At 34.3% G+C, this 72,089-nt stretch overlaps 3 protein-coding genes and 1 long non-coding RNA gene across 7 annotated transcripts in view; 3 read left to right on the top strand and 1 right to left on the bottom strand.

The window, feature by feature from the left end:
• The window catches only part of LOC103504441 (uncharacterized), an 11,058-nt gene extending 2,645 nt beyond the window's left edge, over nucleotides 1-8,413 (top strand). Inside the window, exons 3-9 of the mRNA XM_051089559.1 lie at nucleotides 577-685; nucleotides 892-954; nucleotides 1,870-2,087; nucleotides 2,183-2,249; nucleotides 2,328-2,401; nucleotides 2,491-2,554; nucleotides 8,061-8,413. Of these exons, the coding sequence (XP_050945516.1) occupies nucleotides 577-685; nucleotides 892-954; nucleotides 1,870-2,087; nucleotides 2,183-2,249; nucleotides 2,328-2,401; nucleotides 2,491-2,554; nucleotides 8,061-8,320 (855 nt within the window). The 3' untranslated portion in view covers nucleotides 8,321-8,413. The remainder of the gene's footprint in view (nucleotides 1-576; nucleotides 686-891; nucleotides 955-1,869; nucleotides 2,088-2,182; nucleotides 2,250-2,327; nucleotides 2,402-2,490; nucleotides 2,555-8,060) is intronic.
• Nucleotides 8,414-10,634: 2,221 nt separating this feature from the next.
• LOC103502773 (uncharacterized) lies at nucleotides 10,635-12,012 on the top strand. Of its 3 annotated transcripts, XR_007823725.1 has the most exons (3): nucleotides 10,653-11,066; nucleotides 11,448-11,538; nucleotides 11,616-12,012. It is a non-coding gene; the product is annotated as an uncharacterized LOC103502773 (long non-coding RNA). The 3 variants fall into 3 exon arrangements; XR_007823723.1 differs by having other exon boundaries at nucleotides 10,635-11,066; nucleotides 11,448-12,012; XR_007823724.1 differs by lacking the exon at nucleotides 10,653-11,066 and having other exon boundaries at nucleotides 11,156-11,538; nucleotides 11,629-12,012.
• A 30,537-nt stretch (nucleotides 12,013-42,549) lies between these two features.
• Nucleotides 42,550-48,404, bottom strand: LOC107992193 (uncharacterized). Its single transcript, XM_051089558.1, has 9 exons — nucleotides 48,291-48,404; nucleotides 47,480-47,557; nucleotides 45,557-45,665; nucleotides 45,288-45,350; nucleotides 44,155-44,372; nucleotides 43,993-44,059; nucleotides 43,841-43,914; nucleotides 43,688-43,751; nucleotides 42,550-43,601 (listed from the first exon to the last, which is right to left on the bottom strand). Exons 1-9 carry the CDS (start codon nucleotides 48,402-48,404, stop codon nucleotides 43,240-43,242), a joined length of 1,149 nt encoding a protein of 382 aa, XP_050945515.1. The 3' UTR covers nucleotides 42,550-43,239.
• Nucleotides 48,405-57,844: 9,440 nt separating this feature from the next.
• LOC103502758 (uncharacterized) lies at nucleotides 57,845-67,575 on the top strand. Of its 2 annotated transcripts, XM_051090281.1 has the most exons (11): nucleotides 57,845-58,161; nucleotides 58,257-58,360; nucleotides 60,097-60,160; nucleotides 60,247-60,575; nucleotides 60,685-61,090; nucleotides 61,200-61,300; nucleotides 61,435-61,475; nucleotides 62,160-62,352; nucleotides 65,963-66,107; nucleotides 66,253-66,383; nucleotides 67,344-67,575. In XM_051090281.1, the coding sequence occupies exons 1-11, from the start codon at nucleotides 57,942-57,944 to the stop codon at nucleotides 67,488-67,490; spliced, it is 1,881 nt and encodes a 626-aa protein (XP_050946238.1). In that variant the 5' UTR covers nucleotides 57,845-57,941; the 3' UTR covers nucleotides 67,491-67,575. The 2 variants fall into 2 exon arrangements, with proteins under 2 accessions (XP_050946238.1, XP_050946239.1); XM_051090282.1 differs by lacking the exons at nucleotides 57,845-58,161; nucleotides 58,257-58,360 and adding an exon at nucleotides 58,455-60,007.
• The last annotated feature ends 4,514 nt before the right edge of the window (nucleotides 67,576-72,089 follow it).

The following is a 72,089-nucleotide window of genomic DNA, read 5'->3' as shown; positions in this document are numbered from 1 at the left end:
GTTTATGCTACGTTGACATTACTCTCGAACCTTAAATTCACTCACCAAAACATTATCCTCCTCATTCCCTGCTCACTCTATTTTCACAAACTTTTCTTCTGAGTGCTTATTGTGCTTAGAAACACTGCCAATTGTCTAAACTGACTATCTACGAAGTTATACGTATACCCAGCTTCAATTTTGCTTTTTTTTCCTTTAAATATATATCTGTGAACTTTTATTATGATTTCTTACCTAAAAGTTTTTTGTTGTTGTCAGACAAACTCGAGGCATCATTTGTGGACCCTTTTGATGACATTTTTTTCTGAGCGTGGTGTCACATGTAAGCTTTGCATACATCGGTACGTTTATATGTTCTTGATAATGAGTGATTGGTATTGGTTCTTTTAGCTCCAACTGGTGTTAGATTTCAACCAAAGACCAAACCACGTCCTAAAAAACAAACTTTGGCACCACAATTGTCCGCAAAATCTCAGTAAGACCTATGCAGTATCTTTCGTTGGCTTGAGTCATGGATGATCGACTTAGCTGGGATATTTCGGAGAAAATGTTTTTATGAGTCTACTTTATTTGCAGGGAACAATTTTAGATGCCAAATCTTGTCCCAATGATAAAGGAAACACCAAAACAATCAAATCGTCATCGCAACTTCCAGTGACAGAGGAGAAAAAGGAATCTGAAGATGGTTAGCTCTTTGGCACTGCAAGATTTGATTTCATTGGCTGTTCACTTCCCATCTCTGTAGAAAGTGATAAAATGGTATGATTTATTTATTATTTTTGTTTAACCGTTATTGAAAGTTGGTTATATGGACGTCTCTATTTTAGTATAACCAAATATTATTTCATTTTTAATTTTGATTTCATTTGGAAATTTGTTGTTTGCAAGTAGACTCTACACAGTTCGATTTGGATTCTTGTGGCAGTCTTCTTCCTTCTGGTTCTACTATCGAAGGTAAGTACTAGTTCAAAATATTTGTTGAAGTTACGATGATGTGGTCAATTGAAAAATACATTTATTAAATACTTTAAGATTAAATTATAAATTTGGTCCTTTAGTTTGGGCAAAAGTTTCAATTTAGTTTCTACAGTTTTGGCTTAGTTTTAATTTGATCCTTGCAGTTTGATTTAGTTTCAATCTAGCCTCAACATTTAGAAAGCTTCAACTTTGGTACCTTTGGTTTGGACAAACTTCACAAATCCTCCTTGGTGTTTGTAGTAGGGGGAACTTTTGAGATTTAACCAAACAATAAAGAATACCAAACCTAAGACCAAATTGAAGCTAAGCACAAACCATGTGGATTACATTTGAAGCTTTAATTTAAAAATCACATGGACCAAATAGAAATTTGTCCAAACCATGGGGATCAATTTGTAGTTTATCCATTTTTTTTGTAATATGAAATGTTCATTCCAAATAACCCAGTACTTGCAAAGTACAATGATATTTTACTTGTGAATTGAATGGTACGGAATGAGTTCAAATTAACATCAAATGCAACCCAGAAAAGATATTTGTTGCAGCATCTTTGATCTCAAGAGAAATTCCCAATTTTCTCATCAGTTTCAATTGTTTGCTAGTGGCCTAATAGCAAGGAGTAATATAAGAATTAGCAAGGTTGTTAGTTGCAATTTTGTTAGAGATCATTTATTTGGGGATTGGGCTTTGAGGGAGGTAAGTTCTATAAATATTGCTATGGTTTAAGTCTTAAGTGAGCTCAAGATGTGAAGGTCCTAGTACCGTGAATTACATGGAGTTTCTTATTGTATTGTCTTTTTTATTTATTTTTCCATATAAAGTTCAAGTCTTATTATTTGGTTTCAAACATTGTCATTGGCACAAGTATTCAATATTCCATTGTTGTTCAAGATGGAGTGACTGATGCAACAATTGATCTCACTACGTCCTCCTCCTTGGGTCCAGTTGGAGTAAAAAATCTAACTGATGATACCAAAAATTTGGAACTTTTGACTTATTCCCATCCAAGCGCATCTTCAACTCACGAAGCTACGGTTGTGGATCAAGGTGGAATAGGATCAATCCAATCTGAGGATGGGCATTTTATTGATGGTAAAATAGCTGGACAGGTATGTGCTATTTTTTCACGTATTTAGTAGAGAGATTATTGTTCTAAGTACAACTTTTTTTCTCCATTCTGTACCAATAGTCATTTTATTTTCAGAATATTGATCTATTTTATGAGTTGGAATATGTAGATGATTTTCATAACCAACCAAAGAATGAAGCTGGTGAGTAATTGACATTTTTCTCATATCTCATTTCCTCTATAGTGCTTGTTCTAATGTTTTGTTTTCTTACATGTAAAGATCCTTCAAGCCTTAAGCAAGCAACAATCTCCAACGAGGGTGGAGATTTGGATAAACAAAGGTTGGAAATAGAGGTGAAAGTCTTGTTTTCTTTTTTAAGAATCAGTGTTATTTCTTTCGAAAACAAATTTGTTCACACGTCCAGCTATGGTTGGTGTTTCAGGAATGTGGGGCAGTGGCTAATGTCGCCATGGATACACTAAGTTCTGTGACCACTACTCCCTCTGGTAAGACAAATCTAACCAACTTTTCTGTTTTATAGTTATATTGTTTTTGAAATATTTAAGGATTTAAGGATTGGAGCGATTTGAAATGAAGATTGTTGGAGAGGTTTCGATCCATTAAAGAAGGGTCAATCTACAGCCAACTTTGTAATTAAACAGACCTTGACTGTAGAAGAATATCGGAATCTTTTCAATAAATTGGTTGCACCTTTGACGGATTTACCTGATAGAGTACTCAAAGAAACATCCATGAATGGATTATTTCCATGGATCAAGGCCGAAGTAGAATTTTCAAAACTAATTGGGCTAGCACAAATGATGAGATTGGCTCAAAAGGTGGAAGGTAGAGAGATCATCCAAAGAGAGGCGAATCTGAACGGTTATTCAGGAGGTAAATATTCGTTATATTAAGCAAATTTTGGTAGAAATAATTCCTTCCTAAATTCGAACGAAACCGAGGCGGGAACAACCGTTCCAACGAGGACGATAACGCTGAGGGGAACATTGATGGAAGAAAACAAAAAGGAGGGACCATCGAAAATACTCTCTGACACCGAATTCCAAGCGAAAAGGGAGAAGGGGCTATGCTTCAAGTGCGACAAGAAATATCATTCTAGGCATAAGTGCAAGGAAAGAGAACAAAGAGAATTGCGTATGTTTGTAGTGAGACCTGAAAATACAGAAGAGAAGATCATTGAAGAAGATGGTTATGAGCAAGAGTTAAACTTAATTGAACTGAGAGAAGAAGTTGAGGCAGTAGTTGAATTATCCATCAACTCAGTAGTTTGGCTGTCTAATTTGAGCACGTTGAAGGTAAAAGGAAGAATCCATGGAGAAGTGGTGGTTGTGCTCATCGATTGTGGAGCAATGCACAACCTTATTTCAAAAAAGTTAGTATCACAATGAGACTACACACGAAGAAATCCTCCAATTATGGATTACATAATCCTTGGGTTCGGTGCTGCTACCAAAGGGAAAAGGGAGTATGTGAGAAAGTAGAGGTTATGTTGAATGATTGGCAAGTTGTAGAAGAATTCCTACAATTAGGATTAGGAAGGTCTATGTGATACTCGAGATGCAGTGGCTCTACTCTCTGAAAGTCACAGAAATGGATTGAAAGAACCTCATCATGACATTCTTTCACGATAACAAGAAGTTCGTGATCAAAGGAGATCCAAGTGTGACGAAGACCCAAGTCAGCCTAAAAAGCTTGGTGAAGACATGGACAGAAACTGATCAAGGCTAATTGGTAGAGTGCAGAGCCTTGGAAGGAATGATTCCCTATGCAAAAACTCAAAGCGAGAGAAACATCTATAACTGAGGAGATTGTCAAAACAGTGCTGACTAAATACAATGATGTCTTCGATTGGCCTGAGGAACTACCCCCGAAGAGAGCAATCGAGCATCACATCCATTTAAAAAAGAAACATACCCGATAAATGTACGACCCTATAGATATGCTTTCCAACAGAAGGCCGAGATGGAGAAATTGGTTGATGAGATGCTTTCATCTGGAATCATCCACCAAAGCACAAGTCCCTATTCAATCCTCGTGCTATTGGTGAAGAAAAAAGATGGCAACTAGAGGTTCTGTGTTGATTATAGAGCTCTTAACAACGTGAACATTCCAGATAAGTTCCCTATCCCCGATATTGAAGAACTCTTTAATGAACTGAATGGTGCAAACTTATTTTCTAAAATAGATCTAAAAGCTGGATATCACCAAATTAGGATATGTAGGGAGGATATAGAGAAAACGACCTTTAGAACACACGAAGGACACTATGAGTTCTTAGTTATGCCTTTTGGCTTAACTAATGCACCAACAACATTTCAGTCATTGATGAACTCTATTTTCCGTCCCTACTTAAGAAAGTTTGTTCTAGTATTTTTTGACGATATCCTCATATATAGCAAGGGTCTAGAAGAACATTTACATCACATTGAGTTGGTGCTGGAAACATCGAGGAAAACAATCTTTATGCCAACAAGAAGTGCAACTTTGCTTATTTGAAAGTAGAGTACTTAGGCCATGTATTATCCAGAAGAGGAGTAGAAGTAGATCTGGAAAAAATTCGATCCATCAAACAATGGCCAGTCCCTACTAATGTACGTGAAGTCAGAGGCTTTCTAGGATTGACAGGATACTATAGGCGCTTTGTACCGCACTACGGATCTATGACAGCCCCTTTAACCCAATTATTATTGAAGTTGGGAGCTTTCAAATGGACCAAAGAAGTTGAGGAGGCCTTCACGAAATTGCAAAATGCTATGATGACTTTACCCGTTCTTGCATCACCAGACTATAGTATACCATTCGAAGTAGAGACTGATGCATTCGGGTATGGCATTGGAGCAGTGTTAACGCAAAACAAGAGACCTATAGTCGTTATACAAGCAATCCAGGTCAAGATCATTGGAAAGTCATCTTGAGAATTTTGAGATACTTAAAGTAAAATAAAAGTTATGGCTTACACTATATGATATCTTGTTGTACTTGAAGGTTATAGTGACGCCAATTGAATATCGAGTACTAGAAACTCCAAATCCACAAGTGGTTACATTTTCACTCTTGAAGGTGCTTGTGCGAGTGAATGTGCTTTTACCAGCTAAACGATCGCGTATGGTACGCGTATCATTTGTATAAGACCACATCGTTTACCAGCTAAACGATCGCGTATGGTATGCGTATGGTTTGTATAAGACCATATTGTGTACTCGTTAAACGATAGCGTATGAGGAAGGAATATAGATTGATAAGTTGATGATTGGTTCATGATTTAATCTCTTGATGGGATTTGTGGGACCTAATTTTGGAATTATATAATGGTTTTTGTGAACAGGAGGAAGAAGTGGAGGAGATAGGAAAGGAAGAATTTGTTGGTGGTGAAGTTCACAGTCCACTGAAGGGTGAGGGAAGTGTTGATGATGATGATCTTAATAGATGGGATGAATATAAATTTGATTTTTAATGTTAATTTATGTCCCACTCTGTTCTCACATTTTTGTGTTTGAATCGTATCCATTAATCAAATCAATGCATTGGCTTTTAGATTATTTGTGTTGGTTAATTTTTGGAAATATTTAAAACTTTGTTCATAATCCTTTGAGATAGAAATATTCTTGGTCAGTCTTATCTAAACAAGTATATAAATGTTGTTCATTCTAGGGGTGCTAGGGACAACCGTAAAATCAATAAAACCGTTTGAAAATGTTGTCGGCTCGGTTTACTATCGATTTGGGTCAAAGGTTTGGTTTTCACATTCAAAAAACTGATTAAAATTGGGTTGGTTAGGTTTAGGACTGTGAGGATGTAATCTAACCCAATTAACTTAATAATAATTTTTGTGATACTATACTTAACAATTAAAAAGAGTACAAAATACTTAAGTTCATATGTTAGCGTATTCTTTTTGTCAAAATGCGTATTTTGACGTTTATGACACATTTTCCTCCTTCCAAACCCAATTTCTTTATCCCACTGTGTCACTGAAGCCCAAAATTGTGGTAGTAAGAAAACCAATACAATAAATATCATGTAGTTTCTCATTATAACAAAGTTTGTTCTCATAATTGTGTCAGTTTTGGCCTTGAATACTGCTTGATCTTATGAGTGTTTTAGAGAATTTGCTTTAAAATTCTCACAGAAGCAACCCCTTCACATTCACAGAGGTAATTCCTATAAAGAGCATTCGTATATGCTCCTTTTATTAATAATTACTACTTATACAAATTATTAAAAGCACAATTCTTACCTTAAAATCACACTAGAATTGCCTCACCATTTTTAGAATGGGTAAAAGGTCAAATTTCAATGCATTGCTCATTACGTTATCCAGAGATCAGTTTACCTATCGAACTTAGATCTTGGGATCTCCATTTAACTAGGTTGGGTTGCCTCTCTGATTAACTTCAATTTATAGGCTTTAATCCTACTCTTTTTTATGGAATTTCTAGCAACTCCCTAGCTAAAACTTTAGTAAGTGGATATGCAATGTTGCCTTTTCACTTCACAAAGTCAATTGTGATAATTCCATTAGAGACTAGTTGTTTGATTGTATTATGTGTTTGTCGTATATGTATTGACTTACCACTATACATAATATTTTGTGCCCTTTCAATAGTTGCTTGGCTATCACTATACTATTGTGTGGATCGTGCTATACATGTTTGTTTGGAAGAGTTCCGAGACGCATGCCCACCTTCAAGAGTGAAAATGTAACCATTTGTGGATTTGGAGTTTTTAGTACTCGATATTCAATTGACGTCACTATAACCTTCAAGTACAACAAGATATCATATAGTGTAAGCCATAACTTTTATTTTGCTTTAAGTATCTCAAAATTCTCAAGATGGCTTTCCAATGATCTTGACCTGGATTGCTTGTATAACGACTTTGCTTGCTTACAAAATATACTATATCACGATGTGTATAACTCACGATGTACATTAAACTACCAATTATGCGATAGTATTCTAGTTGTGTTATACTATCTCCATTATTTTTCTCTAAATGACTAGCACCAATTGAGGTATTTGCTAACACAATTTCATGTTTTTTATATTTCTCAAGCATTTTATCAACATAATGTAATTGAGACAACAATATTCCTTGTGAGGTTCTAGAAATTTTAATATGCGACACCCTAATCTTTCATTTCAAATTTATTGGCCAATATTTATTTAGTAGCCTTAATAATGTTGATCTTGATACATATGATTAGCATATCATCAATATACAAGCATACAATGATATGATCATTCTTACTACTTTGACATATACACATTCATTAATTTTAAATCCAATTGCCAGCATTACACAGTCAAATTTTCATGTGTTTCTTTTGGTGCTTGTTTTAGTCCATAGAGAGACCTTACTAAATTGTAAAATTTTGTTTCTAGATTGAGGGAAACAAACCCTTTAGGTGTTGCACGTGGCTTTCTTCATCTAATTTGCCATTTAAAAAAGGTTGTTTTTACATCCTAATGTATCTCGAATCCATGCAAAACTGATATTGCTATGAGCTTGCAATTGGAAGTAATTCTACTATTTCACTACTACAAACACGGACTCTCTTGACGTTTTTTAGCTATCAAGAATTATTATTTGTTGAGTAAGTATCGAAATAGCCAAGCCCTTTTTGTTTCTTGTAACCTTTAGCTACTAGTCTCGCCTTATATTTATCTATTAAAAATTAATTTGCATTCAAGTGGTTTACTTCTTAATGAAGTTCAACTAGTTCCCATTGTGGTTATGCATAAATGGACTCAAATTCACTATTCACAACATCTTTCCAATATGGAGCTTTTGGAGAGGACATGGCCTATTTATATGTTTGAGGTTCGTTTTCTAACAAATATGTTAAAAAGTTAAGCTTAAATGATTTTGAGATCTTCACCCTTTTACTTCGTCTAAGTTTCTCATCATTTTTTAACTCAACTTTTGATCTATTATGAGATTTACTATTGATGTGGATTCACTCAATAATTTATTGCATATACCTGAAAGACCAATCACAAAGCGCAAGGCAAAGAAGATACAAGAGGCTTTCACACTGCATGTTCAAAAGCTGGCAAATGCACAACGAGAAACCAAGAATTTTGAACTCAAATTCTTGTATAATGTTAGTTCAGCAAGTCAAGAAGAGCATGGAGTCAAGATGGCACGGGAAAAGTTGTGTAATTTGGAAGATGGCACGGGGAACGAAAAAAGTGTGCAGAATTTGTGAAGAGGTGGCTATCCAACTTGCATCTCTTGGAATTTCGTGATGTCAAGGTTGTCAAACATTACCATTATGAGGGGCGGATTACATAGCACATATTTAAGACAATTTAAAAAAAATTCTTTTTAATTTTGAGAAATGGTTGCTCGTTTAATGTGTAATCAAGTTTTAAGTTCCTAGGTCTTATTTTCTACAATTTGCAATTAAGTGTATTTAAATGACTTTTGAGTTTCTTGGTTTATCCATGACCATTTGGCCTATATAAAAGGCTTGTAATGCTTATGAAATGGGATAGAATGAATACTAAAAAGCTTTTGCTTATTCAACCCCTTTGGTGTTGTCTTTTCTATCAAATCTTGTCTTAGGTTTGATGTTCAATCGATTCATTGGATTAGTTTTGATCAATCTAATTCTGGAGTGAGTCGTCTTAGGATCTAGGAGAGACCATTATAGATTCTAAGTTTGATCTAAGAGTGATTCATCCTCTAACTAAACTCTTGGTTGGAATCATTCGGTAAGTTAGACTCATTTGTGTTCGTTTACAAGGATCCTAGAAGGACCTCTAGCTTTGTAAACTTAAAGCATATTGGGGGCTTATCAACTATGTTATAAAACTATCTTTTGTAAACCTACTTCACATGACATTTTGTGTGAAAAAGTATTCTAAAATATTGTTGCAATTGCTTCCATGTGTATTAAGATGTATATCTAAAACATCTGATTAAACTATAAATCAATATGCACAACTATTGCTAGCATAACCAATGAATATCCAATCAATAGTTTTAGGTCCTATTTTAACCATTTTAGGCTTAGGTACTACAAACTTTGCTGGGCACCCCCACAGTTTTAATTTGTATGAAGGTTTTCTTCCTTTCCATTTTTCATATGGAATATTTTGTGACTTCTTATGAGGTATTTATTTAATAAGTAATTTGTCATTACAAAGCTTCTCTCTACTAATTTTGGGATAAACCTGAATTTATAAGCATTGTGTTTGTCGTTTGCTTAAGTGTTTGATTTTTTCGTTCAATGATACCATTTGATTAAGGTGGTAAGGAACGGTAGTTTGGTGAATGATACCATTTTCCAAACAAAAATGTTCCAAAAGGATGACCATATTCACCACCCCGATTACTTCTTATTGCCTTAATCTTTGTACTTAGTTGATTTTCAACCTCATTTTTATAAGCTTAAACATTTCAATTGCCTCATCTTTGCTTCTCAGCAGATATTCATAGCAATATTTGTGCAATCATCTATAAAAGTAATAAATTGCTTTTTTTTCACCTTTAGATTGCAAAATTTTCAAGTCACAAATATCACATTGTTAATTAACTCTAAAGGTTTAGTAATTCTACTAGTTGAATGAAAATGTGCTTTAGTCATTTTATATTACCTACACACCTCACATCTAAGGTTTGCATCAAAGATAAAATTTGGAATCAAATTCATATTAATTAGCCTATCCAAAGAATTGAAATTGACATGTCCTAGTCTACAACCAAACACTACTACAAATTTGATCTTTCTTGATGCACGCAAAATTTGATTTCTTGATGGTCATGGCAAAGGACCATCAAGAAAAATATTTTTCTTGATACAATGTTTATCTTGACGGTCATGTACGTCAAGAAAAGCTCCCATATTTTGTTAAAGAAATACGAAAATTCGTAAAAAAATGTGGATTATTAATTTCCTTGGTGGGCAAAGTTTTCTTAGTTTTGTTGATGGTTCGCAAACGTCAAGAAAACTATTTCTCGATGGACAATAAACATCATGGATAATATATTAGTTGATGGGCAATGCCCATCCAAATAACTAGGTTTTCTTCATGGACAAGATCCATCAAGGGATGAATTTTCTTGATTTGCAATGGCCATCATCCAAAAAAAAAAATATATATATTTGTTTTGGATTTTTTTCATGGGTTTAGAATTTTCTTGATGGGCAGGTTTCTTGATGGACATAAAAGAAAACGATGGGCAAGGTCCATCAAGAAACGTGATATCTTGATGGGCAATGCCCATCAATAAAAAGAATTATAATTTTAGGTTTGCGATAAGATCATGGGCAAGACCCATCAAGAAAAGGATAGCTTGATTGACAATACCCATCAAGAAAAAATATTTTCCACTAACCACAAAATTCGGGCCCTCATTAACGAACTAAAACACAATATTCATCATTTTTATCTCATTCACTCTATCCCAAAATTAAATTAACACTACTCTAATTTTATCATTTTTCTTATTAATTTCTAATTTTTTTTTAAAGTAAAGTCAAATGGTTAGGTACATAACTTGGACAAATATTTTTCTAATATTAAATTAATAAATCCATTTACATTTAAAATTTATTTAAGAAAACCCATTAAATACAAAAGACCAAATGGTGTATTCATTAATTAAATTTAAAATTATTTAATTTATTGTTATATTTATGAGTTATTTAATCAATTAAAATAAAAATAAAAAGTGAAGGCATTGGTAGTAATAATTAATTTATTAAAATTAATTTGTTAAAAATTATTTTAACAAAATAATTTATTAAAATAAATTAATTTATAAAATTTCCCTCCTAACCCTAATTTTCATTTTCCCCCTTTCTCTTCCAAATCCATCTCAAGCCTCCATCTCAATATCTCAAACCTCCATCTCAATATCTCAAGCCTCCATCCAATCCCACCGCTGCCGCTGGACGCCGACCACTGTAACTCGCTGCCGTCGTTGAAGCCGCAGCAGATAAAGAAAAGTTGTTCCACTTGTAGATCCTCGGAGCAAGAAAGATTGGTGAGTTAATTTGAATGATCTCTCACAGGTTATTTGATCTCTCGAATCTCTAGTAGTAAATTGGACAATGCTTTGATGATTTAATATTTTTTGATAAGTGGGACAGGAAAATCGAGTTACAGTTTCAAAATTTCATTACCAATTGTTGAACCAATGGACAATTCCTCTCACTGGCATTCTGAGGAACTTATGTGTGTTGGAGTAGTGGCAGGAATCTTACTGATAATTTCTTTTCTTCTTTCTTTCTTCCTTCCTTTCTTTCTTTTTTCTTTAAACTTAGAACAGATAAGATTATCATTTTTCTTTTTATTATTTATGTCATAATTATTTTCAGAATGATCATGTTTCTCTAATTTCACATATTGAATTTGAAAATTTCAGACGATAGAGTTTTGGCGTGAAGCTAAGATTCTTTCAAAGCTTCACCATCCAAATGTGGTGGCCTTTTATGGTGTGGTGCAGGATGGACCGGGTAGGACATTGGCTACGGTGACTGAATTCATGGTCAGTGGCTCCTTGCAGAATGTTTTACTTATGTTTCTTTTCCAGTGTTCATTTGAAGGTGGTATTGCGGGAGAACCTGGATTCGAGGCTCATGGTAGGTATGTTTCTCTACCTTTATTCATTTTATCTTGTTGGATGTTGTGTTCTCCAGCTTTCATTGGTGGGATGATAAAAGATATGATTGTTCGATCTCTATATAATTTGAAGGTTCATAATATCATGGAAGTAAGGGATACCAATTTTTGAATGCTCAACACTATGAATATCTTTTCACGTTCCTAGTGGAACTTTTTTCTTTTTGTACCTAATTAATATATCGACCTCATCAGGTATACCTTTTGTGGTTTGGCTACTTTGATTCTGATTAATGAGGTTCACCGGTTGGACTTGCGGAGTTTACTTGTAAGACTTTGCTGAGGAAAATTAATCACCATTGTTAATCCTGCTCTTCATTTGTATTAAGACCGTGCTCTTTGGCTTCAATGCTACATGTTATTTTGACATGTTATGGATAACATTGGAATCTATTTTAATACATTAGGACCGGGTGGTGTTTCGTCAAGCTGGTTTAGAGTGTGGATTTCAGGGAAGAACAAATAAGTTGGTTGATGGATGCTATTCGTTTTGGCACGTTAGTTTCGGTATTGTTTGATTCAACGTTTCTTTGGTTTTCATTTGATTGATTTATGACAACAGGGAGGCGTTTGCTCACCATTAAAAAGATTAAGTTTGGATATTGATGAACAATCAGTTCAACCTTATGCTCGAGAAGGCTCTTCTTTTGATGATCTATCAACTGGTATGCCAAACAAATAATGACTTAACTATATAAGCAAAAGTAGATACTTTATTATTATTAATACTTTTTGGTTCAACTGTAAGTACATTTAACTTAAACAAACCATCGCTCAAATAACTCTTTCCAACATACTTATCATTCTTAGAAAGTACAAACTTATCAGATACAATGACCAACTTAAAGTCATTCTCGTTAAGTAGTGAACCAGAAACTAAATTCTTGTGAATGTCAGGAACATGAAGCACATTGTTGAGAGTGCGTACCTTGAAAGAACTCATTTTAAAGCCTTTTGTTCAAGTCTAGGAGACACCAATTAAGGGAACACTCATATACTTACCTTAAGTTGGGAAGAAGTGAATTTCATCTTGTGTGATTATGTTCCTAACTCCCCACTCGCTCTTGTCCTTCAAAATGATAAGCATATTGAATCGGCAAACTGACAATCTTACACATACAAGCCAAAGGACAATCCCTCATGAACAGGAGTCCATAATACACTCAGGATTAAGACGAAGTTACCTAGGTCATCCTAATGAAATAAAATCCTAACAAGTTAATAGAGTTACATCTAGTGGTTACTTTCCTAGTCCGGTGTTATGCAAACTCATTGCTTAAGATACCCTCACTCACATGTCACCTACACGAATGCATTGGATCATTGTATTTGTATCAATACAAAGTGAATCGTATCCATAGTATTACTAGAATAAGGTACTCAACGATCTACAATGTGGTGCTTTGAAGGGATCTTGGTTACGAGCACATCCCCTCGTTGCACAATCTCCCATGTCAGGTAATACTTCCTCTCTATGTGTTTTCCTCATTTGTGGCTGTAAGGCTCTTTAGGATTGGCTACTGCTCCACTGTTGTCATAGTTTTGAGTGATGAGCAAGCTCGTACTTGGAACAACTTCCAAATCATGTAGGAACTTCCTGAGCCAAATTGCTTCTTTTGTTGCTTCACAAGTAGTGACATACTCAACCTCCACAATAGAGTCTTCAATGCATCCTTGCTTGATGCTACGCCATACCATAGCTCTTCTGTTCATGTTAAACACTGATCTCGACGTGGATTTCCTAGAATCCTTATCGATTTGAAAATTAGAGTTAGTGTATCATGTCATGATCAAATTCTTAGCTGCATACACAAGCATGTAGTCTCTCATTCTCCTAATGTGAGACCCAGATACAAAAATGGGAGTCCTGTTGAAGAAGAACTTAATAACATGATTATTTTGGCTAAGTTTGTGGCGTTTTGAAGAATGTTGCGTTTTAAAGGAAGAAAACATAGGATGAAAGTTTGCGTTAGTGAAGTAGGCGTTCTATTGAAAATGGAAGTTAGACGTTATGTTGAGATAATGCGAAGAAAAGTCAAGAAAACTAAACGGGTTTGAAGTTTGTAGTTTATTGCGAGAAGAAGAAGGCAAGGAAGAAGTTTGGCTTCCTGAGACGATAAGGTTAGCATCTCAAGGGAATGATTAATCTCGAGTTGGCAGCTGGCTAAGAGTCGAGTTTACATTGATTGCATGGCTTGACAAGCAGCAAGATGACACGTGTAAAGTATAATTCAGAACTAGCAGGTAAAGAGAAAGACGATTTGGGATTCCAAATCTATTTTTTTTTCAAAATTTGGTATAAACGATTTTTTCCCATATTTAAAAAAAACAAAACAAAACAAAACAAAACAAAGGTCAAGACCAGACTTACTTTGAAATAAAAAAGAATCCGAATCTTAGGATTGCTTCTTCCTGGCACCTCTACCTTCTTCTGCTTGCGTGAATGGTCTTTCATGGTCATTCCATCAAAAATACTATCCGTGATCATTTTTCTTTCTTTAAATCTCCTTCCAATTTTCTTCTTTCCCACATATTTTCCTTTCTTTCTTCCGGTGAATTAACCACTACTTATCTTCTTCTTTTTCTTTCCAACGAAGAACGAAATCTCCCTTATCGGTGACAGAGTATGTTTTTCTTTAATTTTATTATCATTATTATTTTAATTATTATTAGATTTTGTTAAAGGGAATGATTATAGATTTATGTTTAATTAAATTTTATTAGTTTTATTAAACATAATTTTGTTAGATTTTGTTGTTAAATAATTAAAGATAATTTTGTTATTATTATTTTAATTGTTGTTAAATTTTGTTAAATTAAAAAGGTTTAGATTTATATTTAATTAATGAAGTTTTGTTAAATTTTATTAGTTATGTTAAACATTAAACTTGTTAGTTTTGTGGTTAAATAATTAAAGATAATTTTTGTTAAATTTTGTTAAATTTAAGGGATTTAGATTTATGTTTAATTATTAAGCATAATTTTGTAAAACATAATTTTATGAGATTTTGTTGTTAAATAATCAAAGATAATTTTGTTGTTTTATATAATTTTGTTGTTTTATATTTTTATAATATATTGTTCATTTTTTTCTTTTCTTAGAAAATAGCGGACAAAATTTTGGGATTTAGATAGTATTTGTGAACACGACTCGATTGTAGCCCCTGTGCTTGTTGACAATTCAGAACTATATAAGGGAATGATATGTCAAGATAAAGAAACACTTCAACATATGACAAAATATTTTGCCATTAAGAATCATGCACCATACGAGGTAGTGGAATCAACACCGACTATTTGGGCAATTCGATGTAAGAAGTGGGCAGAAGGGTGCACGTGGGGGCTTCGTGCATCGAAGAAAAAAGCACATGGTATGTTCGAGATTACTAAATTACCTAAGCAACACACGTATTTTTATTCCAAACTCAGTCAGAGTCATGTACAATTGGATTCTACAATGATGGCCCGAGAGTTTTGTGATGGTGTAAAAAAAAACCATCAATCAGCATCGCACAACTACAGTCCGACATGAAAACAAAATTTGGATATTCCTTATCACAGAGCATGAGATGGTAAAAGAAAAGCGGTGGCAAAAGTGTTTGGTGACTGGGACGAATCATAAAAACTTTTTGCCCAAGTAGCTGTATATGGTTAAACACACTAATCCTGGAACATGCGTGGAATGGAGAGTGCGTGACACAAACATTGAAGGGCATGTCGTTCTCACTTCTGTATTTTGAGCATTTGGTCCTTATATAGAAGCCTTCAATCGATGTCGGCCGATTATTCAGATAGATGACACTAACTTATATGGTAAATATTAAGGCAAGTTGCTAATAGCCATATCCATCGACTCAAACGGACATCTTCTCCCACTTGCGTTTGCCATTGTAGATGAGGAGTCTGCTGATTCCTGGGGGTGGTTTTTGCAGCACCTAAAAAAAGTTGTATTCCATGATGAGGTATGTTTAGTTTCAGATCGACATGTTGGCATTATATCGACTGTAAACAATCTAACAAACGGATGGACAGAACCTCAGTGTCACCATAGGTTCTGTTTGTGTCATATTGTCAGCAACTTCAATAAAAAGTTTAAGTTTAATACATTGAAAAATTATGTATATCATGGCCGATGTCAATTCCAAATTCGAAAATTTAATAAAGCAATTGAAGACATCAGACAAATTAACAACAACTATTTGAGCTTTTTTGACGACATTGATATTGAACAATGGACTCAAGCACATGGTGGCGGATTTAGGTATGGATGGATGGCGACAAATCTATCAGAGTGCATGAATGGAGTCCTAAAAGGAGCTCGAATGTTGCCGATAAATGCTCTTGCTCAAGCAACATTATCGACAACATTCTATAAATGTGTCAATTATTTTGAGAAAAGAAGATAAGAAATTAGAGTTTCATTGGAACGTCGAGATAAATACACCCGGTAATAATTTATAACATGCAATTAGTTTTGAATAAGTCTACGGTACTAGTGAAGTCACTTTGCAGGTACGCACTTGATAAAATCTTGAAATGGACTGCAAGATCTAGTAAACATGAGGTGCAATCATATGATCGACATGAAAGCGTGTTTCATGTGAAAACTGGACGCCATACCCTTAATGCGAAAGGAGGAAATATTCAAATATTAATGTTGAATACTTCAGAACGATACTGTTCATGTAACAAATGGCAAGCTTTTGACATATCATGTTTGCATTTTATGGCGATTTGTTCGTGATTTAACATGAACTACGAAGATTTCATTGAGGTCTACTACAAACTTTCAACGTATGTTTCATGTTGCTCTCCTCAGTTTCAGCCAGTACCACATGAAGATTACTGGATCACACCTGTTATGCCCGTCTTACATCCTGACCCATCATTGTTGAGAAAACCCGGTCAACCAAAGAGTTCATGATATCATAATTGTTGGGGTTGATGCTCTAAATCTCGTGGTCTTGTAGTTTGTAATTGTATATATTATACAAACTTTTCATTTATTTAATAAAATAAAGTGTTTTATTTTATTTGACATTTAGTTGCATTAATCCACAAAACCAATAAACTAACATCCAAGGTTATCTTCTGTAACCTAAACATGTATGTGGAGACATACAAGTGGATCATGTTTAAGTGATAACCTAAATGATCTGTAGTAAATGGATAAGATTGCAAACCTTATCCAAGTGACATTACGAATATGGCCTGCTTTGTAGTTGTTACAATTATTCTAAAGTGCTACAAATGATTTGATCCTAATCATTCATGTCGAGACATTAGAATGTGGGTATTCTATAGAAAGAGTTTGTATAAGACCGAACCATGAAATGAATAGTCTCTCTTATTAACACCGTTACTAGTTGAGACTACATTTCACCAGGATGACTATAGGTGACTTGACCTGAATCCTGAGTGAGTTGTGAACTCCTGCCTATTAAGGCGATCCTTTGATTTGTATGGGTGAGTGTGGCCTATGTAGCCGACTCAATATGCTTACCATTTTGGGGATTCGTCTGATTGGGGAGTTGGGAACACAGCTACACAAGAAGGAATTCACTCATTCTCTATAGATAGAGTAAGTAGAGAAATTGTTCTCTTAAGGGTTGATTTCAGGGCTTGAACAATGTGGCGCCACACCCTCTCTTGGTCTGAGAGGAGTTCAGTTATAGTAGAACTATAATTATTGTTCATTAGAGGAATCAGTGGTACTTAAGGAGTTAGATGTAATTACAGGGGCAAAATGGTAATTTTTGGCCTAGCTGTACTTACGAGCAATTTGTGAAGGGTCATTGCACTATTGATTGGTTATATTTAATGGACACAAAAATATATCTACAGTAAGAAGAGTGCAATTATTAGTCTTTAGTTGAATGACTAATAGTTAATGAATACAATTAATATAATGTATTTGATACATTATAATGTAAAGTTTTTATGAGAGAAGTTAATATTTGAATATGATTCAAATAATAATAATAATATGAATAAGATTCATAAATAAACTATAGGTTAAAATCAATATGGATTCGATTCATATTAGAACTATAGATTATATGAGAGATCTAAACCATTAGTTATATTATATGAGATATAATATATATTAATTAATTTTATATTGATTTTATTTAATTTAATTAATATTTTTTTAAAATAAATAGAATGAATAACTCCCTTGGGAGTTAGAGTTATTCTACGTGGGAAAGAGGGAGGAAGTTATTATGATAACTTTCCCTCTATATCATTATTAAGTTTTGTTTTAAAAAGAAAAAAGAGATACTTTTTTTAAACACTATCTTACGATCTCTCTGTATTCCAAAGGAAACATAATTCTCTAAAAATTTCTTCCCTTACCAAAATTACAGAAGCCCACAACTCTTTTTTATTTTTTACTTTGAGAATAACAAGGAAGATTTTGTGGTGTCTTAAAAGCTTGGAAGAAGAATTCTTTAAGGTTCTACAAAGTTTAGTTTATTTTCACCTTTTCCTCTATGAGAAGCTGCTTAAGTTTTGTTTATTGTTTTTCTTTGAATTTATTGGTTTTACAAATTGAATTTCACTTGCACAACGTTCATACGCTTCCGCTTTGGGAATTCCATTCCTTCAATAATGAGATGGATTGGAGGGAACCGAGTTCTCAAGTACAACGTGGATTTTGTGGTCAATGAGGTCACAATCGAAGGAAATGTCCTTTGCTACAAAGACGAGCACCTGATAATTAAGAAATTGTGTACTTAATTTTTTTTGTGTACCAACTAGTTCGATAAACTTATTTTATATAATCCATTATGTAGCATTTTTTGTTGTACCTACTTGTTTACTTTCTAATTAATATTTTCTGTGTAGATTATGACTTTAAACTCAAAACCGATTGATTCTAATGTTCTGTATGATCAATCTTTTTATCGATCTTCAATTGTGTGGGACGATAGAACGGTAGGTGAGTTGGGTTGTATACGTAGAGAAGCAATAGTCCAACGAAATATCTCACTTCACTGTAACATATTGCCTCTGCTCCAAGTATCTGAATTTTATGGGGTAGCTAGATTGGGTTTCATCCAGTTAGATTGGCACCTTATTACTGCATTCTTTGAGAGATGGAGACCGGAGACGCATACGTTTCATATGCCCACTGGAGAGTGCACTATCACCTTACAGGACGTAGAAGTATTGTTAGGGATACCTGTCAATGGAGAACCTGTTATCATTCAAGTGCATGAAGACTGGATAAATTTATGTCAGATGTTACTTGGTGTGGTCCCACCTGCTAATAAAATAAAGGGATCAATATTAAATCTCACGTGGTTGGCGTCACAATTTTCAAGACTTGATGACGATGCAGAAGAGGAAATCATGATCAGATATGCAAGAGCATACATTTTACAATTAATGGGTGAAAGTATATTTTCTGATAAATCATGTAGTTTTGTGCATCTGATGTTCCAGCTACTATTGGGTGATTTACATGAGGCGGGTCGATACTCGTGGGGTGGAGCGTGCTTGGCATGGTTGTATAGACAACTATGCAAAGCATCGAAGCGAGATGTTCATGACATTGTTGGTTCATTGATACTTCTTCAAATATGGGCTTGGGAACGATTTCCCACAATAGCTCCACAGCTTACACATGCAAATGATCATCTACTACCTGAACAAGCACTTGGTTCACGGTATGCTATTTTATTTTAATTTATATCAAACAATAGTTTAATACTAAATGTAGCCAAATCTAAACGATCATGTAACCAAATCTAAACGATCTTATACCAAATTTAAAAAAAAAAATCGTTTAGATTTGGAACCCCAAATCTAAACGATCGTGTAGCCAAATCTAAACGATCGTATACCAAATTTTGAAAAAAAAAACCGTTTAGATTTGGAACCCCAAATCTAAACGATCGTGTAGCCAAATCTAAACGATTGTATACCAATTTTTTTTTTTAAATGGTTTAGATTTGGGGTAGCCAAATCTAAACAATCGTGTAACCCAATTAATTAAACGATCGGAATTGTTCTATATAGTGTAAATATTTTGCCACTTTTTTATATTTTTGAAAAGACCCCTAAATCAAAATCTAAAATTTACTTTATTAATACAGTTGGAGAGACCAATTTTGTGTAACTAGATCGGCTACTCATGTAGTTAGTCGTTATAGGTACATGTTCGACCTTTTTCAGCTTGATCAGGTATGTCAATACTGAAATTTTAATTTCTTTATTCATTAGTAAACATATATTTATTTATTTTTAATGTAATGTGTGATGTTTCAGATTATTTGAGAGCCTTAGAAAGATGTGTTTGATAATTTGTCAAATTTTTGTAAGAACGGTCAAGATATATGGTGAACCATCAGTCCTCTCATACGTTTCCATATTGGTGAGTGGCATCATCCCGATAGGGTACTTAGACAGTTCAACCTTAAACAAAATATCCCATCAGTATGCAATACTGAGTCACTTCTACATAACATTGACTTGAGAGTTACAGATTGGTTCGATAGGGTTGCACATTTAGTAGTGCAATGGCGATCTCGTAGAAGATTTATGGAAATAGAAGTTTCAATTCAGCAATTTGATATGGTTGTGACTCAAGAATACATCCATTGGTATAATAATATTATGAGGCTCTACATCACTCGACCAGGAGCAACCGTGGGTCATCTCGTACATATTTAAATATTGTATAATTACTTAAATTATTTATTCAATTAAATATTTCTAATTTTTTTTACAATTTATAGAGATCGAACAACATAAGACTTCGTGATGTAGCAGATGATCCACAACAAGCCCTTGATATATGTAATAATAATGAGAGGTACATGGAGGAGATACATAATATGTATGATCTACCTATTGTGTCTCCACCAGTTCATAGGAGACGTGTTTAAGTAGAAGAAGCTGAACTCGATGAAGTTTACCATAATGTGGAAAAAGTGCCTCCTACGACACAAACATAAAGCCAAATTGGTTATGGTAGTCCGATGACGATGATGCCAACATTTGGAGCAGGATATTGTGATTCTGAGGTTGGTACAGGATATTATGATGCAGGGGTCGGTCCAACGTCTTCATACATGGATGTCGGTCTATTAACTTCTTACATGCATGGACACAGACGTGGCTATGGGGAACACAACGAATATCTGTATCATGAAGCACCTGCGATGTATCAGATCGACAAAAGTATTAACAAGAACCAGAGAACCAAAAGGATCAAGAACAACATAGAGTTCAGAGTCGACGTTGACAACCAGCTCAAAATCGACGACGTCCAGGTTGTGGAACACATTGATTTTCTTTTATCAATCAAATAAATGTAATTTAGTTATTAAAAATTATTTTAATTTACATTTAATTTTTTAATTACGCATCACTATTAAAAATGATTCATCTCATTATTTAATTATTTAGAAATATTCATATAAATTTTAATATTGAAGAGCAATAACAAAATTTAAATTTGTTTGACAAAACTATTAAAATGAATACAAAGGGAGACAAGAAATTTAAACAAGAAATTTAAATTAAAAAAATTATTAGCAATGTCTTGGGTTCAACCCAAGACATTGGAGAGAGAGACTAAAACTACTACATTCTTCTAAATATTTTCAAAACTACAATATATCAATAATTATTTTCCAAAACTACAATATTTATCCAAATTTCCTCATAATTCAAACGTACGCTTATTTAATTTTGATTTTATTCTTCAAGAGTTTGAAAAATGGTTTTAAATGATTTTGGTATTAAATTGATCTTGAGTTCATGTTGGTATGATTTGACATTGTTAGATAGCCGTTTTGAATAACTTCGTTAATATTTATTTATTTTAATGAGGTGGTGTTTTTTCCTTTCTATTTTCATTTTCCCATCAAATTTTGAGAAGAGTTGGGCAATTAAGACCCAAATATAATAAGAAGAAATCTGTCTTCCTCACATTTTCTAAATTATCTTAAGTTGCTTTTTATAAAGTAAGGAATCATGTCTAGAGCCATAAATGTTTTAGAAATTCATGGTAAGGTCACCATTTTATATAAAATTAGAACTTTAGCATAATACTTCTAAATTTATCCATATATATGTGTGGTCCTAAGCTTTAAAACACTTGTAATGGACGTCTAAATTTAAAAATAAAAATTGATTGCTATATATTTAGAAGAAATAAAAAAAAAAACAAATGATGATTTTTTTAATAGTGTTATTTTAAAAATTATTGTCAAAAAAATGGTTGCCAAAAAACTATAGTAAAAAATAGGATAACAAAGTCGTGGATCAGATACACGACTAGACTTAGTTGTCTAACCTGTGTAGGAGTCATTGTTGCCAAGTTGTCTTGCATGCATGAAGTCATGGATCATATGTATGACTTCAATGTCGAGTCGTGTACCTGAACCACAATTTCGAAAAAAGGTCGTGTATCAGGTTCACGATTGCCTCGAAATAAAAAACCTACCACACCTTCAGCAGCCTCCCATTCTGCCATTTTTCTTTCTTTCCAAAACAAAAGCTCTCTCTCCCTTTTTCCCTTTCTGTCGTTGCCGTCGTCTCCCCCCTCTTCGTTGTTATTATCGTCCCGCCATTCATCAACCATTGCTTAAGAGTTTGATGTATGATTATTTTTTCCTTTTTATATAATTTTATTTATATAGTGTAATTAATGTATTTGTACAATTTTGTTGAATTCAAAGTATTTTATTTTTATAGTGTAAATGTATTTGTATGATTTTGTTTAGATAGTGCAAATGTAATTGTTTGATTGTAGAGCTTGATGTATATTTTAGGGCTTGAACTCACAGTGTTGATATAGTATATTAATATGTACTATATGTAAATTTTAGGGATTGATTTATTGATTGCATTTTTGTTTTATAAAAGTGTGGGTTTGATGCATTGGTACGTAAATTTTTTAAAACAAAAATAGATGTTGGGCATATTTTGGAACAAAAGCTTAGATTGTTTAAATTTGGGGTTTTTGATGCAGATGTATTTAAGTGTAATTGGAGATTATATTTGTATTTTGACTTGTTAGGATTTGTTTGATTAGAGTAATTTTAAAATGAATTATGGTCCTTATATTTTTCGAACTTTAACAGCTGATTAAATATGTTGATACGACCTGAAGATTTAGTTATTCATGAACCTGGTAATGATGTGATAGTGGTATAGATGTAGAAGTGATGAATTATTTGGAAACGAGGGAAATATAGAACAAGAAAATAAAATGGTACCATCCTAGATATTTACACAAGTAGATTGGGACAATACTAATTCTATTTGTGAACAAGGGTCAACATTAGGAGATAGGAATACATTTGTAGACAATTCTTGTTTAATTCAAAAGGGATTGTTATTTGATTGTAAATAAGATATTCAGCTCCAACTTTTGAACTTCAGACCTTCTCAACCTAACGCAGCAAAATTAAAAAACTTAAGCAATTAGCTTAGAAATTCGCTTAACTTTTCGTCCCATTTATACTAATCCTTTTGTCCGGTCAAACTCCATCAAAACTCTCTTTTTTCTGCTTGTCATCTTGCTGCTTGTCAAGCCATGCAATCAATGTAAACTCGACGCTTAGCCAGCTGCCAACTCGAGATTAATCATTCCCTTGAGATGCTAACCTTATCGTCTCAGGAAGCCAAACTTCTTCTTCGCCTTCTTCTTCTCGCAACAAACTACAAACTTCAAACCCCTTTAGTTTTCTTGACTTTTCTTCGCATTATCTCAACAGAACGTCTAACTTCCATTCTCAATAGAACACCTACTTCACTAACGCAAACTTTCATCCTATGTTTTTCTTCCTTTAAAACGCAACATTCTTCAAAACGCCACAAACTTAGCCAAAATAATCCTGTTATTAAGTTCTTCTTCAACAGGACTCCCATTTTTGTATCTGGGTCTCACATTAGGAGAATGAGAGACTACATGCTTGTGTATGCAGCTAAGAATTTGATCATGACATGATACACTAACTCTAATTTCCAAATCGATAAGGATTCTAGGAAATCCACGTCGAGATCAGTGTTTAACATGAACAGGAGAGCTATGGTATGGCGTAGCATCAAGCAAGGATGCATTGAAGACTCTATTGTGGAGGTTGAGTATGCCACTACTTGTGAAGCAACAAAAGAAGCAATTTGGCTCGGAAGTTCCTACATGATTTGGAAGTTGTTCCAAGTACGAGCTTGCTCATCACTCAAAACTATGACAACAGTGGAGCAGTAGCCAATCCTAAAGAGCCTTACAGCCACAAATGAGGAAAACACATAGAGAGGAAGTATTACCTGACATGGGAGATTGTGCAACGAGGGGATGTGCTCATAACCAAGATCCCTTCAAAGCACCACATTGCAGATCGTTGGGTACCTTATTCTAGTAACACTAGGGATACGACTCACTTTGTATTGATACAAATACAATGATCCAATGCATTCGTGTAGGTGACATGTGAGTGAGGGTATCTTAAGCAATGAGTTTGCATAACACCGGACTAGGAAAGTAACCACTAGATGTAACTCTATTAACTTGTTAGGATTTTATTTCATTAGGATGACCTAGGTAACTTCGTCTTAATCCTTAAGTGTATTATGGACTCCTGTTCATGAGGGATTGTCCTTTGGCTTGTATGTGTAAGATTGTCAGTTTGCCGATTCAATATGCTTATCATTTTGAAGGACAAGAGCGAGTGGGGAGTTAGGAACATAATCACACAAGATGAAATTCACTTCTTCCCAACTTTAGGTAAGTATATGAGTGTTCCCTTAAATGGTGTCTCCTAGACTTGAACAAAAGGCTTTAAAATGAGTTCTTTCAAGGTACGCACTCTCAACAATGTGCTTCATGTTCCTGACATTCACAAGAATTTAGTTTCTGGTTCACTACTTAACAAGAATGACTTTAAGTTGGTCATTGTATCTGATAAGTTTGTACTTTCTAAGAATGATAAGTATGTTGGAAAGAGTTATGTGAGTGATGGTTTGTTTAAGTTAAATGTACTTACAATTGAACCCAAAAGTATTAATAATAATAAAGTATCTACTTTTGCTTATATAGTTAAGTCATTATTTGTTTGGCATACCAATTGATAGATTATCAAAAGAAGAGCCTTCTCGAGCATAAGGTTGAACTGATTGTTCATCAATATCCAAACTTAATCTTTTTACTAGTGAGCAAACGCCTCCCTATTGTCATAAATCAATCAAATGAAAACCAAAGAAACGTTGAATCAAACAATACCGAAACTAACCTGCCAAAACGAATAGCATCCATCAACCAACTTATTTGTTCTTCCCTTAAATCCACACTCTAAACCAGCTTGACGAAACACCACCCAGTCCTAATGTATTAAAATAGATTCCAATGTTATCCATAACATGTCAAAATAACGTGTAGCATTGAAGCCAAAGAGCACGGTCTTACAAATGAAGAGCAGGATTAACAATGGTGATTAATTTTCCTCAATAAAGTCTTACAAGTAAACTCCGCAAGTCCAACCGGTGAACCTCATTAATCAGAATCAAAGTAGCCAAACCACAAAAGGTATACCTGATGAGGTCGATATATTAATTAGGTACAAAAAGAAAAAAGCTCCACTAGGAACGTGAAAAGATATTCATAGTGTTGAGCATTCAAAAATTGGTATCCCTTACTTCCATGATATTGTGAACCTTCAAATTATATAGAGATCAAACAATCATATCTTTTATCATCCCACCAATGAAAGCTGGAGAACACAACATCCAACAAGATAAAATGAATAAAGGTAGAGAAACATACCTACCATGAGCCTCGAATCCAGGTTCTCCCGCAATACCACCTTCAAATGAACACTGGAAAAGAAACATAAGTAAAACATTCCGCAAGGAGCCACTGACCATGAATTCAGTCACCGTAGCCAATGTCCTACCCGGTCCATCCTGCACCACACCATAAAAGGCCACCACATTGGATGGTGAAGCTTTGAAAGAATCTCAGCTTCACGCCAAAACTCTATCGTCTGAAATTTTCAAATTCAATATGTGAAATTAGAAAAACATGATCATTCTGAAAATAATTATGACATAAATAATAAAAAGAAAAATGATAATCTTAGCTGTTCTAAGTTTAAAGAAAAAAGAAAGAAAGGAAGGAAGGAAGAAAGAAGAAAAGAAATTATCGGTAAGATTCCTGCAACTACTCCAACACACATAAGTTCCTCAGAATGCCAGTGAAAGGAATTGTCCATTGGTTCAACAATTGGTAATGAAATTTTGAAACTGTAACTCGATTTTCCCGTCCCACTTATCAAAAAATATTAAATCATCAAAGCATTGTCCAATTTACTACTAGAGATTAGAGAGATCAAATAACCTGTGAGAGATCATTCAAATTAACTCACCAATCTTTCTTGCTCCGAGGATCTACAAGTGGAACAACTTTTCTTTATCTGCTGCGGCTTCAACGACGGCAGCGAGTTACAGTGGTCGGCGTCCAGCGGCAGCGGTGGGATTGGATGGAGGCTTGAGATATTGAGATGGAGGTTTGAGATATTGAGATGGAGGCTTGAGATGGATTTGGAAGAGAAAGGGGGAAAATGAAAATTAGGGTTAGGAGGAAAATTTTATAAATTAATTTATTTTAATAGATTATTTTGTTAAAATAATTTTTAACAGATTAATTTTAATAAATTAATTATTACTACCAATGCCTTCACTTTTTATTTTTATTTTAATTGATTAAATAACTCATAAATATAACAATAAATTAAATAATTTTAAATTTAATTAATGAATACACCATTTGGTCTTTTGTATTTAATGGGTTTTCTTAAATAAATTTTAAATGTAAATGGATTTATTAATTTAATATTAGAAAAATATTTGTCCAAGTTATGTATCTAACCATTTGACTTTACTTTAAAGAAAATTAGAAATTAATAAGAAAAATGATAAAATTAGAGTAGTGTTAATTTAATTTTGGGATAGAGTGAATGAGATAAAAATGATGAATATTGTGTTTTAGTTCGTTAATGAGGGCCCGAATTTTGTGGTTAGTGGAAAATATTTTTTCTTGATGGGTATTGTCAATCAAGCTATCCTTTTCTTGATGGGTCTTGTCCATGATCTTATCGCAAACCTAAAATTATAATTCTTTTTATTGATGGGCATTGCCCATCAAGATATCACGTTTCTTGATGGACCTTGCCCATCGTTTTCTTTTATGTCCATCAAGAAACCTGTCCATCAAGAAAATTCTAAACCCATGAAAAAATCCAAAACAAATATATTTTTTTTTTCGATGATGGCCATTGCAAATCAAGAAAATTCATCCCTTGATGGATCTTGTCCATGAAGAAAACCTAGTTATTTGGATGGGCATTGCCCATCAACTAATAATCCATGATGTTTATTGTCCATCGAGAAATAGTTTTCTTGACGTTTGCGAACCATCAACGAAACTAAGAAAACTTTACCCATCAAGGAAATTAATAATCCACGTTTTTTTACGAATTTTCGTATTTCTTTAACAAAATATGGGAGCTTTTCTTGACGTACATGACCGTCAAGATAAACATTGTATCAAGAAAAATATTTTTCTTGATGGTCCTTTGCCATGACCATCAAGAAATCAAATTTTGCGTGCATCAAGAAAGATCAAATTTGTAGTAGTGTTATGTTGTAGATTAGGACATGTCAATTTCAATTCTTTGGATAGGCTAATTAATATGAATTTGATTCCAAATTTTATTTTGATGCAAACCATAGATGTGAGGTGTGTAGGTAATATAAAATGACTAAAGCACATTTTCATTCAACTAGTAGAATTACTAAACCTTTAGAGTTAATTAACAATGTGATATTTGTGACTTGAAAATTTTGCAATCTAAAGGTGAAAAAAAGCAATTTATTACTTTTATAGATGATTGCAAAAATATTGCTATGAATATCTGTTGAGAAGCAAAGATGAGGCAATTGAAATGTTTAAGCTTATAAAAATGAGGTTGAAAATCAACTAAGTACAAAGATTAAGGCAATAAGAAGTAATCGGGGTGGTGAATATGGTCATCCTTTTGGAACATTTTTGTTTGGAAAATGGTATCATTCACCAAACTACCGTTCCTTACCACCTTAATCAAATGGTATCATTGAACGAAAAAATCGAACACTTGAGCAAACGACAAACACAATGCTTATAAGTTCAGGTTTATCCCAAAATTAGTAGGGAGAAGCTTTGTAATGACAAATTACTTATTAAATAAATACCTCATAAGAAGTCACAAAATATTTCATATGAAAAATGGAAAGGAAGAAAACCTTCATACAAATTAAAAGTGTAGGGGTGCCTAGCAAAGTTTGTAGTACCTAAGCCTAAAATGGTTAAAATAGGACCTAAAACTATTGATTGGATATTCATTGGTTATGCTAGCAATAGTTGTGCATATTGATTTATAGTTTAATCAGATGTTTTAGATATACATCTTAATACACATGGAAGCAATTGCAACAATATTTTAGAATACTTTTTCACACAAAATGTCATGTGAAGTAGGTTTACAAAAGATAGTTTTATAACATAGTTGATAAGCCCCCAATATGCTTTAAGTTTACAAAGCTAGAGGTCCTTCTAGGATCCTTGTAAACGAACACAAATGAGTCTAACTTACCGAATGATTCCAACCAAGAGTTTAGTTAGAGGATGAATCACTCTTAGATCAAACTTAGAATCTATAATGGTCTCTCCTAGATCCTAAGACGACTCACTCCAGAATTAGATTGATCAAAACTAATCCAATGAATCGATTGAACATCAAACCTAAGACAAGATTTGATAGAAAAGACAACACCAAAGGGGTTGAATAAGCAAAAGCTTTTTAGTATTCATTCTATCCCATTTCATAAGCATTACAAGCCTTTTATATAGGCCAAATGGTCATGGATAAACCAAGAAACTCAAAAGTCATTTAAATACACTTAATTGCAAATTGTAGAAAATAAGACCTAGGAACTTAAAACTTGATTACACATTAAACGAGCAACCATTTCTCAAAATTAAAAAGAATTTTTTTTAAATTGTCTTAAATATGTGCTATGTAATCCGCCCCTCATAATGGTAATGTTTGACAACCTTGACATCACGAAATTCCAAGAGATGCAAGTTGGATAGCCACCTCTTCACAAATTCTGCACACTTTTTTCGTTCCCCGTGCCATCTTCCAAATTACACAACTTTTCCCGTGCCATCTTGACTCCATGCTCTTCTTGACTTGCTGAACTAACATTATACAAGAATTTGAGTTCAAAATTCTTGGTTTCTCGTTGTGCATTTGCCAGCTTTTGAACATGCAGTGTGAAAGCCTCTTGTATCTTCTTTGCCTTGCGCTTTGTGATTGGTCTTTCAGGTATATGCAATAAATTATTGAGTGAATCCACATCAATAGTAAATCTCATAATAGATCAAAAGTTGAGTTAAAAAAGGATGAGAAACTTAGACGAAGTAAAAGGGTGAAGATCTCAAAATCATTTAAGCTTAACTTTTTAACATATTTGTTAGAAAACGAACCTCAAACATATAAATAGGCCATGTCCTCTCCAAAAGCTTCATATTGGAAAGATGTTGTGAATAGTGAATTTGAGTCCATTTATGCATAACCACAATGGGAACTAGTTGAACTTCATTAAGAAGTAAACCACTTGAATGCAAATTAATTTTTAATAGATAAATATAAGGCGAGACTAGTAGCTAAAGGTTACAAGAAACAAAAAGGGCTTGGCTATTTCGATACTTACTCAACAAATAATAATTCTTGATAGCTAAAAAACGTCAAGAGAGTCCGTGTTTGTAGTAGTGAAATAGTAGAATTACTTCCAATTGCAAGCTCATAGCAATATCAGTTTTGCATGGATTCGAGATACATTAGGATGTAAAAACAACCTTTTTTAAATGGCAAATTAGATGAAGAAAGCCACGTGCAACACCTAAAGGGTTTGTTTCCCTCAATCTAGAAACAAAATTTTACAATTTAGTAAGGTCTCTCTATGGACTAAAACAAGCACCAAAAGAAACACATGAAAATTTGACTGTGTAATGCTGGCAATTGGATTTAAAATTAATGAATGTGTATATGTCAAAGTAGTAAGAATGATCATATCATTGTATGCTTGCATATTGATGATATGCTAATCATATGTATCAAGATCAACATTATTAAGGCTACTAAATAAATATTGGCCAATAAATTTGAAATGAAAGATCAGGGTGTCGCATATTAAAATTTCTAGAACCTCACAAGGAATATTGTTGTCTCAATTACATTATGTTGATAAAATGCTTGAGAAATATAAAAAACATGAAATTGTGTTAGCAAATACCTCAATTGGTGCTAGTCATTTAGAGAAAAATAATGGAGATAGTATAACACAACTAGAATACTATCGCATAATTGGTAGTTTAATGTACATCGTGAGTTATACACATCGTGATATAGTATATTTTGTAAGCAAGCAAAGTCGTTATACAAGCAATCCAGGTCAAGATCATTGGAAAGCCATCTTGAGAATTTTGAGATACTTAAAGCAAAATAAAAGTTATGGCTTACACTATATGGTATCTTGTTGTACTTGAAGGTTATAGTGACGTCAATTGAATATCGAGTACTAAAAACTCCAAATCCACAAATGGTTACATTTTCACTCTTGAAGGTGGGCATGCGTCTTGGAACTCTTCCAAACAAACATGTATAGCACGATCCACAATAGTATAGTGATAGCCAAGCAACTATTGAAAGGGCACAAAATATTATGTATAGTGGTAAGTCACAACATATACGACAAACACATAATACAATCAAACAACTAGTCTCTAATGGAATTATCACAATTGACTTTGTGAAGTGAAAAGGCAACATTGCATATCCACTTACTAAAGTTTTAGCTAGGGAGTTGCTTGAAATTCCATAAAAAAGAGTAAGATTAAAGCCTATAAATTGAAGTTAATCAGAGAGGCAACCCAACCTAGTTAAATGGAGATCCCAAGATCTAAGTTCAATAGGTAAACTGATCTCTGGATAACGTAATGAGCAATGCATTGAAATTTGACCTTTTACCCATTCTAAAAATGGTGAGGCGATTCTAGTGTGATTTTAAGGTAAGAATTGTGCTTTTAATAATTTGTATAAGTAGTAATTATTAATAAAAGGAGCATATACGAATGCTCTTTATAGGAATTACCTCTGTGAATGTGAAGGGGTTGCTTCTGTGAGAATTTTAAAGCAAATTCTCTAAAACAATCATAAGATCAAGCAGTATTCAAGGCCAAAACTGAAACAATTATGAGAACAAACTTTGCTATAATGAGAAACTACGCGATATTTATTGTATTGGTTTTCTCACTACCACAATTTTGGGCTTCAGTGACACAGTGGGATAAAGAAATTGGGTTTGGAAGGAGAAAAATGTGTCATAAACGTCAAAATACGCATTTTGACAAAAAGAATACGCTAACATATGAACTTAAGTATTTTGTACTCTTTTTAATTGTTAAGTATAGTATCACAAAAATTATTATTAAGTTAATTGGGTTAGATTACATCCTCACAGTCCTAAACCTAACCAACCCAATTTTAATCAGTTTTTTGAATGTGAAAACCAAACCTTTGACCCAAACCGATAGTAAACCGAGCCGACAACATTTTCAAACGGTTTTATTGATTTTACGGTTGTCCCTAGCACCCCTAGAATGAACAACATTTATATACTTGTTTAGATAAGACTGACCAAGAATATTTCTATCTCAAAGGATTATGAACAAAGTTTTAAATATTTCCAAAAATTAACCAACACAAATAATCTAAAAGCCAATGCATTGATTTGATTAATGGATACGATTCAAACACAAAAATGTGAGAACAGAGTGGGACATAAATTAACATTAAAAATCAAATTTATATTCATCCCATCTATTAAGATCATCATCATCAACACTTCTCTCACCCTTCAGTGGACTGTGAACTTCACCGCCAACAAATTCTTCCTTTCCTATCTCCTCCCCTTCTTCCTCCTGTTCACAAAAACCATTATATAATTCCAAAATTAGGTCCCACAAATCCCATCAAGAGATTAAATCATCAATCAATCATCAACTTATCAATCTATATTCCTTCCCCATACTCTATCGTTTAACGAGTAAACAATATGGTCTTATACAAACCATACGCGATCGTTTAGCTGGTAAACGATGTGGTCTTATACAAATGATACGCGTACCATACGCGATCGTTTAGCTGGTAAAAGCACGTTCACTCGCACAAGCGATGCGCGTACCATACGCGATCATTGAGAGGTTGAAAGATAGGTTTGAAACAACTTCTTCTCGAGTCTGAGCTTCAAAACAACACTTCTTCTTCCCGAATGAAGCAATTACAACCTAAATTCAACTCTAATGACTCCAACAAATTACAGACTCTTTGCAAAAAGTAAATTAAGCCACCAACAGGACGAATTACAATAATTAATGTAAATAAACAACTTAATTTAGAGCCAAATCCATAACTAATTCATTTTAGTTCAACCATAACAATTTATCATATAAATTGTAAGAACCCACCATATGCATATGAATAAAAATAAGCATGCTCTGATACCACATGAAGGGAACATAAACATCAAAGAAACATGCAGCGGAAGACAAGGATCATGCTTTACTCTATATGCATCTAAACGATTTAGAAATTAATATGCTGTAACTAAACGATAGACCTAAACGAAGAATATAGAAGGTAAACGATGAGCTGACCTTTGTAGTTCTCAACTTCTTCTTCGTTCCAAAATTTCTTCTCAACCTGAAGATCACGAGCAAAGGACAACCACTAAGTTCACCTACTAATCTCAGGACTAAGAACCGAGCTGTAGGACTCGTTTTTGTGAAGGAAACCTTTAAAGAGATAGATGGAGGTAGGTGTATCGTTTAGAGATTTTTCATCAAACTTTCATCGTTTTCTTCTCATTTTGTAAATGAAAATTTATAAAGAAAATTACATGCAAAATGCTTGCAATTTACTTCATGAAATCTCAACACCTAATTTTCCATTAAATATTAATGGAATTAGTGGCTATTAATTGCATTATAAGCTGCCACATTTTCCACTAACATTTAGTAATAAATATATTAGTCAAAGGACAATTTGGTCATTTTTGACTTAAATATATAAGTTTGACTTTGACTTTTCTTGGTCAAAAGTCAACTTTTTGATTTTTTGTTATTTTATCCGTTTTGACTAATTCCAACATCCCGATCATGAATCCGCATTCATTTTTCTAAAATTCAAATCTTATTTGAATATAAATCCGATCAAAGTTTTGTCTTTCAAAGTGAAAAGTCAACATGTTGACTTTTACAACTTTGACCGTTTCAAAAGTTTCAAGCTCTTTACCTAATTCGAACAATTCGAGTTTTTCCAACATATTATTCTTAGTTGAATCCATATGAGCTAGTAGGGGAACCTAATGGACCTATAGATCATGGGCTCCCAATTCGAGATTAACTGGCTAAACTCTTTTAAACCAAGTTTAATTAACATTCGTTAACTAAAGAGTCATTCCACTAAAGACTCTTAGTTGCACTCCCCTTACTATAGATATATTTCTATCCTCCTGATATAACCATGATGTGTAAGTTGATCCTTTACAGGTTGTTCGTAATCTTGGCTGAGTCAAAATACCGTTCTACCCCTGAGATTACATCTTGTTCCTTAAGACCCACTGATCCACTATTGAACAATTGGTTTAAGGTCCAACCTATAAACCTGAATCCTTCTCGGACCAATGAGAAGGTGGGGCCCCTTGTTCAAGACTTGGATTCAGTCCTTAAGGGAACAACCTATCTGCTATCCCACAAGTAGGTAGGAGTGAATTCCATCTTGCACCCTATGTCTTTAGCTATCCACTCGATCTTATCCCTAAAATGGGAGACTTATTGGGTCAACAATGATGAGTTGCCCTCACCTATGCAGATCTATACATACTACCGAATGAACAGAAGTTCATAGTTAGCTCAGGATTAAGATCAAGTTCATAAGGTCATTAAAAATAAAATAGTCAATTTATAGTTTTACAGCGTTATAATTAAAAGTGACTATTTCGTGGTTCTAGTCTTAAGCAAACAATTTACATAGGATGCCCCCACTCCCATATCTCTACATGAACTATTCCAGATTACATCGTTTGTACTAACTACGGAGCGGGCCACGCACATAGTGTTTTTCCATAATAAGGTGCCCAACCTTATTCATACACTATAAACTATTTGGGCTATTAACTCGAACTTAATTCATGTTTATGTCTCTACATAAAATTTAATTGTATTGACAAACTTAGTAAAATAGCCTCGAGACCTTAATTTATTGGTTTAAGACTATAGCATTTAATAACAAATTTATTAAATAACAAAGTACGAGTTTTAGGACATAAATTCTAACAATGCCCACCTTCAAGAGTGAAAATGTAACCACTTGTGGATTTGGAGTTTTTAGTACTCGATATTCAATTGGCGTCACTATAACCTTCAAGTACAACAAGATATCATATAGTGTAAGCCATAACTTTTATTTTGCTTTAAGTATCTCAAAATTCTCAAGATGGCTTTCCAATGATCTTGACCTGGATTGCTTGTATAACGACTTTGCTTGCTAACAAAATATACTATATCACGATGTGTATAACTCACGATGTACATTAAACTACCAATTATGCGATAGTATTCTAGTTGTGTTATACTATCTCCATTATTTTTCTCTAAATGACTAGCACCAATTGAGGTATTTGCTAACACAATTTCATGTTTTTTATATTTCTCAAGCATTTTATCAACATAATGTAATTGAGACAACAATATTCCTTGTGAGGTTCTAGAAATTTTAATATGCGACACCCTGATCTTTCATTTCAAATTTATTGGCCAATATTTATTTAGTAGCCTTAATAATGTTGATCTTGATACATATGATTAGCATATCATCAATATGCAAGCATACAATGATATGATCATTCTTACTACTTTGACATATACACATTCATTAATTTTAAATCCAATTGCCAGCATTACACAGTCAAATTTTCATGTGTTTCTTTTGGTGCTTGTTTTAGTCCATAGAGAGACCTTACTAAATTGTAAAATTTTGTTTCTAGATTGAGGGAAACAAACCCTTTAGGTGTTGCACGTGGCTTTCTTCATCTAATTCGCCATTTAAAAAAGGTTGTTTTTACATCCTAATGTATCTCGAATCCACGCAAAACTGATATTGCTATGAGCATGCAATTGGAAGTAATTCTACTATTTCACTACTACAAACACGGACTCTCTTGACGTTTTTTAGCTATCAAGAATTATTATTTGTTGAGTAAGTATCGAAATAGCCAAGCTCTTTTCGTTTCTTGGAACCTTTAGCTACTAGTCATGCCTTATATTTATCTATTGATCAATCGATTTACATTTTTTGTTTAAAAATTAATTTGCATCCAAGTGGTTTACTTCCTAATGAAGTTCAACTAGTTCCCATTGTGGTTATGCATAAATGGACTCAAATTCACTATTCACAACATCTTTCCAATATGGAGCTTTTGGAGAGGACATGACCTATTTATATGTTTGAGGTTCGTTTTCTAACAAATATGTTAAAAAGTTAAGCTTAAATGATTTTGGCACCCTTTTACTTCGTCTAAGTTTCTCATCCTTATTTAACTCAACTTTTGATCTATTATGAGATTCACTATGTTATAAAACTATCTTTTGTAAACCTACTTCACATGACATTTTGTGTGAAAAAGTATTCTAAAATATTGTTGCAATGGTTATCAAACACCTTAAATTTTTAAAATATTTTTTTAAAATTTAAATACGTGAAAGCTAAACCAAACATAAAATTATCTTTATTTCTAATATTTTTTTTACGTTTATCCAATATTTTTCTTTAGAGATGCAAAAATACCCTATGATATTCCATGTAGGAATTCAGGTTCTAATATGTTGACTTTGTACTATGTCAATGATTGGAGGTGAATGTCTATCTGTCATTTAATTTTGAAGCAGTCCTCACTAGCACCTTAGGTACTAGACATGACCGTCGATAAGGAATCTAGGGCTAGGGAAGACTAGCCCATGAGTAGGTTTATTTATGAGTCATTTGATTTTTGGTAGACTTTATTTAGCAAAGCAAAGTTTAGTTGTCTGAGGAGTGTGACTTGTGAGGCCTTCAGAGATCCCAAAAATAGTACGCCATATCACATCTACTTAGCTCTTTGAAAGAGACGCTGTGAGACGAGAGCCCTTTCCAGAAGCTCATGATATAACCTTAAAGATTCTCTTGAAATATCCTTATTAATAATTTTTTGAGTTTCTCACAATAGTATTCACAATGTTATTTTTTAGAAAATTAACGACTTTCATTGAAAAAAAATGAAAGATTACAAGGTCATCCAAAAGAACAAGCCCACAAAAACACCCCACCCAATATAAGGGGTTCCAACTAAGTAAAATGTTACTAACAAGCCTATCAATAGTGTTCACACATCCAAGCTAAACTTGCCAGATAAAGATGCTCAGTTTCTTCGGAACCTTAATCCTCCAAACAATATCAAAAACAGACTCTCTAAGGGGAGAGGATTCAAACAACAAAAAGAAAAAGGACTTACACGAAAAACCATGACTTAGGTTAGGACTCCAAACAAAAACATTCCTTCTCCCCTACCTTCCCCTACAATACTCCAAGTCAAACGAGAGAAGGGTGGAAGCTCAAACGAAATGTCTTTACAAGGATTTCAGTGTGTGCCTTTAACCCCTTTCTCCACCCAAACAAAAGGATGGAGGCCATGCTTGCTCATGATGATGAACCACCATAAAGTATTCACAATGTTATAGCTTTTTTTATAGAATTTTTATTTGAATTTATTTATTGTGCACCTTAAGTTAAACAAAAAAAAACCATGCTTAAGTTTTGAACAGCTGTTATGCATTAGTATTCCTCATACTTCACGGTCTCCTCTCCTATCAAAATCCCAAGAATGGGGAGATCATTTTCATTTAATTTACCCATAAGTGTATGCTTATGCTGTTAGCAGATTCTTTGTTAATGAGGAAAATGAGGTAGTTTCCTGGGTACTTTGTGAAAAAGGCCTATTATTTCCTGTGTACTGTTAGTGTTAGCAAAAATTTTAAAAAGGTGCTTGTGTGAGTGGTCGCTACCCGTAAGTTTAGGCCGTACATCTAGGCTATTTGACATGTACCACGTACCATCTTTACCTTGTAAAATAGTTCCCACAAGTTTGATTGACTTGTCAAGGTAAGTAGCTAATCGAAGTGGGTTCAACATAGGACGAAATATGGAGTTCGAGCTCTCATCATAGCATCTATGCACATGTATGGCTGACCATGTTTCGTCACTCTGGGCAATCCAAACTTCACAGTGTGGTCGAGCCGATCATTTTGGTCTGAGTTTAAATGATTGACAACCTTGTCAAAGCTAATTCTAAGTTTTCCAACAAACATCGTATATCCAATTATCTATTCACTGACATTTTGAATGTACTTCAGACAATCGACAAACTCGAAGGCTAAGTCTCTCAATCAATATATATCAAGTTATGGATTATCCATTCACTAACTGACATTTTAAGTATACTTGAAATATTGTTTTGGCAATCGAACCACTAAATACCTTGTCTAGCACAGTTCGAGCCTTCGATCACTTTCATAGATTTCCAGTTTACCTTTGAATTACGAGTTTGAGTCCCCTAGTAGTGATGATCCAAACCTAACCATGTCCTTGTCCCTCGAAGAGCCAACCTTGGGCTTAAAGTCTTTTAAGGGGAACTAGAGGGGTGTGCTCACTAGTGGATTTAGTAGAGCTTCAGGGGGCTCGAGCCCTACTTAACTTTATGCTCTTTATATAATATATATATAAAAATTGAAATAATATCAATTTCAGAAGTTAGCCTAGTGGTAAAACTATCTCCTAGCCCCCTTTAGACCCAGGTTCCATCGTACTCCTTACATTTTTTTTTTCCAGATTATTTTTACTAAACTATAAAGCTGATGGAATCCATTCCAACACAGGTACACGATAGGATGAAAGATAGATCTTTATTGATTATAGAACTACTTGTTACAATCTCATGAAATCGAATTGAAGAATATCTTCAATTTGTTAGAACAATAACTCTCCCTCACCAATCTGTAACTTATCTCTTGAGGTTGAACAAAATTGCTACTTAGAAATTCCCTACCTACTTCTCTTCATCAACTCATAATTATTGGTGGTCTAACATTTCACCTTGTCCTCAAGGTGGAAATCAGGGAATGACCTGTTGAAAATCATCATATGGTTCCTTCGTTGCCTCATGCCGGGGTAACCCTTTCCAACTCATTAAGACCTCCCATTCTCCTTTATCATTCTTATGATACCCATAGACTTCATCATGTATTGTCAGCCATTCGTGATTCATAGTCAGGTAGGGTACCACTTCTTGTTTATCTTTGCACTCACCAAAGGCTCTTTTCAATTGAGAAACATGGAAAACAGGGTGAATGGTGGCTGAAGTTGGTAGTTCTAATTTGTAGGCCACGAGTCCAATTCTTTTAAGAATACGGTATGGACCAAAGTACTTAGCTGATAGCTTTTCATTCCGCCTTTTTCTCATTGATACTTGTCTGTATGGCCGGATTTTCAAGTATACCATTTCTCTTTCCTCAAACTCTACATGTCTCCTCTTAAGGTCAGCATAACTCATCGTTTTCTCTTGAGCTACATGAAGATGGTCTTTCAATGCTCCCAAGGCTATGTCTCTTTCTTTCAATTGTTCATCCAGCGTGGCGTTTGGAGTCTCTCTATCTCCATAGAAAATGAGGGTCGACGGTGTTCTACCATACATAGCTTGAAAAGGGGAAACCCCTAATAACCTTTGATATGTAGTGTTGTACCAATATGCAGCCCAATGGATCCATTTAACTCATTCCTTTGGTCTTTCACTATAGAAACAACGTAGGTAGATTTCTATTGATCAATTCACTACCTCTGTTTGACCATCCGTTTGTGGTTGATAGGCTATGCTCCTGTTCAACTTGGTACCAGCGAGGCGAAATAGTTCCTTCCAAAAATGGCTCAAAAAGATTTTATCCCTATTCGGGACAATGGACTATGGAAATCCATAGAGCCTTACTATTTCTTCGATGAAAAGTTTTGCTACTGTTTTTGCATCAAATGGGTGTTTGAGAGTTAAGAAGTGAGCATATTTACGAAAGCGATTTACCACCACTAGGATTACCTCATATCCAGCTGCCTTAGGTAAACATTCAATGAAATCCATAGAGATATCACTTCATATTTTATCAAGAATCTCTAATGGCATCAATAGACCAGCAGGTGTTAAATAGACCAGCAGGTGTTAAGGCCAAGGATTTATTTCTTTGACACATTGCATTCCTCACAATACTTCTGAATGTCCAGCTTCATTCCTTCCCGGGAAATCATCATTCTTTTGTAGGTTCTTAGGAACCCTGAATGTCCTCCAAGGACAGAGTCCTGGTACGTATGCATTATAGTTGGTACCAAAGCATATCATGCTGCAGGGTATAGATCTTCACCTTTTCACCGCGCTGCAATCTTGCAATCACTTCCTTTAAATGCTCATCCTTTTCCACTTCTTCCTTTATGATCTTTAAATCAATCAACATAGGGGCTCTTAGATTATAAAGGTGCAGTGATGATGGCATTCGGGATAGAGCATCTATTGCTTTGTTTTCTAATCCGGGCTAATATACTACTTCAAATGAGTACCCAAGTAATTTTGCTATTCACTTTTGGTATTGCGGTTGAATCGCTCTTTGCTCAAGTAAGAATTTCAACGATCATTGGTCTGTTTTAACTATGAATTTCCTTCCTAGCAGATAGGGTCTCCAACGTTGTACTGTTAAAACTACAACCACAATTCTCTCTCATATACTGGTTTTGCACGAACCCTCATTGCCAATGTATGCTGTAAAATGCTATAGGTCTCTTGTTTTGCGTTAACACTGCTCCAATGCCATACCCGAATGCATCAGTCTCTACTTCGAATGGTATACTATAGTCTGGTGATGCAAGAACAGGTAAAGTCATCATAGCATTTTGCAATTTCGTGAAGGCCTCCTCAACTTCTTTAGTCCATTTGAAAGCTCCCAACTTCAATAATTGGGTTAAAAGGGGCTGCCATAGATCCGTAGTGTAGTACAAAGCGTCTATAGTATCCTGTAATCCTAGAAAGCCTCTGACTTCACGTACATTAGTAGGGATTGGCCATTGTTTGATGGATCAAAGTTTTTCCAGATCTACTTCTACTCCTCTTCTGGATAATACATGGCCTAAGTACTCTACTTTCGAATCAGCAAAGTTGCACTTCTTGTTGGCATAAAGATTGTTTTCCCTCGATGCTTCCAGCACCAACTCAATGTGATGTAAATGTTCTTCTAGACCCTTGCTATATATGAGGATATCGTCAAAAAATACTAGGACAAACTTTCTCAAGTAGGGACGGAAAATAGAGTTCATCAATGACTGAAATGTTGTTGGTGCATTAGTTAAGCCAAAAGGCATAACTAAGAATTCATAGTGTCCTTCGTGTGTTCTAAAGGTCGTTTTCTCTATATCCTCCCTACATATCCTAATTTGGTGATATCCAGCTTTTAGATCTATTTTAGAAAATAAGTTTGCACCATTCAGTTCATTAAAGAGTTCTTCAATATCAGGGATAGGGAACTTATCTGGAATGTTCATGTTGTTAAGAGCTTTGTAATCAACACAGAACCTCTAGTTGCCATCTTTTTTCTTCACCAATAGCACGAGGATTGAATAGAGACTTGTGCTTTGGTGGATGATTCCAGATGAAAGCATCTCATCAACCAATTTCTCCATCTCGGCCTTCTGTTGGAAAGCATATCTATAGGGTCATACATTTATCGGGTATGTTTCTTTTTTAAATGGATGTGATGCTCGATTGCTCTCTTCGGGGGTAGTTCCTCAGGCCAATCGAAGACATCATTGTATTTAGTCAGCACTGTTTTGACAATCTCCTCAGTTATAGATGTTTCTCTCGCTCTTGAGTTTTTGCACAGGGAATCATTCCTTCCAAGGCTCTGCACTCTACCAAATAGCCTTGATCAGTTTCTATCCATCTCTTCACCAAGCTTTTTAGGCTGACTTGGGTCTTCGTCAGACTTGGATCTCCTTTGATCACAAACTTCTTGTTATCGTGAAAGAATGTCATGATGAGGTTCTTTCAATCCATGTCTGTGACTCTCAGAGAGTAGAGCCACTGCATCTCGAGTATCACATAGACCTTCCTAATCCTAATTGTAGGAATTCTTCTACAACTTGCCAATCATTCAGCATAACCTCTACTTTCTCACATACTCCCTTTTCCCTTTGGTAGCAGCACTGGACCCAAGGATTATGTAATCCATAATTGGAGGATTTCTTCGTGTGTAGTTTCAATTGTGATACTAACTTTTTTGAAATAAGGTTGTGCATTGCTCCACAATCGATGAGCACAACCACCACTTCTCCATGGATTCTTCCTTTTACCTTCAACGTGCTCAAATTAGACAGCCCAACTACTGAGTTGATGGATAATTCAACTACTACCTCAACTTCTTCTCTCAGTTCAATTAAGTTTAACTCTTGCTCATAACCATCTTCTTCAATGATCTCCTCTTCTGTATTTTCAGGTCTCACTACAAACATACGCAATTCTCTTTATTCTCTTTCCTTGCACTTATGCCTAGAATGATATTTCTTGTCGCACTTGAAGCATAGCCCCTTCTCCCTTTTCGCTTGGAATTCGGTGTCAGAGAGTATTTTCGATGGTCCCTCCTTTTTTTTTTCTTCCATCAATGTTCCCCTCAGCGTTATCGCCCTCGTTGGAACGGTTGTTCCCGCCTTGGTTTCGTTCGAATTTAGGAAGGAATTATTTCTACCGAAATTTGCTTAATATAACGAATATTTACCTCCTGAATAACCGTTCAGATTCGCCTCTCTTTGGATGATCTCTCTAACTTCTGCCTTTTGGGCCAATCTCATCATTTGTGCTAGCCCAATTAGTTTTGAAATTTCTACTTCGGCCTGGATCCATGGAAATAATCCATTCATGGATGTTTCTTTGAGTACTCTATCAGGTAAATCCGTCAAAGGTGCAACCAATTTATTGAAAAGATTCTGATATTCTTCTACAGTCAAGGTCTGTTTAATTACAAAGTTGGCTGTAGATTGACCCTTCTTTAATGGATCGAAACCTCTCCAACAATCTTCATTTCAAATCGCTCCAATCCTTAAATCTTTCCCGCTCTTCCTACGAACGATACCAATCGAGCGCTGGTCCATCAAAGCTGATTATAGACACCGTCAATTTCTCCAAATCGCTGAGTTTGTGGATCTGGAAGTACTAATCTGCTCTAAAGAGTCATGAATTGGGATCGCTTCCACTAAAAACCAGCATTTCCACTTTTTTAAATTTACTTCGATCGGCAGTCTTCTCATCCTCTTCAGTTGTTTTCTTTTTTTGATTCATCGAGTGATTCGTCAATCGCTGTTTCACCTTCGTTCTTCTTATTCTCGTTTGTCTTCAATTTTCTGGATGATCCTTCCATATCAGAAGTAGTCATTGACTAGATTTTCAATGTATTTCATTAATACCTGATGTTGTTGTTGTTTATCGGCTCGCACTTAAGCGATCTAAATTTTTCATCAGCATCTGTTGTTGACGTTGTTTTTTGCTTTGAGTACTCAACCGTTCCATATTCTTTACTAATGAGGATAACTTCTCTTCCATGGCTGGTAACTTCTGCAAATTGACCTTCATCTCAAAGACTTCTTGCTCCAATGCTTCGAATCATTCCTCATGTTTCTTCGCCATTTTCCTATGCTTTCCCAGGATGTTGCTCTGATACCAATATGATGGAAACCAATTCCAACACAGGGATACGATAGGATGAGTAGATCTTTATTTGATTATAGAACTACTTGTTACAATCTCATGAAATCGAATTGAAGAATATCTTCAATTCGTTAGAACAATAACTCTCCCTCACCAATCTGTAACCTATCTCCTAAGGTTAAACAGAATGGCTACTTAGAAATTCCGTATCTACTTCTCTTCATCAACTTCCTATTTATGACTATCTTTCTTGCCCTGTGGTCCCCCCTCTTTTCTGCCATGTTTACAATCGACTCATAACTACTTATTCCCTCATAACTACTTATTCTTCCCCCTTCTACTATATTGATGAATTACCGGTGGTCTACCAAAAGCCTCCATCAACAAAATTTCTAGATCCACCGTTCGATGTGCTACCTTTGGGTGAAAATCAAGGTGGGGCTGGCCTCAATTTCAGATAAAAAAAAAAAGAGTAAATGTACACAAATTTTCATTTATCTCTTAACCATCTTTGGCTAGTGGTCAATAAGGATCATAGATTTAATAAGGAACTAAGGAGGATGAATTCGACCTTTGGAGGTCACCTACCTAAGATTGTATTATATGAATTTCCTTGGCAACCAAATATTGCATAGTCGAGTAGGTTGTCCAATGAAATCGGTGAGGTAAAAGCAAGTTCGTCCGGAAACCTTATAAGAATCAAATGCAAATGATTCTACATTAACAGGTGTTTCAGTGTCCTGGTTAATAGGAGCATAACCGTCAAAGTTAATCGGAGAATCATTAAGAACACCATCCGAATGCGTCCCAATTGAGGCTTCATTCACGCTGCTAGTATCACAAGAAATAACTTGTGGAGATGGTGGAAGCATATTAGAGATTTCTGGCTGAGAGATTTGTGTGCAAGTGTCTCCTGCAGTTCTCATCTTGGGTTTGGGTATATACTTGCAAGCAGGTCGTTCTAAAAAACAAGATGAATGTAATTAAGGATCATATTTCAAAAACAATATAACTATAAAACAGAAAAGTTGGTTAGATTTGTCTTACCAGAGGGAGTAGTGGTCACAAAACTTAGTGTATCCATGGCGACATTAGCCACTGCCCCACATTCCTGAAATACCAACCATAGCTGGACGTGTGAACAAATTTGTTTTCGAAAGAAATAACACTGATTCTTAAAAAAGAAAACAAGACTTTCACCTCTATTTCCAACCTTTGTTTATCCAAATCTCCACCCTCGTTGGAGATTGTTGCTTGCTTAAGGCTTGAAGGATCTTTACATGTAAGAAAACAAAACATTAGAACAAGCACTATAGAGGAAATGAGATATGAGAAAAATGTCAATTACTCACCAGCTTCATTCTTTGGTTGGTTATGAAAATCATCTACATATTCCAACTCATAAAATAGATCAATATTCTGAAAATAAAATGACTATTGGTACAGAATGGAGAAAAAAAGTTGTACTTAGAACAATAATCTCTCTACTAAATACGTGAAAAAATAGCACATACCTGTCCAGCTATTTTACCATCAATAAAATGCCCATCCTCAGATTGGATTGATCCTATTCCACCTTGATCCACAACCGTAGCTTCGTGAGTTGAAGATGCGCTTGGATGGGAATAAGTCAAAAGTTCCAAATTTTTGGTATCATCAGTTAGATTTTTTACTCCAACTGGACCCAAGGAGGAGGACGTAGTGAGATCAATTGTTGCATCAGTCACTCCATCTTGAACAACAATGGAATATTGAATACTTGTGCCAATGACAATGTTTGAAACCAAATAATAAGACTTGAACTTTATATGGAAAAATAAATAAAAAAGACAATACAATAAGAAACTCCATGTAATTCACGGTACTAGGACCTTCACATCTTGAGCTCACTTAAGACTTAAACCATAGCAATATTTATAGAACTTACCTCCCTCAAAGCCCAATCCCCAAATAAATGATCTCTAACAAAATTGCAACTAACAACCTTGCTAATTCTTATATTACTCCTTGCTATTAGGCCACTAGCAAACAATTGAAACTGATGAGAAAATTGGGAATTTCTCTTGAGATCAAAGATGCTGCAACAAATATCTTTTCTGGGTTGCATTTGATGTTAATTTGAACTCATTCCGTACCATTCAATTCACAAGTAAAATATCATTGTACTTTGCAAGTACTGGGTTATTTGGAATGAACATTTCATATTACAAAAAAAATGGATAAACTACAAATTGATCCCCATGGTTTGGACAAATTTCTATTTGGTCCATGTGATTTTTAAATTAAAGCTTCAAATGTAATCCACATGGTTTGTGCTTAGCTTCAATTTGGTCTTAGGTTTGGTTTTCTTTATTGTTTGGTTAAATCTCAAAAGTTCCCCCTACTACAAACACCAAGGAGGATTTGTGAAGTTTGTCCAAACCAAAGGTACCAAAGTTGAAGCTTTCTAAATGTTGAGGCTAGATTGAAACTAAATCAAACTGCAAGGATCAAATTAAAACTAAGCCAAAACTGTAGAAACTAAATTGAAACTTTTGCCCAAACTAAAGGACCAAATTTATAATTTAATCTTAAAGTATTTAATAAATGTATTTTTCAATTGACCACATCATCGTAACTTCAACAAATATTTTGAACTAGTACTTACCTTCGATAGTAGAACCAGAAGGAAGAAGACTGCCACAAGAATCCAAATCGAACTGTGTAGAGTCTACTTGCAAACAACAAATTTCCAAATGAAATCAAAATTAAAAATGAAATAATATTTGGTTATACTAAAATAGAGACGTCCATATAACCAACTTTCAATAACGGTTAAACAAAAATAATAAATAAATCATACCATTTTATCACTTTCTACAGAGATGGGAAGTGAACAGCCAATGAAATCAAATCTTGCAGTGCCAAAGAGCTAACCATCTTCAGATTCCTTTTTCTCCTCTGTCACTGGAAGTTGCGATGACGATTTGATTGTTTTGGTGTTTCCTTTATCATTGGGACAAGATTTGGCATCTAAAATTGTTCCCTGCAAATAAAGTAGACTCATAAAAACATTTTCTCCGAAATATCCCAGCTAAGTCGATCATCCATGACTCAAGCCAACGAAAGATACTGCATAAACTTTATGTTGCAGTAGTTTGCTTAACTATTATCCCACTATTATACCTCAACATATTGGGGTTCTATCAATTTGGTACCAGAGCAGTAGGATGCTGACCATGGAATTCAATGCAAATGAACATAATAAAGAGTGGTTGAAGATTTTTTTACCGTTAGATTTCGATTCTCTATTTGTTCCTAAAAGCAAGTAATCAGATATTTTTCAATACAAGAAAGCACAATGACGCATAAATTAAGAAGGCATGGAAGAGTGGGGCAGAATTTATAGATGAGGAGAAAATCAAAGAGTTATGGAGATGAAAAAAAAAAAAAAGAAAAAAGCCTCTGAATCATCCCACAGGGAAGAAAACGAAAAATGAAAGTGTAAGAAGGGATTGTTGATGAATAGCGAAGCAAAACATTATAGAGAACGAATTCGGTTACAAGAAAGACGCCGTCTATGTTTGAATACCTTCGAGGGGATTGGAGACGATGTGCTGCCGGTGACAGCAGCGGAGGTTATAGAGGGAGATCGCTGGCGACCGTGGGTTCGAACGTGGGAGATGATCAGGTAATATGTTTGGTTGGGCTAGATTTTAAATGATTTATTTGAGCCCACTATTTTTCCAAAGAACTAGGATGGTCGGTTGTGGCTCCTTCGGTAATGATTCTCGTTTCCTATTTCTTGTTTCATATTTTTTCTTTTTTGAAAATAAGAAATAAAGATGTGTTTGATAACGATTTCTATTTCTTGTTTCTTAACAAAAAAGAAACATAAACGTATTTGATAACTGTTTTTTGTTTTCTTAATAATATTCTACATTAAACATACGTGACTCACATTTGATTTGCAATATCATCTCACATTCAGGCCATTTGTTCGAACTCATTATAAACCAAAAAATCGAGTCGACCGACCAAATGGTAGTCGATAGATCAGAAAACAAGAGTAGTCGATCGGGATCGATTTTAGAAAGTTTCAAATCGAGAATTTTCAAAAAGTATTTCTAAGTGTCAAACCGACTTGACCCTTACTCATCGACGTCGAGGTCGGTTTGATCATTTACTAAACCGACTATGGTCGATTTTGTCAAAAAATCGACTTCGACCGAATGATGATTACCCATACTATGAAACAAGAAATAGAAATTTGAGTATGAAACTTTGACAAACCGACCTCATCGTCTCCAATCCCCTCGAAGGTATTCAAACCGACCTCGAACAGACCATAGTCGGTTTGGTAAATGTTCAAACCGACCTCGACATCGATGAGTAAGGGTCGAGTCAGTTTCACACTTAGAAATACTTTTTGGAAATTCTCGATTTGAAACTTTCCAAAATCGATCCCGATCGACTACCCTTGTTTTCCGATCGATCAACTACAGTTTTATCGGTCGGCTCGATTTTTTGGACCATAATGAGTTCGAACAAATGACCTGAATGTGAGATGATATTGCAAATCAAATGTGAGTCACGTATGTTTAATGTAGAACATTATTAAGAAAACAAAAAACAGTTATCAAATACATTTCTGTTCTTTTTTTCAAGAAACAAGAAATAGAAATCGTTATCAAACACATCTTTATTTCTTATTTTCAAAAAAAAAAAATATGAAACAAGAAATAGGAAACAAGAATCAGAAACGTTGCCAAAGGAGCCGCAGCCGACCATCATAGTCCTTTGGTAAGATAGTGGGCTCAAATAAGTCATTTAAAATCTCAGCCCAACCAAACATATTACCTGATCATCTCCCACGGTTGCCGGCGATCTCCCTCTATAACCTCCGCCTGTCACCGGCAACACATCGTCTTCAATCCCCTAGAAGGCATTCAAACATAGAAGGCGTTTTTCCTGTAACCGAATTTGTTCTCTATAATGTTTTGCTTTGCTCTTCATCAACAATCCCTTCTTTGACTTTCATTTTTCGTTTTCTTCCTTGTGGGATGATTCAGAGGCTTTTTTCTTCTTTTCTCCATAACTGCTTTGATTTTCTCCTCCTCCATGAATTATGCCTCCACCCTTCCATACCTTCTTTAATTTATGTGTCATTGTGCTTTCTTGTATTGAAAATTATCTGCTTACTTGCTTTTAGGAACAAATGGAGAATCGAAATCTAACGGAAAAAAAAATCTTCAAAAAATAAGTTTTCGAGATCTCATTATTTATCACGAGCACAAGCAGAAGTGAGAGGTACCTTTTCTTTTAGATAAACCTATAACATTCATCTTGGAATACAACAAATAATTAATATGGTATTTTGATTTTTTTTAACTTTTAAATAAATCATATTAATTTAAATTTTAACAACTAATTAATCATATTAATTAATTTTCCATATTAATTACTCAACATGCATACTAAATATGCATGAACATGTTAACCTATAGTGGGATTTTAAAACTATATGTCATATAATATGCACATACAATTTTAGTAATAATTAAGACATACATCACATGCAAAATTAATTAAAATACCCTAAAATAGATTGATTTTAGTTTTCTAAATTAAGTTAAAATTAGATTATTACAATAATAATTTGATGAAGTACATGAACTGCTCTCGAGCACTTCGAACCGGTTGGAATAACACCAATATTGCATAAACTGACCAAGAATCGCTTGATAATCCATACACAATCGCTGAGCAGGTAGACGATATTCATGGGCATAAGCAATACGCGTACCATACGCAATCGTCGAGCGAATGAACGATAAGGTTCTAGGTGAGCAATCATTTATAAGGTAAACGATCGTTTATAGGTGCCAACGATACGTGTACAAAACACAATCGCCAAGCATGTAAACGATCGTTGAGGTGCTAGCGATACGCGTACCATACGCGATCGTTTAGCGAGTAAACGATGTGGTCTTATACAAACGATACACGTAGCATATGCGATCGTTTGGCGAGTAAACGATGTGGTCTTATACAAATGATGTGCGTACCATAAGCAATTGTTTAGCTGGTAAGAGCGACGTTCACTGGTACAAGCGATGCACGTACCATACGCGATCATTGAGAAGATGAACGATAGGTCTGAAACAACTTCTTCTCGGGTCTAAGCTTCAAAACAACCTAAATTCAACTCTAATGACTCCAACAAATTACAGACTCTTTGCAAAAAGTAAATTAAGCCACCAACAGGGCTAATTACAATAATTAATGCAAATAAACAACTTAATTTAGAGTCAATCCATAACTAATCCATTTTAATTCAACCATACCAATTTATCATATAAATTGTAAGAACCCACCATATGCATATGAATAAAAATAAGCATGCTCTGATACCACATGAAGGGAACAAAAAACATTAGAGAAACATGCAGCGGAAGACAAGGATCATGCTTTACTCTATATGCATCTAAACGATTTAGAAATTAACATGTTGTAACTAAACGATAGACCTAAACGAAGAATATAGAAGGTAAACGATGAGCTTACCTTTGTAGTTCTCAACTTCTTCTTCGTTCCAAAATTTCTTCTCTGCCTGAAGATCACGAGCAAAGGACAACCACTAAGTTGACCTACTAATCTCAGGACTAAGAACCGAGCTGTGGGACTCGTTTTTGTGAAGGAAACCTTTAAACAGATGGATGGAGGTAGGTGCATCATTTAGAGAGTTTTCATCAAACCTTCATCGTTTTCTTCTCATTCTATAAATGAAAGTTTATAAAGAAAATTACATGCAAAATGCATGCAATTTATTTCATGAAATCTCAACACCTAATTATTCCATTAACTATTAATGGAATTAGTGGCTTCTAATTGTACTATAAGCTGCCACATTTCCTACTAACATTTAGTAATAAATATATAAGTCAAAGGACAATTTGGTCATTTGACCAATTAAGTCAAAGTCAAACTTTGACTTTTCTTAGTCAAAAGTCAACTTTTTGACTTTTTGCTATTTTATCCGTTTTGACTAATTCCAACCTTCCGATCATGAATCTGCATTCAAAGTTTTGTCTTTCAAAGTAAAAAGTCAACATATTGACTTTTACAACTTTGACCATTTCAAAACTTTCAAACTTTTTACCTAATTCGAACAATTCGAGTTTTTCCAACATATTGTTCTTAGTTGAATCCATATGAACTAGTAGGAGAACCTAGTGGACCTATAGATCATGGACTCCAACGATTCGAGATTAACTGGCTAAACTCTTTTAAACTAAGTTTAATCAACATTCGTTAACTAAAAACTCTTAGTTGCACTCCCTTTACTATAGATATATTTCTGTCCACCTGATATAACCATGATGAGTAAGTTGATCCTTCACAGGTTATTCGTAATTTTGGCTGGATCAAAATATCGTTCTACCCCCGAGATTACATCTTGTTCCTTAAGACCCACTGGTCCACTATTGAACAATTGGTTTAAGGTTCAACCTATAAACTTGAATCCTTCTCGGGCCAATGAGAAAGTGGGGCTCCTTGTTCAAAACTTGGATTCAGTCCTTAGGGAACAACCTATCTACTATCCCAGAAGTGGGTAGGAGTGAATTCCGTCTTGCACCCTATGTCCTTAGCTATCCACTCGATTTTATCCCTGAAAAGGGAGGCTTATTGGGCCAGCGATGATGAGTTGTCCTTACCTATGCAGATCTAAGGATACTATCGAATGAACAGAAGTTCATAGTCAGCTCAGGATTAAGATCAAGTTACCTAGGTCATTAAAAATAAAATAGTCAGTTTATAGTTTTACGGCGTTATAATTAAAAGTGACTATTTCGTGGTTCCAGTCTTATGCAAACCATTTACATAGGACGCCCCCACTCCCATGTCTCTACATGAACGATTTACGATTATATCGTTTGTACTAACTATGGAGCGGGCCGCGTCCATAGTGTTTTTCCAGAATAAGGTGTCCAACCTTATTCATACATTATAGACTATTTGGGCTATTAACTCGAACTTAATCTATGTTTATGTCTCTACATAAAGTTCAAGTGTATTGACAAACTTAGTAAAATAGCCTCAGGACCTTAATTTGTTGCTTTTAAGATTATAGCATTTAATAACGAACTTATTAAATAACAAAATACGAGTTTTATGACATAAATTCTAACAATGCCCACCTTGAAGAGTCAAAATGTAATCACTTGTGAATTTGGAGTTTTTAGTACTCGATATTCAATTGGCGTCACTATAACCTTCAAGTACAACAAGATATCATATAGTGTAAGCCATAACTTTTATTTTGCTTTAAGTATCTCAAAATTCTCAAGATAGCTTTCCCAATGATCTTAACCTGGATTGCTTGTATAACGACTTTGCTTGCTTACAAAATATACTATATCACGATGTGTATAATTCATGATGTACATTAAACTACTAATTATGCGATAGTATTCTAGTTGTGCTATACTATCTCCATTATTTTTATCTAAATGGAGACTAGCACCAATTGAGGTATTTGCTAACACAATTTCATGTTTTTTATATTTCTCAAGCATTTTATCAACAACATAATGTAATTGAGACAAAAATATTCCTTGTGGGGTTCTAGAAATTTTAATATCTAGAATAACAATTACGACACCCTGATCTTTCATTTCAAATTTATTGGCCAATATTTGTTTAGTAGCCTTAATAATGTTGATCTTGATACATATAATTAGCATATCATCAATATAGAAGCATACAATGATATGATCATTCTTACTACTTTTGACATATACACATTCATCATCACATTCATTAATTTTAAATCCAATTGCCAGTATTACACTGTCAAATTTTCATGTCGTTGTTTTGGTGCTTGTTTTAGTCCATAGAGAGACCTTACTAAATTGTAAACTTTCATTTCTTGATCAGGGAAACAAACCCTTTAGGTGTTGCACGTGGCTTTCTTCATCTAATTCACCATTTAAAAAGGTTGTTTCTACATCCTGATGTATCTCGAATCGATGCAAAACTGATATTGCTATGAGCATGCAGTATTTCACTACTACAAACACCGACTCTCTTAATGTTTTTTAGCTGTCAAGAATTATTATTTGTTGAGTAAGTATCGAAATAGCCAAGCCCTTTTTGTTGCTTGTAACCTTTAGCTACTAGTCTCACCTTATATTTATCTAGTGATCAATCGGTTTACATTTTTTGTTTAAAAATCAATTTGCATCGAAGTGGTTTACTTCCTAATTGTTCAACTAGTTTCCAAGTGTGATTATGCATAAATGGACTTGAATTCACTATTCACAACATCTTTCCAATATGGAGCTTTTGGAGAGCACATGACCTATTTATATGTTTGAGGTTCGTTTTTTAACAAATATGTTAAAAAGTTAGGCTTAAATGATTTTGAGATTTTCACCCTTTTACTTCGTATGAGTTCTTCATCCTAATTTAACTCAACTTTTGACCTATTATGAGATTCACTATGTTATAAAACTATCTTTTGTAAACCTACTTCACATGACATTTTGTGTAAAAAAGTATTCTAAAATATTGTTGCAATTGCTTCCAAGATTGTATTAACATGTATATCTAAAACATCTGATTAAACTAAAATATTTTTTTGCTAGCTGGCAAGCAAGGAATATGAATCTTCTAAGCTGGATCTCCCTCTTTCTCTCTCCTTTTTTTTGCGATTTTTTTTCTAATACTTTTGGCCTTTAGATCTGTAATTGTTTCCGTAGCCTTTTTGTATTTTGGTTAACATAAACTTTTGGTCTTGATATTTTCACTAAAATAGTTAAAATTGTTGGTATTTGGATTGTCATAATCCTTTGGAACAAAGTGGACAGTTTAAATATCTAAAACTTTTCTAGCATGAAACTGTTAGACCCTGATTCTGCACACATATGAAAGAAGGGGTGAAGAGGGGAATGCACAGTACCAAGGAGAGAATAGTACCTGACGGTCCATCGTGAAGGGAGTATAAATAGGGAATGTTTTTGGGGATTGGGTTTTTTAGGTATTGATTTTGGTTAAAAGCTGCTGTTGGCATTGGAAGAAGTTTCCAGCCCTCTCGAAGGAGCTTTATTGAATTCTTGATGCTTTTATTTCTTGTATTTGTTTCAATGGTTAGTTGTTGAGCATTTTATTTTGATATCAATATATTACTGTATAGTACTGTCTTTGTTTTGGTCCTTGTTAAGATTTTTCTGATTTTCAGGTTTAGAATTTTACCATAAATTTGATCATTTGTTCACTTACTTTTTAGGCTGTTTGACAATTTGGAACAGACTTTTGTATGATACAACAATTGTTTCCAAGCAAAACACGCCGCCAAATTAAACTAAAGTTTAAAAGTGAAAAGCATCATCATCCATTTCGTTTATCTGATGCTATAACTAATCGTGCCAAAGGTATTACTTGTTTCATTTTCCTCAACTTTTCATGCTATACGACTAATGATGTCTCTACATATAACTCTCTCCAATTTCATTTCCTCATTTTTTTAAAAAAATAAAACTTTTGGTTCAACTATGGCCTTACAGTCAAGTATTTTGCAAACCACTCCCAATTTTTATTGTTGATTGAGCAGCTGAAAGGAGCTGCTAAGGAAAAACAAGAATCCAACCTAGATGAGTTGACTGAAAATACTGGGGATGAAGAGCAGCCAGAGTTGTCTCCCCAAACTAATGTATGACCTCTTTCTTTTGTTCTCTATTTGCTCTCCTTAGTCTTCTTCTCTACTGAGATGTAAACGTGTTATATGATGCACAAAGAGGTATAAGCTGGTTAGGTTGGTAATTGGTTTAGCTTTTAAGCCATTTCGACTACAAAAGAAAATATTGGTTTTAACAAAAAGTAAAAAGTCTGACTTTGTAGGGTTTTTTTTGTGTGCCAGGGGAGGACTTACTCCAATATATGAACTAATTTGATACAAAAAATATCTATCACAACTGACCTGACAAACTATTTTCTTAGTATGAACATTAAACCGATCAAAAAAGGGTTTTTCAAAGAAACAAACTTGACTTGTGATAGAACTCTACTTTCTAATATGAATTTCACTCTTTATTGATATATGAATTAATTACAATCCAAGAGAATTTAGGAATTCTCAATTCTTCTCGTTGTACTCCTATCTCTCAAGAGTTACAATAGCCTAACCACTCTAATAGAAAATTTGTAATTCCCTTCCCGCCTAAACAGAAAACTATTTATACTAAAGGTTTGCCGACCTACTACTATTTCACACGTGCATATTGTGTGGCTTAATTTTATTTCTTTCTCCTGCTATAGACAAGCTTGATAGGAGGTCTAACAACTTGGTTTGCTAATTTTCTTTTCTTTAGTTCCCCCCAACTCCACCCCATCCCAAACGACATTTGTTTTATTCATTATACTGCTAGAAATCAGATACTAAACTAGAATAAAATCAATCCAAAATATATACACTGTACCAGCTCTGTTTGGTTTGACTTTGTCATTTTTTTCATAACATTTCCATGATTTACAAAAATGGTAATTGGCTTTGGAAACTGGAAGGAATATGGATTGATAAGTTGATGATTGGTTCATGATTTAGTCTCTTAATGGGATTTGTGGGACCTAATTTTGGAATTATATAATGGTTTTTGTGAACAGGAGGAAGAAGTGGAGCAACCTGAAGGAGTGGAGGAGACAGGAAAGGAAGAATTTGTTGGTGGTGAAGTTCGCAGTCCACTGAAGGGTGAGGGAAGTGATGATGATCCTAATAGATGGGATGAATATAAATTCGATTTTTAATGTTAATTTATGTCCCACTCTCTTCTCACATTTTTGTGTTTGACTCGTATCCATTAATTTGAACAATGTATTGGCTTTTAGATTATTTGTGTTGGTTAATTTTTGGAAATATTTAAAACTTTTTGTTCATAATCCTTGAGATAATAATATTCTTGGTCAGTCTTGTCTAAACAAGTGTATAAATGTTATTTATTCTTGGGGTGCTAGGGACAATCGTAAAATCAATAAAACCGTTTGAAAGTGTTGTCGGCTCGTTTTACTATTGGTTTGGGTCAAAGGTTTGGTTTTCACATTTAAAAAACTGATTAAAAATGGGTTGGTCGTCAAGTCTAGGACTGTTAGGACGTAACCTAACCCAATTGACTTAATAACAATTTTTGTTATACTATACTTAATCTTAGCCAAAAGACTTCTTTAGAATTAACAACTGGAGCATAATCTCAATCACCCTACTATCCAAATAAAAGCAAATTAATTCATATAATATGGAATAATCTTATTGAAGTTGTTTGATCCAAGTTCACTTCAAAGCTTCTCATTCAACAAGAATCGAACACTAATCCAACAAAATGATCTTCTAAATTCCAACTAAAAACAACTGCTAACCATCCAAATACAAAGATCAAGTCAATACCAAAACAATAATTAATAGTTATCTAAGGATTCAGACAATGGGCACAAAACTTACGAGAATCCTCGTTGAAACCAATTTGAACTAAACATACAACAGTACGAACTCCACCAAAAGCTCTCAAACAACCTTCAAATGTTATAAGAACCATGATATTAAATCCCAAATCAAAGTGGGTGGTCAAGAACTAGGACATAATCAGACTACCCATAACCTTCAAATCGATTAGTGATGCTAGCTTTATTGGCGGACTAGGCACCAACACATACCCCAAGGGGAGGCAGCGGACAGTACATGAGTGGTGGGTGTTTTTTTGGGGTCTAAGGGGAGGTAATTGTAGGATGGATGGTTTTTGGATGAGGGGGAGATGGTAATTTTACGACGGGGGTTGTAGGAAGGGGATTTGGAGGATTTTAGAAATTTTTAATCACATATTTTTTAAGAAATAATTGAATTGATTTAACGACACTTATTAAATGTCATAAGACCGTAACAATTAAAAAGAGTATAAAATATTTAAGTTCAGATGTTAGCGTATTCTTTTTGTCAAAATGCGTCTTTTGACATTTATGACACATTTTCCTCCTTTCAAACACAATTTCTTTATCCCACTGTGTCATTGAAGCCCAAAATTGTGGTAGTAAAGAAAACCAATACAATAAATATCACGAAGTTTCTCATTATAGCAAAGTTTGTTCTCATAATTGTGTAAGTTTTGGCCTTGAATATTGCTTGGTCTTATGATTGTTTTAGAGAATTTGCTTTAAAATTCTCACACAAGCAACCCCTTCACACTCACAGAGGTAATTCCTATAAAGAGCATTCGTATATGCTCCTTTTATTAATAATTACTACTTATACAAATTATTAAAAGCACAATGCTTACCTTAAAATCACATTAGAACCGCCTCACCATCTTTAGAATGGGTAAAAGGTCAAATTTCAATGCATTGCTCATTACGTTGTCTAGAGATCAGTTTGCCTATTGAACTTAGATCTTGGGATCTCCATTTAACTAGGTTGGGTTGCCTCTTTGATTAACTTTAATTTATAGGCTTTAATCCTACTTTTTTTGATGGAATTTCAAGCAATTCCCTAATTAAAACTTTAGTAAGTGGATCTGCAATATTGTCTTTTCACTTCACTCAACTTTTAATCTATTATGAGATTCACTATGTTATAAAACTTGTGTTTTGTAAACCTACTTCACATGACATTTTGTGTGAAAAAGTATTCTAAAATATTGTTGCAATTGTTTCCATGATTGTATTAACATGTATATCTAAAACATCTGATTTAAACTATAAATCGATATGCACAACTATTGCTAGCATAACCAATGAATATGCAATCAATAGTTTTGTGTCCTATTTTAACCATTTTAGGTTTAGGTACTACAACCTTTGCTAGGCACCCCCACACTTTTAATTTGTATGAAGGTTTTCTTCCTTTCCATTTTTCATATGGAATATTCTGTGACTTCTTATGAGGTATTTATTTAATAAGTAATTTGTCATTACAAAGCTTCTCCCTACAAATTTTGGGATAAACCTGAACTTATAAGCATTGTGTTTGTCGTTTCCTTAACTGTTAGATTTTTTCGTTCAATGATACCATTTGATTAAGGTGGTACGAAATGGTAGTTTGGTGGATAATACCATTTTCCAAACAAAAATGTTCTAAAGGATGACCATATTCACCACCCTGATTACTTCTTATTGCCTTAATCTTTATGCTTAGTTGATTTTCAACCTCATTTTTATAAGCTTAAACATTTCAATTGCCTCATCTTTGCTTCTAAGCAAATATTCGTAGCAATATTTGTGCAATCATCTATAAAAGTAATAAACTGCTTTTTTTTCACCTTTAGATTGCAAAAATTTCAAGTCACAAATATCACATTGTTAATTAACTCTAAAGGTTTAGTAATTCTACTAGTTGAATGAAAATGTGCTTTAGTCATTTTATATTTACCCACACACCTCACATCTATGATTTGCATCAAAGTTAAATTTTGGAATCAAATTCATATTAATTAGCCTATACAAAGAATTGAAATTGACATGTACTAGTCTACAACCAAATCTAATTAACCTATGCCAAACAAATGACTTAACAATATAAGCAAAAGCAGATACTTAAACGATCGTGTACCCAAGTAATTAAACGATCGTCGTTACCAGATATATTACGCGCATTGTTAACGGGACATTTTTGGTATTTTACACGCTGTCCTTTCCAAGGTCTGGTCTTGACAAGACCTATTTTCTTTTTTTCTTTTTCTTTTTTTTTAAATAAAGGTAGGTCTGGTCCTGACCTTTGTTTGTTTTTCTTTTAAAATATAAGTCTGTGTTCAACAACTGACCTATTAAAAACTACAATATTATAATAAATATTTTCAAAACAACCATATATATCTATTTTTTTTATATATATTTACTATATTTAAATAAAAGGTCACTTTTCTTTTAAAATTGATTAATTAAACAAAAAATGTAGGAAAGGCAGGAAGATAGTTAGTACGAGAGGGGTTAATTTTAATATAACATAAAAAATTCCATAAGTTTTTGATTAATTATTATTTTTTTAAAATGAGTTATTTTTCAATTATTTTTTAGAAATATATTCGGAAGGGTTATCAAACACCTTAAATTTTTTAAAATATTTTTTAAAAATTTAAATACTATGAAAGCTAAACCAAACATACATTAACTATGGACTCTAGATTTCTCGAACTTCTTCCAATATTAATTTATATACTTAACCGGTTCAGTCGGGTGGAACCAAAAATTAGTTTGTAAAATAAAAAATCGAACCGGTATAACCCATAGGATCAAAAAGAAAGAAATCTGGCCTGAAACTCGGAAAGTGATTCGAAGCAAAGCGATGGCGTCAAGGAAAGGAGGGAGCGGCGGCGGCGGCGAAGGGGTGAGATCGTTAGAGTTGGAGTTGGAGAAGATGAGTGTGGAGCAACTCAGAGCCTTCAAGGAACAGACTGACATGGAAGTCAATCTCCTTCACGACAGCCTTAACAACATTCGCACAGCCACTTCTCGCCTCGACATTGCCTCCGCTGCACTCCACGATCTCTCGCTCCGTCCTCAAGGTTGGTTCCTTTCTCTTTTTTTCATTTCTTCTTCATAATTTAATCTTTTTTTTTTTATGTGGCTATTTGGTGATTTTTTTTTTCTGTTTTCTTAGGCAAGAGGATGTTGGTGCCTCTTACTGCGTCGCTTTATGTTCCTGGGACGCTTGATGAGGCCGATAAGGTCTTGGTGGATGTAGGCACCGGAGACTTCATTGAGGTCAGTTTTGTTGGAATTTTGTACTCGATTGTTGATTCACTTTTTTTTCTCACAAAAAAAGCTTGAAATTCTATTCGGTGTTTATTTGTTTTTATTTGCCAAACGAACTTGATTTTCACAATTTATTGTAGCGCCTTTTGTCGAGTGATGCGGATACCCCCATTTGATAACCATTTAGTTTTTGAAAATAGATCTTTTTTCTCACAATTTATTTTTTCAATATAAGATTTCAATCTTACCCAAATATAAAAACCGAAAACAACTTTTTAAAACTTGAGATTTTAGTTTTCAGAACTTGACTTCAGTATTGTTAGACAGTAGATAATAAAGCAAAGAAACCTATAGGTAGAAGTAGTGTTTATAAGCTTAATGTTCATGAAACAAAAATTTAGAAATAGAATCCAAATGGTTTTCAAACGGGATCCAAATGACTTACTTAAAGATTTACCTTCTAAATAGAGCACTTTATCTAGATAAATCTTTCCTACCTATCAGAATTTGTTCTGATTAATTAGCACTGGTTGATGCTGGTTGTTATTATCGATTAGGAACTTACTACTCAATGAATAAGAGATTTATTTCTGAGTAGGTTTATTTCTGAGTCATTTGATTTTTGGTAGACTTTATTTAGCAAAGCAAAGTTTAGTTGTCTGAGGAGTGTGACTTCTGAGGCCTTCAGAGATCCCAAAAATAGCACGCCATATCACATCTACTTAGCTCTTTGAAAGAGACGCTGTGAGACGAGAGCCCTTCCCAGAAGCTCATGATATAACCTTAAAGATTCTCTTGAAATATCCTTATTAATAATTTTCTGAGTTTCTCACAATGGTATTCACAATGTTATTTTTGAGAAAATTAACGACTTTCATTGAAAAAAAATGAAAGATTACAAGGTCATCCAAAAGAACCAAGCCCACAAAAACACCCCACCCAATATAAGGGGTTCCAACTAAGTAAAATGTTACTAAAGGAATAGTTGCAAAAGGTCTTCGATACCAAAGCCCAAAGTGACACATGAAATCTCACTAAAGACTAGACCTCATGAGGATTCCTTTCCCTACCTCTAAACACCCGATCATTCCTCTCATCCCAAATATCCCAAATTACAATACCCACCCTTGCAAACCACAGAAAACGGCCTTTCTCTTTGAAAGGCAGATGGGGGAGAAACTCCTCGATTGTTGTCCGAACACTTCTTTGGCCAGCAAAACTGAACTCCCGCAAGAAAGAGCTCCACATAAATGTCTTATACTGACACTCTCAAAAGAGGTGATCAAGGTTTTCCTTTGCCTTCCGACAAAGAATATAGCAGAAAGGCCCAACAAGCAAGGTTCTCCTACTAATAAGCGTATCAATAGTGTTCGGACATCCAAGCTAAACTTGCCAGATAAAGAGGCTCAGTTTCTTTGGAACCTTAATGCTCCAAACAATATCAAAATCAGACTCTCTAAGGGGAAAGGGATTGAACAACAAAAAGAAAAAGGACTTACACGAAAAACCATGACTTAGGTTTGGACTCCAAACAAAAACATTCCTTCTCCCCTACCTTCCCCTACAATACTCCAAGTTAAATGAGAGAAGGTTGGAAGCTCAAAGGAAATGACTTTACAAGGATTTCAGTGTGTGCCTTTAAAGTTGGAAATAGAGGTGAAAGTCTTGTTTTCTTTTTTAAGAATCAGTGTTATTTCTTTCAAAAACAAATTTGTTCACACGTCCAGTTATGGTTGGTGTTTCAGGAATGTGGGGCAGTGGCTAATGTCACCATGGATACACCAAGTTCTGTGACCACTACTCCCTCTGGTAAGACAAATCTAACCAACTTTTCTGTTTTATAGTTATATTGTTTTTGAAATATGATCCTTAATTACATTCATCTTGTTTTTTAGAACGACCTGCTTGCAAGTATATACCAAAACCCAAGATGAGAACTGCAGGAGACACTTGCACACAAATCTCTCAGCCAGAAATCTCTAATATGCTTCCACCATCTCCACAAGTTATTTCTTGTGATACTAGCGGCGTAAATGAAGCCTCAATTGGGACGCATTCGGATGGTGTTCTTAATGATTCTTCGATTAACTTTGATGGTTACGCTCCTGTTAACCAGGACACTGGAACACCTGTTAATGTAGAATCATTTGCATTTGATTCTTATGGTGACATACTCGTGGATGATTTTAATTTGGATGATCAGGATGAGATGTTAAGAGAAGAGGTAATGTAAATGACTGATGAAATGTGTAATAAATATGAATTAGTTTTAAATTTGTGCAATTCTGTTTGGTTGTTTTTAACTTGTTTTTTTTTATAATTGAGGATTTTAGAATCGTAAGAATGATGAAGAAGGACCTTCAACGGAATCAAATATTTCTCAGCAACAAAAGATTTGCCCCCCAGTTGGTGAAGAGATGGAGCACAGCAAAACTTCAAGGAGGTTGGGAAAGAAGGTTTCTCATCATCTTGATGAGCCAGAAGATGGTGTTGACGATAACAGGAATTTCCCTAATGAACCTTCTAGTAATTCTGATATGCATGGCGATGGCTACAACAAAAACGAAACCCTAAAAGGAGGTCGAGGAAAAAAAACATCAACAAAGTCTTCGAAACCTTCTAGTGAGAACGAAAAACGAACTCGGAAGCGCAAGGAGGTTAATAAAGCTGTTCCAGATTTGCAGGCCGAAAAGCGCCCTAAGAAGTTCTCTCATTCAACTCGTCGTAATAGACGACAAGGTAACTATCTTTCTAGCTGCCAAGGTGTCAGTTCTCTTATAATTACTATGTATGGTTGATGTAGAAATGTGCTTTCTGACAGATTATTAATAATTTTCTGCTTTAACAGTAAACAAGGTTTTGCTTGAAACTCCGGAGGATGATATTGACTTTCAAAAAATAAGTTTTCGAGATCTCATTATTTATCACGAGCACAAGCAGAAGTTAGAGGTACCTTTTCTTTTTTGTACCTCTGAAGCTGCACAGAACTGATGATGTTATTTTCTTTTGTTGTTTCTGTTTTAGCTAGTTTTCTGCCTTACGTGTTCTAATGAAATTCCTTGGGGCTGCTTGTTTTAATGTAGAAAAAAGTGGCAAGCACAAGAAAATCAGAGACCAATCAAAGGTCCGAACCTTTCAAGTCATTTTTATACTCCATAGCTATAAATTATTTATAATGAAAAGAATTGTGGTTATTTATTTATAATGTAAAGAAGGTAGTAAGACACCACTGGATTCTTAAATGTGCCCGCTCTTTCTTATTATATTCTGTTGGCTCTATTTGTGTATGCTTGTAGTTGTAGATATGCCAATGTCTTGGCATATGTAGCATTTAAATTTAAATATGAAAAAATTGTGATTTTTCCCTTGTTTAGGAATTAAATTACAAATTATCCTTGAACTTGAGATTTTGTATCTATTTGAGCTCGTATTTTGTTCAATAGGTTCTTGAAATATTCGATTCTTTAATTTGAAAATTAATCTATTTGATATAAACTTGAATAGTATGTCGAATGAAATCTAAGACTTCTAATTTTATGTTTATGTTTACTAGATCTGGGAACTTTAAGAATTTAAAGGCACTGGGACTAAATTTGTAATTTTGAAAGTTCAATAACCAAATAGATACTTTTTGCTTCTTCTTGGTCTAGTAATTCTAAATTATTTTGTGACTATGACCTCTCTCATGTTTGAGTAGAGCCTGTCTTCGTCCTCTTCTCATTGTTGATTTATTTCTTTCCTCAATATTCTTTTACCTTGTTGGTTTTCTTCTTTCTTCTTTTTTACTCCTCGCTCTTTTTATGTTTAGAACTGATACTTTCGCTGAGGAGATTTATAATGATGGAGAGGAAAACCTTGCTTCTGAACAAGGTAAAGGTACCGATGACGATGAAATGCCTGATGTAGTTGACATGACTTCAGCTTACTTTAATTACCAGTCATTCATGGACAAAACACCACGTACAAAGTGGTCAAAGTCGGACACAGAGCGTTTTTATGAGGTAATTATACATATAATACTGATGGCGTTGTCTTTTGTGGAGAAAGGTACTGTCTTCTAGTAGGGAAATGGTAGAAATCTCAATTGTTGGAGAACTTGTGCTCCTTCGGGGACATTTGATTAGATTGGAACTAAATTGTTGAACTTGTGGCCTCATAGACGATTAATCTCCCTTTTGAATAGGTTTTCTTTTAGACTGTTCATAACCACGAGGAACTGATTAAAGATGCTTTGGAAAACATTTTAATGTCTCTATTTTGCTCAATCCGTTCTTGGCGGACAAGAGTTCAACTATTTGCTTAATCCGTTCCTGGCGGACAGAGTTTAGTCGAACTTGAACATGCTAGCTCCTAAAAAGTTTTAAATCTCTGAAGAAAATGGAAGATCCATGTTGATTTTCATTCACTTATAAGGAGGGGTATAGTGATATGCATGCCTATTCATAATTCATTGAATGGTATGGTGTAATTAATGAGCTTGGTCTTTAACTTCTCCTATGGGTTCTATTGAGGTGCCTTCTGGTTCCAGTGTGTGTGTAGGTTTCTCATGGATTAGAGTAATGAAGGGTTGAATACTAGTGGATCATGGTAGCAAGCCATTTGACTCCATTATATTACAGTAAAAACATGGTCAATTGGTTATTTTTAATAATTATTCTTGCGAATCATTTGCTCCTATTAACGAGCCTTCTATTGTTGCTTCATATCCTCCTTCAACCTTCAATCCTCCCTATGCAGTGCCAACAAGAGACCCTACTTCTCCACTCTCTCCCTCATGTTGTGGTGACTACCAAACTTGATGTTGGCAGTAGTGTGGAATTATTAGTGCAACCTATGGATATTAACTTTGAGGATGTGTGTGAAGAATCCTTCTCTCAAGTGAACTTGTGAGTTTTATTTCTGGATATGATGAGAGCACTAATGGGGTGTTAACCTAGTTGAGATGTTTGGGTATGCTTCCTAATCCAATAGGATTTTTTAAGCTTTTGTATAGTCCTCTTATACTTTGAGCCTTTGTCTCTTTTTACTCATCACCATTAATGAAGAAACTTGTTTCCTCTTTAAAAAAAAAAAAGATGAGACTCTTCCTCTTCCTTCCTCAATACCTTCCAAATTTGCATTTCTTATTGAAGCTGGTGGTCTTGAGATGCGTGGAATCTTTCTGTAAACAAATAGATTTTTTCTTTTTTCTTTTTTGGAAGGGAAACGTACTTTTCATTGAAATAATGAAAAGAGATAGTCTCTAGTAGGTACAAGATCATGGTTGGATCAGGAGGTGCATCTGGACATCTCAATAAGGTTGATACCTCCTAGCATCCTCATATCCAGAAAAGAGAAAAATACATCAAAGCAACTAAATGTCCACTGTAGCTGATACGAAGTTGAAACTCAAAATACTAAAAGTTACAGCAGCAAGACTAGCAATACAATAAAGAAAAGAAACATATGAAATAATAAAACCAGAACAGATCAGCTAGTAAAGTTTGGGAAAATAAAAGCCAGCCAATTGAGGTTGATTTCTTGGATTGAGTAGTCTTAAAAGGCTTTAGTTGCTGATCCTTAGGAAGTGATGCTTCCTCCCTTATTTACAAGAACTTTGGTTGCATCTTGTCTTCATAAGTTTGTGATCCTTTGATGTTTCCATTGCAATTGTTTTATCATTCTTTTGATGATGACGTTTAAAATGTTGAAACTTTTGTTAGTTCGCAAGATGGCCTGGTAGGTTGGGATTTTGGTGGATCTTTCATAATGGTTTTGGAAGCTTTCTGATGTTTGTTGCAACAAACTACCTTGTAATTTTGTTGGTGCTTTCTTCTTGAATTTCTTTAGAAGTTTTGAAGTTTCTATCAGCATTGGTTTTCAGTATTTGTTGGGTTTTCAGTGTTTGATGCAGGCCTTTATATTGGTTTCAGCTTTTGTTCGCAAAAGCCACAAGTCATCCAGGCATTGATCATAGGAATGTTCTATGTTTTTCAATCGTTTCTTTATCTTTATGACTACTCCCTGGGGGAGTTTGTATACCTTGAACATCTATTCTTTTCCAGTATATCGCGATATGTGGTTTCTTGTTAAGAAAAAATATCCATGATAGAAAGCCCCATCTTCAAGAATCTAGGCAGATCAAATCGTCAAAGTTTGTTTGGCCAACAAAGAGAAGACAACCAGTTCTTACATTAATAATTTATTGATGAGTTGATTAGATTTGGGTGGTTATGGATAGAATGATTGGAAGCACCGGTGCATTTAGTATAGGCCTAGGAGGAGCTCAAGCCCTCTCAACTTTATGCTCTTTATATAATATATATAAGAAAACTGAAATAATACTAATACTAGTAGCTAACCTAATGGTAAAACTGTCCTCCAGTCTCCTCTAGACCCAAGTCCAAACCCTACTTTTTACATTTTTTCCATATTATTTTTACTGAATTATAAATTACGGTTAATAAAATTTATGGATCTGCCACTAATTGGAAGGGTGGAGAGTCGTTGTTTGTTTTTCTCAATAATTTGTAATTTGTTTGCACCTCCCACTTTGTTGTTGTTGTCTTAATGTAACTATTAAAGCAGATAATATTGATAATTTATCATAACAAAGAAAATCTTGGGACTTCCTCTACTAGTTTGTCTTAAGATCTCCAGATTTGTTTAAAAAATTGGCCAAGGTCTTTTGAGCCCTGGGGCCAGAAAGAATTGATAGGGGATCCCACTGAAATTTTTTTGACCACAAACCATTTGTTGCCATATGTCTAGTAAATAATTTGTAGAAAATGTTCATCACAAGACCTTCAGTTTTAGATTGTCATCAGGAATTTGTACCATTGTCATCAAGGACATCCTAAGTGTGGAAAAAATTGGTGTTCCCTTCCCCCTCTTTGAACTGAGAAGCCACGAATCTTTGAGCCACATCCTTGTCCATTAGTAAATAAAACCGTGATCCTTCCTAGCCCCATAAATAGATTTTTTTGCTAGCTGGCAAGCAAGGAATATGAATCTCCTAAGCTGGATCTCCCTCTTTCTCTCTCCTTTTTTTGCGATTTTTTTTTCTAATACTTTTGGCCTTTAGGTCTGTAATTGTTTCCGTAGCCTTTTTGTATTTTGGTTAACAGAAACTTTTGGTCTTGATATTTTCACTGAAACAGTTAAAATTGTTGGTATTTGGACTGTCATAATCCTTTGGAACAAAGTGGAAAGTTTAAATATGTGAAAATTTTCTAGCATGAAACTGTTAGACCCCCGATTCTGCACACATATGAAAGAAGGGGTGAAAAGGGGAATGCACAGTACCAAGGAGAGAATAGCACCTGACGGTCTATCGTAAAGGGAGTATAAATAGGGAATGTTTTTGGGGATTGGGTTTTTTAGGTATTGATTTTGGTTAAAAGCTGCTGTTGGCATTGGGAGAAGTTTCCAGCCATCTCGAAGGAGCTTTATTGAATTCCTGATGCTTTTATTTCTTGTATTTGTTTCGATGGTTAGTTGTTGAGCATTTTATTTTGATATCAATATATTACTGTAGAGTACTGTCTCTGTTTTGGTCCTTGTTGAGATTTTTCTGATTTTCAGGTTTAGAATCTTACCAGAAATTTGATCATTTGTTCACTTACTTTTTAGGCTGTTCGACAATTTGGAACAGACTTTTGTATGATACAACAATTGTTTCCAGGCAAAACACGCCGCCAAATTAAACTAAAGTTTAAAAGTGAAGAGCGTCATCATCCATTTCGTTTATCTGATGCTATAACTAATCGTGCCAAAGGTATTACTTGTTTCATTTTCCTCAACTTTTCATGCTATACGACTAATGATGTCTCTACATATAACTCTCTCCAATTTCATTTCCTCATTTTTTTTAAAATAAAACTTTTGGTTCAACTATGGCCTTACAGTCAAGTATTTTGCAGACCACTCCCAATTTTTGTTGTTGATTGAGCAGCTGAAAGAAGCTGCTAAGGAAAAACAAGAATCCAACCTAGATGAGTTGACTGAAAATACTGGGGATGAGGAGCAGCCAGAGTTGTCTCCCCAAACTAACGTATGGCCTCTTTCTTTTGTTCTCTATCTGCTCTCCTTAGTCTTCTTCTCCACTGAGATGTAAACATGCTATATGATGCACAAAGAGGTATAAGCTGGTTAGGTTGTTAATTGGTTTAGCTTTTAAGCCATTTCAACTACAAAAGAAAATATCGGTTTTAATAAAAAGTAAAAAGTCTGACTTTGTGACTTTGTAGGGTTTTTTTTTTGTGTGCGAAGGGGGAGGACCTACTCCAATATGTGAACTAAATTGAAACAAAAAAATCTATCACAACTGACCTGACAAACTATTTTCTTAGTATTAACATTAAACCGATTAAAAAAGGGTTTTTCAAAGAAGCAAACTTGACTTGTGATAGAACTCTACTTTCTAATATGAATTTCACTCTTTATTGATATATGAATTAATTACAATACAAGAGAATTTAGGAATTCTCAATTCTTCTCATTGTACTCCTATCTCTCAAGAAGTTACAATAGCCTAACCACTCTCAGAAAATTCATAATTCCCTTCCCACCTAAACAGAAAACTATTTATACTAAAGGTCTGTCGACCTACTACTATTTCACACGTGCATATCGTGTGACTTAATTTTATTTCTTTTTCCTGCTATAGACAAGCTTGATAGGAGGTCTAACAACTTGGTTTGCTAATTTTCTTTTCTTCAGTTCCTCCCAACCCCACCCCATCCCAAACGACATTTGTTTTATTCATTATACTGCTAGAAATCAGATACTAAACTAGAATAAAATCAATCCAAAATCTATACACTGTACCGGCTCTGTTTGGTTTGACTTTGTCATTTTTTTCATAACATTTCCATGATTTACAAAAATGGTAATTGGCTTTGGAAACTGGAAGGAATATAGATTGATAAGTTGATGATTGGTTCATGATTTAGTCTTTTAATGGGATTTGTGGGACCTAATTTTGGAATTATATAATGGTTTTTGTGAACAGGAGGAAGAAGTGGAGCAACCTGAAGGAGTGGAGGAGACAGGAAAGGAAGAATTTGTTGGCGGTGAAGTTCACAGTCCACTGAAGGGTGAGGGAAGTGATGATGATGATGATCCTAATAGATGGGATGAATATAAATTTGATTTTTAATGTTAATTTATGTCCCATTCTCTTATCACATTTTTGTGTTTGAATGGTATCCATTAATCAAATCAATGCATTGGCTTTTAGATTATTTGTGTTGGTTATTTTTTGGAAATATTTAAAACTTTTTGTTCATAATTCTTGAGATAATAATATTCTTGGTCAGTCTTGTCTAAACAAGTGTATAAATGTTGTTTCTTCTAGGGGGGCTAGGGACAACCGTAAAATCAATAAAACCGTTTGAAAGTGTTGTTGGCTCGGTTTACTACCGGTTTGGGTCAAAGGTTTGGTTTTCACATTTAAAAACCGATTAAAAATGGGTTGGTCAGGTTTAGGACTATGAGGACGTAATCTAACCCAATTGACTTAATAACAATTTTTGTGAATTAAACAAGAATTGTCTACAAATGTATTCCTATCTCCTAATGTTGACCCTTGTTCACAAATAGAATTAGTATTGTCCAATCTATTTGTGTAAATATATAGGAAGATACCATTTTATTTTCTTATTCTATATTTCCCTCGTTTCCAAATAATTTATCAATTTCTACATCTTTACCAGGTTCATGAATAACTAAATCTTTAGGTTGTATCAACATATTTAATCAGCTGTTAAAGTTTGAAAAATATAACGACCATAATTCATTTTAAAATTACTCTAATCAAACAAAGCCTAACAAATCAAAATACAAATATAATCTCCAATTACACTTAAATACATCTACATAAAAAACCCCAAATTTAAACAATCTAAGTTTTTATTCCAAAATATGCCCAATATCTATTTTTGTTTTAAAAATTTACATATCAATGCATCAAACCCACACTTTTATAAAATAAAAATGCAATCAATAAATCAAGTCCTAAAATTGACATATTAATATACTATATCAACATTGTGAGTTCAAGCCCTAAAATATACATCAAGCTCTACAATCAAACAATTACATTTGCACTATCTAAACAAAATCATACAAATACATTTACACTATAAGAATAAAATACTTTGAATTCAACCAAATTGTACAAACACATTAATTACACTATATAAATAAAATTATATAAAAAAGAGAAAATAATCGTACATCAGAATTCTTAAGCAGTGGTTGATGAATGGCGGGACGATGACAACAACGAAGAGGGGAGAGACGACGACAACGACGGAAAGGGAAAAGTGAGAGAGAGCTTTTGTTTTGGAAAGAAAGAAAAATGGCAGAATGGGAGGCTGCCGAAGGTGTGGTAGGTTTTTTATTTTGAGGCAGTCGTGAACCTGGTACACGACCCCTTTTCGAAATTGTGGTTCAGGTACATGACTCGACATTGATGTCATACACCCGATCCATGACTTCATGCATGCCATGGCAACAATGACTCCTACACAAGTTAAACAACTAAGCCTAGTCGTGTACCTGATCCACGACTTTGCTATCCTATTTTTTATTATAGTTTTTTCCCATGACAATAATTTTTAAAATAACATTATAAAAAAAATCATCATTTGTTTTCTTTTGATTTCTTCTAAATTATATAGCAATCAATTTTTATTTTTAAATTTAGACGTCGATTACAAGTGTTTTAAAACTTAGGACCACACATATATATAGATAAATTTAGAAGTATTATGCTAAAGTTCTAATTTTATATAAAATTGTGTCCTTACCATGAATTTCTAAACATTTATGGCTCTAGACATGATTCCTTACTTTATAAAAAGCAACTTAAGATAATTTAGAAAATGTGAGGAAGAAATATTTCTTCTTATTATATTAGGTCTTAATTGCCCAACCCTTCTCAAAATTTGACGGGGAAATGAAAATAGAAAGAAAAAAACACCACCTCCTTAAAATAAATAAATATTAACGAAGTTATTCAAAACGGCTATCTAACAATGTCACATCATACCAACATGAACTTAGGATCAATTTAATACCAAAATTATGTAAAACCATTTTTCAAACTCTTGAAGAATAAAATCAAAATTAAATAAGAGTAAGTTTGAATTATCTATGAAAACTTTTCTTATAAAGGAATGTAGGAAAGAGAAGGCAGGAAGATGGTGAGTACAAGAGGAATTGATTTTAATATAACATAAAAAATTCCATAAATTTTTGATTAATTATTATTTTTTTAAAATGAATTAATTTTCAATTCTTTTTTAGAAATATATTCGGAAGGGTTATGTTTACCTTAAGGGTGTGTTTGGGGGAGGGAAAGAGTTATGGGGGAAAAGGATTATGATAATCCTAGGATTATGATAATCCTAGTATTATGATAATATGTGTTTGGGGGAAGATTTATTATTGATAGTGTTATGATAATATGTGTTTGGGGGAAGAATTATTATTGGTAGTGTTATTATAATATGTGTTTGGGGGAAGAATTATTATTGGTAGTGTTATAATAGTATGTGTTTGGGAAAGGGATTATTATAGTAGTGTTATAATAATATGTGTTTGGGGAAAGAATTATTATAGTAGTATTATTATAATATGTGTTTGGGGGAAAGATTATTATTATAGTATTATTATAAAATGTGTTTGGAGGAAGAGTTATGATTGTAGTATTATTATAAAACTTGTTTGAGGCAAAGATTACGTTAATTAGATTTATGTTATTTTTTTTAAAATAAGGAATGTTAATATAAGAATAAAAAATATATAATTTTTTTTTCATGATCAATATTCAATTATGTAATTAGAATAATCTAAACATAATTCTGTAACTAGGTTTTGAAAATATAATTCTCTTACGTTATGTCGTGCAAAATTAAATCGTAAATCCGTAAATTCATTAGCGTATTTAAACCAAATTATTTCCACGTATTAGCAACTTATAAATATTGTAAAAAAAAAACTTGAACGAAAGCACTACATTAATAGGATAATACAACAATTCATACCATTACATTTTAAAGCGAAACGAAAATACAAACTAATTAACTTCAACAGAATTTAAAGTTCGTTATATAATAAGACATAACAAGTTAGAAGAATAACATATAGTCCAAGTAAGAAAAGTTTCATTAATACAAATAAAACAAACTAACTAGTCATTGGTTTTCTTGAAGAATGAGGCCGCAGTAGGGGTACTTCATATGGTCGGGAACTTCAAGGAAAGCTTTCATGTCATCGACGTTACGCATAAGTATACGCATTAAGCGACACCTATCCATCAATGTGAGCTCAGGGATGGCCTCCAAATGTCGAACAATCTCTTGACGTGTTTGGGTAGCATCTTGACGTTGTAGGATAGGCCATTCAGCAATGCGATGAAGTTGTTCATTTCCATACTCAATGGCAGTACGAACTATGTCCCCACTATCTGTGGCATGTCCTGGACGTTTCCGCTTAGACCCGCTTGAAACATTTCTACGTTCACTGACCCTAGCGGTTCTTGTTTCCATCAAATCATCAGGCGACATGTTCAATCCCGGACTGTACATTGGCGGAAAGTCCGTATCTGGCATAGCATCAGCAGCTCCTGCGTCATACCCAGGAGGATCGTTTGACCCAATGTCCGCAAAACTCTCAGCCCGACCTCCTGTTGCACGATCTTTGCCAAACACGTACGACAGTTCGTCATAGTGGACAAACGACTTATTAAGGAGGCCTTTCGCCGCCGGATGACTCTGTATAAGTGCAATAATAAATTATTAGTCCATGTATTCAAATAATCAAACAAGTGTTCAAATATCTAGTAACGCACCTTTACCCAATCGTCAAAGACTTCTTTCTCAGCGACGATGCATTTTTTTTCATCATTCCACCCAAAACCACTACAGTTTGGGCCACGCATCTCCGCAAGTGCGTGAAACATTCTCTTCATCAATTTGATTCGACTATCGATGGTTGAAGCATGGATATTAGAACCTGGGATCTTGAACGCCATCATTCTCGCCAGCTGATTTAAGTACCCGGGACGAAAGGTCCCATTGTCGGACCTCCACCCACCAGCATTGACCAATTCCACGAGGCACTCCATGAGGCCTGCCTCTTCCTCTTTAGTCCAAGTATGTTTAGGTAGTCTCGATGAACTTGTCATGCTAGACGTAAAACGCAAAACATATTAGTTTCATTAAGTTCCGTATGATTAGATAACATACATACGATTAATTTCATAGTACAATGAACTCCTGCTGAAAAACAGTTTGGCAGTAAGTTAATTGGTTAACCAATACATTCAAAATAATCATGTTACAAAAACTATGACAGAATAAGACTTATTGGCAGAACTACTTAAGTATGAAAATGAACGGGGAACATTTAATTTTTCTATTGGTTACGCAACTCCCATTCAGTAAACATTTCTTCTGCAAGGTTGTCCCTCCATTGACTCCACTCATTCGACGTCTCTATGTAATGTATGTCATCCGCGGCAGTAGTCGCGTGGGTGGAATCAACCTCATCTATGTTGTCTTCTATATCAAAGTTCGTCATCTCCCTATTGATAAGGTTGTGGAGGAGACAACATGCGAGTATTGTGCGACATTGAACTTCTACAGGATAGTATGACTTTCCCCGCAGTATCGCCCATCGACCCTTCAAGACACCGAATGCTCTTTCGATTACATTACGAGCAGAAGAATGTTTCATATTGAAGAACTCT

This window comes from Cucumis melo, chromosome 9 (genome assembly GCF_025177605.1).
Source record: "Cucumis melo cultivar AY chromosome 9, USDA_Cmelo_AY_1.0, whole genome shotgun sequence".
Taxonomy (NCBI): Eukaryota; Viridiplantae; Streptophyta; class Magnoliopsida; order Cucurbitales; family Cucurbitaceae; genus Cucumis; species Cucumis melo.
The sequence above is the reverse complement of the archived record's forward strand: the minus strand, read 5'-3'. Positions and strand labels throughout refer to the sequence as shown.

What these genes read in the sequence shown, in the direction of transcription:
- LOC103502758 (XM_051090281.1), top strand. Translation starts at nt 57,942, where the DNA reads ATGGCGTCAAGGAAAGGAGGGAGCGGCGGCGGCGGCGAAGGGGTGAGA. An exon ending in GCACCGGAGACTTCATTGAG is followed by an intron (nt 58,361 to 60,096) that starts GTCAGTTTTGTT and finishes TTGGTGTTTCAG; the next exon opens with GAATGTGGGGCAGTGGCTAA. An exon ending in AGCACAAGCAGAAGTTAGAG is followed by an intron (nt 61,301 to 61,434) that starts GTACCTTTTCTT and finishes GTTTTAATGTAG; the next exon opens with AAAAAAGTGGCAAGCACAAG.
- LOC107992193 (XM_051089558.1), bottom strand. Translation starts at nt 48,404, where the DNA reads ATGAATATCGTCTACCTGCTCAGCGATTGTGTATGGATTATCAAGCGA. An exon ending in ATGGTAAAATAGCTGGACAG is followed by an intron (nt 44,060 to 44,154) that starts GTATGTGCTATT and finishes TTTTATTTTCAG; the next exon opens with AATATTGATCTATTTTATGA. An exon ending in AACAAAGGTTGGAAATAGAG is followed by an intron (nt 43,752 to 43,840) that starts GTGAAAGTCTTG and finishes TTGGTATTTCAG; the next exon opens with GAATGTGGGGCAGTGGCTAA.